The sequence below is a fragment of the Xiphophorus hellerii genome, chromosome 11, assembly GCF_003331165.1.
Source record: "Xiphophorus hellerii strain 12219 chromosome 11, Xiphophorus_hellerii-4.1, whole genome shotgun sequence".
NCBI classification, from domain to species: domain Eukaryota; kingdom Metazoa; phylum Chordata; class Actinopteri; order Cyprinodontiformes; family Poeciliidae; genus Xiphophorus; species Xiphophorus hellerii.
Genome location: NC_045682.1, coordinates 25,824,188 through 25,892,008, shown reverse-complemented (window position 1 = coordinate 25,892,008; position 67,821 = coordinate 25,824,188). Strand labels below are relative to the sequence as shown.

The window sequence follows — 67,821 nt, the reverse complement described above, 5'->3', positions numbered from 1 at the left end:
GTTGAGGGAGAAAACGTATAGAGATGGAAAAAAACTACTAATTCTAATGTTCACCTCTTTTTTTCTGATTGTAAAATCCAGGCCCATGTGAACACCCACAAGAAGGCATTACCTCTCAAAGGAATTTCACAAAGCAAATCTTTAAGCTGACACTCTACAGGTAAAAGACCAGAAACTTGCTACTCTGGGTGAAAAAATAGTGACTGTCATTCTTTGTTATAAAACTTAACAAACTAGAAGTCTAGAAAGTTTGAATATATTGATATTTACTATTGGGCTTGCAGGACTGAAATTCCCCCTTCAGAGAGGAACATTTTGGAAAGAAAGAATTTCAACAGATAAGTGCAATTTAATAAAATTTGTATGGAGCAATTTATAATAAGTGGGAGGTTTTTTTACCAAATAAAAAACTTATGAATTTTATCTCTGTTATTGCTGTGGCACTTTGGAAGAAAAGGGCTTGTGCATGCTCAGCAAGTAGAAAGATTCTTTCTTTTTGGAAAATTTACTTTCCAGGTGATCATATCTTTCTCTTGAATGTCATCCAAAATGTGGTCCTGAGACAAGCTATTAATGAGTGTTAAGGATGCAGTAAAGACCTGTTCTGTGTTGCTGGAAATTATATTTTGACTGACTTTTAAAAAGTTTCCAAATCCACGTATTGATGCATAAAGTTTACATAAACAATAACATATCAGTAGATATACATATAAAGAATTAGAAATCTTAACTGGCTGTTGGAGGACTTACACAAGGTAGGAATGTTTATAACATATAAAACACTACTTGATAATATAGTTAGCAATGTTAGGTGAGACAATTAAGCTGATAAAAGTTGTTAATGTGGAGAGTTGTGCTGGTTCTAGTCCATGTTGGAGGACTTAATACTAAGCTTCAATGAACCATTTATGGTTTCTGATCACACAATAATGTGTACTAATGATTAAGAATACCTACGGCTAGTCTGTTTCTGTTACCATTGTCCTGTAGGCTGAGATTTATGAGTCTTTATTCCTTTTGCTCTTCTTGACAAGGACATTGTACTTACCTATGCTTGGATGAATTTTCTACGACCCCTTGAAATTTTAGAAACACTAAACAATGCTCTGCAAGCTACTTATGAAGCATGTGCAACCCTCTTATTGGTGAAAATTAATTTCACATGAAAGTTCACTGTTATTTCAAAGGTTTCTGTCAATCATCACAAGTGATTTTTTTTTATAATAGTATCTAACTATCCTTACAAATGAGTTATAGAATTTAAAAGTGCTCCTCTGCAGTGCAGACACAGGAGTTTAAATTCATAGTCACAAATTTGACACTGGAAATACCTTGAACTGCAGCAGCACTCTTGATCCCTCTTATGAAACCACTTCAGCAACTTGAACTCGCACTCTGAACCATAATGATTAATATAATTACAGAAGCTGATCTGACCTGACGAAAACGGTGCGTCATCACTCTATTGGGGAATAAGCTCTGAATTAAATGCCAATAACAAGGATATGGCAAGGGGAATCATTGCAATTATATGAGCCTCTTGTAGCTAACTGGATAGAAATCACCCTCAAAGAACCATCTGTAGCGGTATAGGAGGCATAAATGACAGAAATACCATCTTATTGACTACTTACTATGACAAGCAGTGCTAGATGACTGGGAATCCCCAGGCCATTTGTGCCATATAAGCTCACTTTGTTCACCTTAAGTATTAAATTATCATGAAACTGTAAGAAACATCAGTGGCCAAGCCTGACTCAGAGACACTGAACGAAAAGACTGTCTACCACCACCCAGGTGTCAGTTTGGACTAAAGAGTTTAAAAATCAATCGGAATACGCTATTTCCTTTAAGTAGTAGCACTGATTCAAACTTTTATGATGGATATTTTATTAGACATATTTTTCTTTCTTTAGTATTTATCAATCAGGTTTTTCTCACTTCTGCATTCTGGCCTTCTAAAACTTCTCAAAACATGACATCAAGAACATGGTATACTATTCTTTGAACTGTGCTTTTTTCAGTGTCTACAAATAATCATTTGAATACACTTTTATTTACATAGCACTTTAATGCTTTCCATTAATTCATGGATATTGTCATGTTCTGTGTTTTCTGTGTGTTAATTTCGAGTTTTCGGTGTCTCTGTGTCTCGGTGTTGTCCTGTTCTCCCCTCGATTACTCCCAGGTGTTTCTCGTTCCCTAATTACCCCGTGTGTATTTAGTGTCACCTGTGTCTCTGCGTCTCTGTCGGGTCCTCGTCTCATTTGGTGTCGAATGTGTGTTTAGTCCTTCGTCTTGTCCATTCAATTTACCAGTTGCTGCCGGCGTTGAGCCCTGGCTTCTGCTCAGTCGTGCTGCCTGGTTGTGTGGACTTTGTTTGGGACATTCATTGTTAAAATCATTTATTCATCCTACCTGGGTCTGCTGCGTCTGCCTCACCACCACCTCAACACACCGTTCTTGACAGATATAAATGAAGAAACTAAAACAAAATGAAATAACAGTAGAAATATAAAACCGACAAAATACTACAATATACTAAATGCAATTCTAAATAAATGTGTCTTTAGCTCAGCTTTGAACAGAGATTGGTCATAGGGACTATTAAATAAAAATAACTATAAACCATAAAAAGCTTGAGTTAAGTTTATTCCACTAATTGTGGTGTGAATGATTACAAATAACATACTGGATTGCTTATCAGATTTTTTCCCCCACTGAATAAATGTACTGCAAATAAACCTGTGTTTTTTCTGAATTCTTTAGTGTAAAGTTATGTCACTGTAATGTTTTAAGGCTATTCAAATATCTAAATGTAGTTCAGATGAATGCAGAGGCCTTTTCTGATTATTGTCCAAACCTCTGACAGCTTAGGAAATGGTTAACACAGTCTTGTTGGTAGAAAACGCCTCAGTCTGGTTGAGGACAGGGCTGTGATCTTAGCCAACTATGCAGCTGGAGACATCAACAGGCCACACAGTCCTTTGCACTAAATTTTAAGAGTATAACTTCACACAACTGTCAGACTTCTGTTGATTTTGGTTGAATCTAGCTGCTATCCCAGTGATTAAGCAGGGCTGCTGGTAGCAATGACACTCAGTTCCTGAGGTTAAGGCTGCTAATGACTCTCGTTCAAAAGGAGCAACTCTTTCATGTCTCCTTTGATTAGTCAGGTTATCTGTGACTCAGAGTTAGAAAAAGATAGAGAGAAAGTATTGGTGCTGTGACCTGTGTTACAATATCCTCTGTTTTCAAACTAAACTGTCTGCAAAGAGCTTTAAAAGTCGCAGTGGATTGGGAGGAGGTTGTGTGTCAGAATGAATAGGAATTTCATCTTGTAGAAATATCATCTATGTCCTTCTTTGTACTTCCAGCCTTGTCATTTAAATATTTCCATCCTAAAGCTCACATTTTGATCAGTCTGAATATTCATTCATCCATATCCAACACAATGTTGATCATTTTATTATAAGCTTTAAAATGAACTAGAATTTATTTTCTAGCAAACATGATCTGCTGAGTTGACTGGAAGGACGTCCGGGGGAGGATCAGAGCAATCAATGTTTTCAGATTCGCGTTTCTTGGTATAGAACAATGTGTGCACTCACAGCAGGATCCCTCTGCTCAGCAGGTGTTGTTTGTGTGAATTTGCAGATTTTTCTAATAATTGGTATTAAATAAGGAAATAAATGGTAAAGTAGTTAAGGATGCAGATTTTGAGTCGGCGGGGTGTCTAAGGCCAAAAGAGAATTTGAGCAGTAGATAGGAGGTAGAACTTTTTCAAATTAAATTGAAAATTAGGTTGAACTTTTAATATTGTCATTTGTCCTCCTTTATGACAATACTGGGGGGAGACAAGTTTCATCTATTCTTCTCTTATGTCCAAATCTTTTTTCTTACTGGATTTATTTCCCTAACTCTGTTTGGGAGTGAAAATTTAATATCTTCAACTGAAAAAGACAAAAAAAAAAAAAAGATTTAGACAATTTTGGGAGTTTTAAGGTGATTGCTGAACTCTGTATTTTGCAATACTAACAGCAAAAGCATCAAGTTTGTCTGTCTGACTTCTTCTGGTGAAGTAAGTGTAAGTTAGTATTATTCCCCACATATTTCACTTTTTTAATTAATGTGGACTTAACATTTCTTCAAATTCTAAAATATGTAGATGGATCAAATCTAAGCTAGATCATTTTATATGAAGCAATTCATTATTTGTGGAACTTCAACACTGTTTGTGAAAACAGACAAAAAAGAAGATTCATAGTTTTGCCCAAAACATTACACTAAACCCTGATTTTGTCTTGTCAACCTACTATTGTGAATGATCTCTTCCTGTGAAATGAATGTGCCATTATAACATATTGAATTAGTGTTGAAAGTGTAGCTATAATAAGCAGAGATTTACAGTAAGCCATCAACCTTGAGGACAGTAAGTGTCTTCAAGGTTGATGGGTTGGAACAAGAAAATGGGATAAAAATAAGGATTTGAGCAAGGTTCCAGTCTACAGAATTTAGTTTGTATCACAAGTTTTCCAAGAGGGAAACAGCAGAGAACCACAAACAGGATTGTGGGTGGCCAAGACTAAATGATGCACATTGCTGGTTATGTGTGTATATGTTGCTGCATGGACCAGTCAGAGTGTCCATGCTGGTCAAAATGTTGTCTGATCAGTGTGATAAACTAACAGACGATACTGTGCTGTGTACTGTTAGAGGCAAAAAGGAAAACTGTGATTCTCTAATAAAAGCTGGAAGGACCCTATACCAAACAAAACTTGGTAGACTGAAAGAAATACATTCCAAATACTCTGTATCATTGGCTAGACTTAGCATTTTTTGTTTCAACTATGAAACAACAAGCTATTTCTTAGCATTTATCAGGAAAAAATGTAAAGTCAGTAACATTCATCATCTCAACATCTACGACGTTTCTGTACACTTCAGAAACGGAAATCCATCTGACAGCAAATGAAATATTTACGTTTCGATAAAAGGAGCACTTTGATCAATATATAGTGTGGAATGGCCATCAATAAATTGTTACTGAAATCAGAAAATGAAGCAATGTCGGAATCAATTGAGTGGTCCACTTTGTTCTGGTAATTTTTGTAGATTTTCTTGTTTGTGTTGTACTGTGGTTTATGTAACTGAAGGTCTAACTGGATTGATTTAGCACATGAAGTTAACTTTGAAAACATAAATAGTTTTTAAAGTTATAGTCAATCATCTTAGAATATGAAGTATCTTTTTTTCATACATACAGTAGGTCCTTCTTTTAGAAATGAGTGGTAATAGAAACTAACTTTACTGTGGTTCCCTTTAGCCAAAGAATGGGATTTCATGGGGAATAAATAAAGATCGAATTATTCCTTATTACATTATATGCTGAGATTACTTGAAGTAGCAGAACAAATACAATATTTAATAGTGTCCAATTCATTCTCCTCTGGGCAATGAGATTGCATTGATATTGAAGACTACATAATGTAATAGATTCGTACCACAGCACAATAATTGGTTCCTCTTGAAATGCTCTAGGGATAAAGATAATGTATAACAGAAACACAGACTGTGATTATTTTGTGTATTTGTTCTTGCAAATGTGTGTACAGCACAGGTCAGTATATGCATGCATTTGTTTTGTTTACCTCTTCAGGCTCTCGCAATTTCTGACCATCAGCAAAATCTCTTCAGTTCTAAATATGTGTCCTAATAAATGTTATAGACTAATTTTTAGAGTAAATAAAATCAATGTTACCATTCATGTATCTTATGCAGTATTGCTAAAGCATATGCATATTCAAGACAACAGACTGTTGAGAAAAGTCCATCCTACGAAATATCTAGTGCAACAACCAAATGTGACCCCTCCCAGACCTTTAAATTTCCATTCGGAGAGATTAAGGGAGCCAGAGTGCTGTTTACTTGAACTCTTACTGCTCTCATTAGTCGAATCACTGGAATGGTGTCTATGACCTTCTTATATTGTTTTACTTCTCCTCTGCTGATTTATTGTCCTTGCTCAGATGCCCCATTATTTATGCTCAAATATCACTCAAACATAACATTAAAATACTGTGTTTGCATAATATTTAATTTGAAGTTCACCTTAAAAACAATATCACAGATTGCACAACATTGTTAGGTACGAATTTACTCCCACTGCTTTGAATGCACTTTCACTTTTTAGCACAGTATTTGTTTTAATCCAGGTTTGGTTTCCCATGAGTTTATGTCACACTATAAAGTACATTACTTTCTATTGTTTTATTATTTTTTTATTATCTTGGCTGTGTTTAAATGCCACTGTAAAACACATTTCCCTTTAGGGATAATAAAAACTCTGAGTCTTTGAATCTGAATGCCGTACGGAACATTATTTTTGCTGTCACATTGCTGGATTTTCCTCACAGTGTGTTAGGGCTTAAAATGGGCTTGAAATGGAAAATAATATTTCAACTTTTGAAAAATATGTACATCTACATAATGCTCTTTTGTTCTGCAAAAAATTAACGGGCAATATGTATATTAAACTAAAATACAGTCTGCAGAGGCCTGTCATTGTATACTGCACTTCTTTTCAGGTCAACCCTACGCATTTTTTAATTGGATCTGGGTCTTGGTTCTGGGCCACTCTGGAATTTTAGTTCTCTTTTTATTGCAGAGTTAACAGTGGGCAGAGTTTTTCTTCTACTTATTTAGCTCTCCAACCAGTCAAAAAAGTCCTTTAAAGCAGTTAAAAAGTTGAAAAAAAAGCAATTCACAATTTCCTCTGTGTTTTAATTGAAATCTTTATCTTTAAAATGAATACTAAAACTCTGAGTATCTCCACACAACCCTTTGTGTTCTTTTTATTAATGCAAGAAAGGAGTAGCCCGTTTTTGTTTTATTGCTACATTTTGCTTCTTTTGTGACTGTAATAATGCCACCTCAAAGGAAATTGTTTTTGTGAAATTGAAGGCATATTTTAAACTCTTTTGGATTTGTGCTAGCTTGTTTCCATCAAAGTATAGTAAGTCCTGAAGAAAAAGATTATATGAGCTTTGACAAACCTGGTTATATCTTAACAGTGGTCATTTTTTGATCTCCTAAACTCAATGTTCCACAGCACAAAGTGTGATTAAGTAGTGATCATTATTCACAAACACAAACTCATTATGTGAATAGTTTCCTTTTCAGTTTAGTATTTGAATTTAATCCCATCACTCACACTCAATATGACCTGTCTCCTAAATATTTCTCAGACTTATTGACTTGATATTTACCTACAAAACCATTGAGCTCTAGGTAACATTGCCACGCTCTCCATTCTGCAGTCACATTTTGTGGCGGAAGGAGATTTGGTCTTTCCATTAGAGAACCCATTTTATGGGAAGGTCTGCTCACAGAGCTCAAGCATAATAAGAATAAAACTGTTTAAATTAATTCTAAAAGCTTTCTGCTTTGGAAAGTCTTTCAGTAGTATCTGATAGAATGGAATGGAAACCACAGCTGTCAGTAAGCCACACCCACACTTTATTAACCTCTGGTTTTACATGTGTGGTTTGATAAGCACTGCGGGATGAGCCTTTCTTGATCTTTGTGGGATGCATGTCAGCTCAGAAAGTCTGTCTCTGTGGACTAAAAACTAACTGAAGTGAAACAAACTACTGAATGCACTTGGTGTGCTTCTCAGAAGGAACTATTGATTTCTGATGACTGTTTTCCCTCAAGGAGAGTCACAAGTGTGGCTCCACCGCCTATATTGCATGCATGGCTTTTCTTACAGATAGATCCTTATGTTCATTGTTAGTGACCAAATGAAAATAAATATCCAAAGGCCTGTTGAGTTTAACTTTTTTTAAAAAAATCTCGATAGTTGATATGAATGTAAAGTATTCATATTCTTTGACATTTAAAGTTATTTTGTCATATTGCAAAAATTATTAAACATGGTGGTGGAAGGCTGATGGTTTGGGCCTATTTTGTAGGTACATAACCTAATCAGTGCATTCAACTTAAACTCAAAATGTTCCATAGTGGAATGTAAACGTCAGCATATTGGATTAATGAGTTGCAACATTTTATTTCTCTTTGGGATCAACAAATTATTTTTGAGTTAAACACATTCATCACTCCAGCAGCCTAACGAGAAATAAAACCAATATGCAGAAATGAGTATGAAGCTAGTCTTACAGAATGATGGATTTTGACATCTGCTTCTGTACACATAACTTCTTCATTTTAGAATAGTTTTTTTGATTGTATTCATATGGTTACAATATAGTGTCATACATTCTAAATCCAAGGTTTTATACATAATCATAAAATTTTGTCTATAAATATTCTAAAATGCAATCTCTTAGCAGTGAAAGAAAGAAGGAAAAAAATGAGTACCATTTATTCTATTGACAGTTTTTAAGAATTATTTTATAAGAGGTACTCAGACTTGCTATTTGCAGGGATGTTCAAATTCTTAGTAAAAGTGTTGGAGTGCTGTCCATTTCAAACCCAAGACGTTTTTCAAATTCACATCTCAGCAGATTTTTTTTCCCAAATAACCAACCTCAAATGATGGATGTTACACCTAATAGGTTGAAATGAACACTCAGCTGCAAAAAACCAAGTGCAAACCCTTCAAATTATTCTGAGAAAATGACAGAAAGCTTGCATACTGTGCCGTAAATTACCACAGAAATAACATGTGGAAGAGACACCTGTGTGGCTTAATTAATGGCATTATTTATGATCCTAAAATGGTAAATCTTCTTCACGCCTGTGCAGCATTTCCCCCACAGATGACAGAATAGCAGAGCTCTTTTTAGAAATGTGTTGACTTGGCATTTTGCATAATTATCCCAGGTTAAATTCCACCAAATGTTACACCAGCTGATTTCAGTAATTAGCTTTCTTTTGTAAATAGTTGATTTATTTCCTTGTTTTTGCTGCCGGCCTTTTGATTTATTAACAATACTGAGCGTATGTCAGAGCAGGATTAAGTTTTCATTTCATTTAATATAATTTAATGCATAAATACTACAGAAAATATATCCTGGATCTCAAAGATAGACAAAATTAGAAAGAGAAAATAGACCTACATTAGAATCTTATTTGCAGGAAAGACTGGTGTGAGTTTAGATGAAATGCATAATGAATGCAGTGTGGATACAAAAAGTCATCTTACAAAAAGTTATGTTAACATAACTTGCTTAAGATAAATCATTTCAGAATGTTTTTCATTTTAATGTGACATATATTCTATACTGTATTTTAAACAGAAAAACAAATCTGTAGTTTATAGTTATGCACATTTGTTTAAAAATTTGCATAACTATAAACTAATACTATTTTGAATTAACTTTTAATTAAAGTTCTATACTTAGTCTTCTGGGATGTACATCTGCTATCAATTAAAGAGAATCTGATTAACCATAATAAACGCTAGCTTTCTTAGCAGGTTATTCTGGAATTTGCTCATTTGCATCCTTTGTCATTCACCAGATGATAAAAGCAATCATAAAAAGAAAATAGACTGGAAAAAGCTTGCAAGAAATTCTGGAATGACAGTGGCATTACTAAAACTGAACACATTTCCAAAATTGATAAATGACAAGACAGAAACTGGCCAAAAAGCCTGCCAACGCTGTGGCAGTAACAATGAATGAGCCTCAGAAATTTCTACTTGGCACTAATGCTCTACATGGGAGAGCCTTCTCATTTGTTCTTCAATTGTGTGGATTAATTATTAGGGATGACGGGAAAAAGCCTTTTCTTCCAAGTAAAACATCAAGGTTTGACAAATGTCTCCCAAAATCTGCCCAGTGAATATAAGGCATGGTTATAATCACTTGCAAAAAAGAAAAGGTATTATTGTAAGGGTTTTGCTCTTAAACACACTTACTTTTTTAATCTTCCTTTGTCTTTTAGTGGAATTGTCTAGAATATGTGTACCAGGGTTCACATACCCAGGGTGTACCACATCAAAGGTGGAAAAGGTCTGGAAATTATTTATCATGGTCCCATGTTTTATAATCATAACAACATGGAAGTTTAAGCCAGAGATGCAACATTTTTATGTCCAGTTTACTTTTACTATAATATTTTACCTAAAGTTTGATCTCACTAAACAAGGTGATTGCAGCTCTGAGTATCCTTCAGAACCACACATCAAGTCAATGACAAACATTGAAAGGTAATTACATAAAGAAACTTTTAACGTTTGCTTTAAAAATCCTCTGTTTTAAGGGCCTAGGAAAATTTGTAGTCAAATTTATTTAATGGTTCAGTGATTTATTTTGGTTGATATTTGATTTCTTGTCAAAATTACTGCCTTCTTCTGCAAATAACAGCATCTGCTTTCATTCTGTTCAGAGAAATTTTGCATAAAAGTAGAGAACACTTTTAAACAAATATAAAGCAGTATAGTATGGATGATTACAATATATATAAATGGAAAACAAAATGAAGCCTTAATAATCTTATAAAGCTCTTGGAGGAGGTGTGACTGTTAAATGTGTTGATTTGCAATGCACCGCAGGTGTTAGCAGGGGAAGTCTTTCCACCATCTGTATGTGCAATTACGAATCATTGCTCATTGCATTAACCAGAACTCGGCACTAGCCTTAAATATGTTCTTTTTATTCATAATGATGTTTTACTTTAACATTAAAGTTCAAAAGGTTAAAGACAAAAAACTTATTTTTGAAGTTGTCACTAAGTGCTTTTTGTATTTTTATCACTAATAGGCACACTCCACAGCCAGACTAATGTGCATTTAGTTCACAAAGCTGTTGGTTAAGTTTACTAATTGAAGAAGAAACACTAGCAAGCCTCATTTCATTGCAACACTAGCCTTTATTATGCATCCATCATTCTGTGTACTTGTGTGATTCCAAACATAACAAGTACCAGTGAGAGTTTCAAAGGGTTTCTGTTAAAAGCAATTACAAATACTCCGTAACTTTCTCCTCATATGGATGATTCATGTAATAGAACATTTGAGAAAGACACGAGACAAGCCATGAATACTAAATTAGCAAGAGACAGCAGATTTTATTAAGTGGCTAAAGTGGGCTAGAATGATGCCAGATGTTGAGATATGAGTCTTGAGGGTCAGAAATAAGTTTTAGAAGACTTAAAATTACACATTTTCACTTCATATATACTAACATTTAACGCATACTCACTGACCACTTTATCAGGCACACGTTGTTAGCAATGGTTTGGCCACTTTTTATGGCATAGAACAAGAAATGTTTTAACCTGATCGGATTCCTGCTTTTATGTTTGTTTTTTTTTTGCCAATTTCTGACTCTCCTACCTGGATAACTCATTGGAAATCAAGATTTATTAAACCCAGCAAAGTTTTATCAATAGGTTGTTGTCTGATTTTGCTGACATTGCACAAATGATAGCTTTAGTTAGCTGATCTTGGCTAACAGGAGTGACACCGAAGAATTCAAGGGTTTTTTTAATTGTCATACCGACTCAAATTTATATAGTACAGCATTTGGAGTCAGGTCATAGTTCAAGAAGCCTATATATATATAATGAGAGTATATAAAAAACCTTAATATAAAGTGTACATTTATACATATTTATAAATAAAATAGTATATAAATAAATAAAGTTAAAAAGACAAAACCATAATAAGTGTGATTTTGGTGTAGTCGTCAATTGCTGTAACATATATTCTTAATTATTTGACATATTGCATTTTCTATACCTTAATTGTAACAGGAAATGTATTGAGCAACTGTTGCCTTTTGATCATCTCCAATCAATCTGCCCATTTTTTCAACCCTCTAGGAAAACATTTTGTCCACATACGTACAGCTCTCTGGATCTTTTGTGTTTTCAAACCAGTGAAACCACCTGCCTACAACAACAATGCAGTATTCAAAGACAGTGAAGTATGGTTATTTCTCAGACCTAACACCTTTTTTAAAATACAAGTAATCATCTTTACCATGGTGATTACTTGCATTGTACTAGATGTGTAGGTGCATTGAGTTGTTGCCATGTGACTGAATGATTCTATGTTAAAACGCAACTGACTATGTCTAAGTATTAGATAACTGTACATGCTGATGTGTTTTGTAAAAAATAAGGTAAAAGTGACCTTTATAAATTAAACCTAATTAGTCAGCTTATATTAATGTAATTTATGGAGGACAGATGATGATTGAGACATGCATATTCCCTTGATGCTTCAAATCAAGACACAAAGTTTTTTATTGTCATTTCATGCACAATCAAAAATAAACAATAAAACACCATTGCTGGCTTCTCAGGTCAGGAGCATATCTGTGAAGTAAGATGTTACTTTACTTGATGTGAGTCAAACCTGCACTTTGGAGGGAAGTAGCACCTGTCACAGGTCTTGATGCCTAAGTAATAGAAGGAGAAAACTGCAAAGAAGTCAGCCCAGGTGGTGTGGAGACGATAAAATACAATCCAGATAAATGTGTACAGGATCGTATTCCACTGGGGTGTCCAAAGCTGCGAGCAACGTACTAAAATCTAACTTGTTTTTTTATTTTTATATTTGACATTTCTAACTTGTTTCAGTGTGTCAAGATTGATATTAAAGCAAAACTCTAAAAATATAAAGCGGTATAGATAAATTGAATGAAATAAAATCTATTTTTATGAGTATTTTTAGACGTTTTTTCCTTTTGTTGGATTCAGGTTTTGTGCTATGAGGTTGGACTTGAGAGATGCTGCCACTACATGTAGAATTAGAAACTTTTCTTAAGGAAAGTAATGCAAATGATTAGAAAGGTATTCCTTTTTATGCTGCAAAAATTATAGATTTCTATATCTCTTGTTAGGTTGTTGGTATAGCCAAAGAATGACTAAAACAAAAGAAAACACAGATCTTTAGAATAACATTCCTCCACTAAATAAGGAAAGGAAGAACTGCAGCTAAAATAAATATTGCATCTTTTAGAGAGATAGGCTAACCTAAGGGAAGACAACCATCTCAACAGTAATAAAGCATTTATGCACAGTCAAATGCAAGCCATTTATGTTTAAAAAGGCTTGACAGCTGGAATTTGGAAAGTCAGAGCATAAATAAAAAATCTGATATCCCCATCTGAACAAAACAAAACTCATCGGAAAAAAAAAATCTAAACGTCATATGTGTTGAGGTATAGCGTGATTAAAAAGAAAATCAAAAAACATAAAGACATAACTGGGGAAAGTAAGAACACATGAATAAAATCTATTGGAGAAACTTTTATTTTACTTCAGTCTGCCAGCAAGGATATACAGGAAAGCATCATTTGAAACTGCAGATATTGTCAGTGTTTTGATGCAAAAAAGGTGGAAACGAGTTAACTTATTCAACTAGCCAAGGTAAAGCTGTTACTGTAGTTCGTGTCTTGTAAAAGTATTCACATCCCTTGAACACACAGCAATTGGGAAGCAGACAGGAAATGACAATAGCTATAAAATATGGATTTCTTTCCTTGAAGTTGTTTTGTTTTCTATGGAAAATATTCAGGCTTCAGTACAAATAATTATGCACATGTTATTGTACTCTAAATGATATGCATGCTGAAAATGGCTCACATTGGAACTTTTATTCAGGACAGGCAATGACAGCATCCAAAGACTCGCTCAATGTAAATGAGCATATAAAATATATTCATTCACTTGAAAAATGGAAATTAGGCCTTAATGGTTTTAAATCGATATGGTTCCCATTGCACGTTTGAATTAGGTTTGCTTTCCAGTGTATTAGGTAGGAGAAAGAAAACGTGCATTTTTTAAATTTCAAGCACAAAAAGGTTTTATTTATTTTTCGACATTTAAACGGCTTATTTCCCATCTTTTGTACTTGTATTAGCTTCACAGCGGTAGCCTAATTCATTGTTTTTATTTTTATATATTTTGTTTGTTTCCACCATGGAGCTTCGCTGTTTCAGATAAAGATTCCAGCTGGCATGGGTGTCATGAAGAAGAACTGGAACATTCAGTTTTTATGGCAAGCTGTCAGACACAAAGTTTTGGGTATAATTGAAAGTCCGTCACACACTGAGGCTGACAGATGTGGAGACCTAACCAAAGTATGATACCGACTGATTCTGTGCTCTGGCTGTCCTTTGCACAATGCATGTAAGTCAGCATGTTGATGGTTATGTCAATAGCAATTAACCAGTAAGAAAAGGCTTTCTGCACCATTACTGTTTACTGGTATATGACTACCAGTGAAATTTACTATATTTATTTTACATGCAGATAACAGGATGTTTCTTACTGCTATCGACCAAATGAAAGGAGTCATTATTCCATTCAACAGAAAGTGGGTACTCTGTGCTTTCAGCAGGCAGGTATGATTCAAACCTATCCAGCAGGAACCATACTTACTGGAATAATTTATTCTGAGAAAATGAGACTTCAGTTTTTAGCACAGTTTAAAGTCTATCTGGCTGATTAATTTGATTAAGCTTAAGGTCAGCATGTGCTTCAAAAATAGTTTTCTCCTTAGCCACCAGTGTAATTGTGGAAATTTAATGTCAGAACTAATGACATCAGCCTTAATGCTACACTCATGTCAATCTCAATTGAGAACATTACAATCAATCATTATATGTTATTACAGGGGCACAAAGCAGAAATTGCGTCTCCTGAGCACTTTGCTTGTCCTCTTCCTCCGCACACGTAGAAGTTTTTACATTCAGTCCGGAGGCTGATCAAAAGCCACAAATGTGATGGTTTAATGAGATCTTTCCGGCTCCAAATTACCCACAACGACCTAATTGCCTGTGAAACACCAGTTGCAAACAAAGACTCTCACACATAGACACACCTTCTTCTGTTTCTTCTCCCTTTTAGTCTGGGTTGCTTCCTTTTTTACTTGCCATTTAAGTTTCATCTGTTATCTCCTTAGATGATCCACCTCCATGAAACATGTTTTGTTAAAGTGTTGTGCAAAAGTAGTGAACATTTTCATATACAGTGATGTTACAAGAAAAGTTAAGTTCTTGGCCCACATACAAAAACTTCATGTGATGGAAAACTAATGCATCATCACATTTATTCCTATGGTGAAAGATGGTGGAAGCAGCATCATGCTGTGGGGATGCCTCTGTTAAACAGGGAGTGGGAAGAAAGTCAGAGTTAATAAAAAAACATCCTGGAAGTAAACCTGTTAGTGACATGCTGCAGAAGCATGAAAGTCAATGACCCTAAATATACAAAGTCAGAGATCAATGTAAGCATTAAAAATACACAAATGCATTCTAAACAATTACTTAATATATATATATATATATATATGAAATGAGTAAATCTGATAACATTTTTGTGCAAAAAGGTATTTCTTAAATTCACATATGTCCCCAGATTTTGATTGAAATGATTAACACACAATTTAAAAAAAATTCTACAAATAAAATATTACATTGTTAAGGTTTTTTGTAACCCTAACTTTTTTTTCATAAGTTTATAGATATATGACATATATAACATGACTCATGTAAATTTAAGCGACTGAAAACTGTTTAGCTCGAGGTGTTTTAGCTCTTGGGCTTCTACTGCAGAGTCACACATCATTGTCTCTTACCACAGATAATTACTCCCATTGCTGCCCTTTATTCCAGTCTCAGCTTGATGGATGCCTCTGTCCTCCAACAGACAACAGCATCGTTTCGTTTCCTGTTCTGCAGCATTGCTCTTAAATCTTTCCATAACTCTTAAATCTAGCGAATGCATACCTGAAAAAGAAAAGCTGTTTCTGGAAAAACACAATCTAGAGCTGAAGACAACACTGAATTCCTGATACATTTCTCAGTATTAAAAGACATTAGATATGTAAATGACTTACACATGCATGCATATTTTAGTCCCAACATTTGCTTAAAAGGCTTGTGTTCCCATCTTAGCAGTAAGAAGGCATGTAAGTCATATTCCTGTTACCATCTCCATCTGTGCTAGAAGAATCTGAAGTATCAGGTCTGTCTGGTGTGTACAAACATTTGCACTCACTATGTCAAAGGATGTTTGAGAAAGACAAAATATGCTTTGAATTCTAAAAACAAACTGTTTTTTGCACTCTTGTTTTGGCAGACCATTTCTCACTATCAGTCACTTAGACAAGATCAGAAAATTTTATTGATCCCAACTAGGAAAATCCTCTTCCCACAGCAAAAAATAATTAAACAAGGGAGCAAATAATGTAAGCAAAATGAGCATGGATGCAAAAACCTTTTGCTAGAGAAATATGTAAAACCATAAATTAAATAAACAATGTACAGTGTTGGAAACACTGAAAAGTAAAGTGCAACCTTAAGATATTTACCCTATAATTTATTTATTTGTTTATCTATTTATTGGGCTTTTTTGACACACTTAAATGTGTCAGGTCATCAAAAACAAACATTACCTGTGCAAATTAAAAATCAGTTTTCAAATTATGAGTTTTAGGAAAAGAGGGCTATGCAAATCCAATGGACACTATGTTAAAAAGTGATTGTCCTCTACATCACATAATTGGTTGGGTTACCATTTGAATCATGCAGGCTTTTTTTTTTTTGTTTGATTCTCTAGTTTCGGATATGAAGTCTAACCAAGACAACAGAACAATTCATTTGGTAAACAGTGTATTTTTTCATGGTCAGATAGTAAGAGATACATTTACAAGCTTTAGGCAAAACAAATCTAGCTGCCTGACTCAGCCAGCATGATGTCAGAAGGAATTTCACCGCTGTAAAAGATAGAGGCATTAAGACTCCTTCCATATCCAGGTCTGCAAATGGAGAAAATTTACATACAAGCTGTTCATCATAATAATAGGTTAGTATGAAAAATTACAAATTAAACAAGTTTTTCAAGTTGAAGATTATGCTGTAATGTAATTTATATCCATCTATTAAAAAATATAGGTCAGAATATTTTGTATTTCCTGATATGATTTCACAAAAATCACAAATAGATGGAAGAAGCTGAGTTTGTGTGAATAGAGAAAAAAAAAAACACCTGGCAGGTGTGTACGCAGTTTTAGGGTTTGCAAATAAATAATGTACATTGCTACTGCCCTCTCTGTACAAGTCGAGATTCACTTTTTAGATTTTTGACAAGTAACCTGCTGCATGTCCCAGAGCAACACCAACAATACCAAAAGGAGAACTCTCACTTCTTCTGCTGGGCAAATACTTGACAATTTTAATGTTTTTGCAAAATTTCAGAGGCAGATTGGTCAATACCATTTAACTGAGAATAACATGCCAGTGGCCCAATCCAGGTAAGGCATGAAATAATCTTTCAGGCTGCTGTTGCAATGACCTCTAGGACTTTGGTTTAGCTGCCACTTTTGTTTGGACTGTTTAGTTTAATTTCAATGCATTTTCACAATTTCTGACTTTTTAGTTCTCCATTTTGTCTTAGCTATTATTTCACTTCTTCCTGTGTCATTTTCTTCCTTTCATTATTGATTTATTTTTCCCTCAGTTGCCTTAAGCTCCTTGTTCCCCTCCCAGCTGTTTTCAATCAGTCCAATGACTCATCCATTTTCAGATCAGTAATCACTTTTCTCAGTATTTATGCTCATCAGCCAACCATGGTTGGATCCTCCTGTGGTCTACTTACCATTTTCCACGCAGTTATTTCTGCTCCTTATCAGTGGTTTATCCCTTTTTTCATGCTTTCTGTTTGCCTCTTTTGTTAGGATATTGGTTTTCTGCTCCAGTCTATGTTATTTTTTTTCTTCATTTTTCTTATTAGACATTTACTTTACTACAATCATGGGAGTGTCTTGTTTGCTTTGGGTCATCCTTCATAACCAAACATGATAATTAAACATCAATGTAATTCTCATAACCATCATCAGTTTGTGATAAATAAATTCTACTAAAATAGTATACAAAATATTTTGAAAGGTGATTTTTGAATTATGTTGCTGTATGTTTTAGTGTTGAGAATGTTTACTCAAGAAAATTTCAGTGGTAACATATAAAGACTGCTGTGAATCATGTTTAAGAAGTAATTTGCTCTACAAATTACTTCTTATACATAACAAACACTTCCCTGCAGTCTGACAAATCTTACTGAATGCTGCTAATGTCCCTCCCACTAAGACTGCAGGAGGGTTAAACAATCACGTCACTGATCACCATCAGTGCTGGGAAAAAGTTCCTCACAAATTTTGTCAGCCTTTACTGTATTGTCACAATTCAATGTTTCAAATTACCAAAGAAGCTTAAATTCTTGCTGATGATACAGATTATAAAATTCAATTAATAAGTAAGAGTCTACTACTCCTTATCAAGACTTTTTACAGTAATTTAACTCAGTTAATAAGCATATTTTTTGTCCTTAAAACTTACAAATATCCTGAATTTGAAAGTTATGTTAAAGATCTTGGTTTAATGCAACAAGTTTTAACTTTCTGTTCCTTATGCCACTCAGTGTAACTTTTTTCAAATGTCAAACTACCCTGGTTGTTGGTAAAAAAAAAAGAAATTAAACCTAGCACCCCTTATAACAGCAAAACTGAATTGTCATTCAAAGGCCAAATGAGGAGGTCAGACAGCAGCAACAACAAAAAATCTCTGGTTCTGTAATTTTACAGCTGTTACTTTTTAAAACACCACATTCTAAATGCCATAATTGATGTGGAACACATTCTGTTGTAGGATCGGGTTTAGAAGTTTGTTGTTTGTTCAACATGCTTTATTAAATGCCATAACTTTGATTTAAAATGTAATTTGTAGATGTTGCATGTCTGCACAATTTTTAACCATTTGGTAATTAATCTAGTGGATATAATTGAGCAATTAAACAATTCTCTGCATTTAGAACTACACTGCAATTGCTAAATGTGACTCAGCAGTTTTGATTAGCCATGCAGGCAGACTCTCAGCTGGAGGTCGGCATAGACAGAAAGATTCTGCTCCCTTCAAACAGCTACTTTTGTAATAATTAAGTAATGCCTCCATTAATTGTATACTAATTCTGTCTGCTCAGCCAAAAAACATATTGCTGAGTGTCAAAAACCTTTTTTTTCCGGTTTGCCCTTGGTAAAATTAACATATTAAAAGGAAATGCAGCATTAGGTTGTTCTCCATGTTCTGATAGCAGTGGCAACACCCTAGAGAATCATGTTCAAACCATACAAAGGCGTACAGAATCATTTTCAATCAAGACATGTGCCAATCCTATTCACAGGATTCATTCACAACTTTTCAATCATTTTAATCTCAGTCTTGTGTTGGTACATCTGGGGTAAACATTCAGAATGTATGTTCAGTCAGGTCTTAAACACAAAAACAACAAGCTGAAACATGGATGGGTGGATAGACAGGCAAAAAATATTTTTTCATACTTATTTTTTCCCCATAAATATCCACACATGGAAGACGCTTTATTTTCTAGACTCTATAAATCCTTATTTTCAGAGTTGAAAGTGAGAGTCATACCTAATGAGAACTTTTATTTTTGGGTAACTTTGCTTGCAGTTAATATCACACATCAAACTACACATTAAAACAGTGTTATGGCAAAATGTTCAAGGATTGAATAATTGGTCATTTAAATGGAATGAAAGGCATCTGAGCTACACAATAGCAAAGAAAAAGAGAAATATTTGGAAAATGGAAAATAAATCAAGTCAAAGACCAACATTTTTATAATAGTGGGACTGTATGCTGAGAGAAGGGTTGCTTTCTGAGACTAAACATGTTCTCTGACTCCACAGTCCTGCCTGCCCGCTGTGTCAGCCCACACAAAGAGTGTCTGCTCTTCCGTAGCATTCTTTGTCGGAGCACACAAACACACACCAAGTTCACATACTTGTACTGAAAGACTTGACTGGTCCTCTGACTTACAAGTTACCTCCAGCTTCCAGCATGATGAAAACAAGTGCAGGTTTTGTTCAGGGCCAGAAGAACTGCTGTTCTCCTGCACCTTCCTTCTCAGTATTTTTTGTGCTTAGATAAAATGCATAAAATTTCCTTCAATTCTTCTTGATTGATCACTTACTTAGTCTGGGTCTCTCTCAACATCTTATCCCATCGCATCATCAACCACTTATTCTTGATTGATCCTTGCACAATTGTCCTGCAAATCACAACGCAAAAAAGTAAATGTGGCAGTAAATTATTACACTAAGCTGTAATCAGAAGATTATGTCCCCAATTATTCCTGCTTAAAAACAGATGATGTATGAGTGTGGAAACCACCTGGACCACCTGTGATAGAAGAAAATAGTCATTACAATTGATTGATTGATTGATTGATTGATTAATTGGTAAACTTATTAAAACTGGCCTTTAAGTTAAGTGCTAAGTGAATCACTTTACATATTTTTGTTAGTGAGTCTTTCTGTTCTTGGAGAAAATTTCAGGTCAGACACATTTGCATTCATAGGCCACTATGCTAATCATGACCAGATTTTGACTTTAAATTCTACTTAATGTAGGATGTAAATATTTACCCATTATGTGTAGTTACATCATTTGGACCTATAATTCTAACAACTGTGTCTTATTTGATTCTGGGGAGAAATGATACAACATGTATCCTTACATGTTCAACATGTAAGGATGTTAGTAGTTTGGTAAACAACTTTCTAAGTAGATTTGACAATTACACCCATCTGCCTCAATCAGCAGAAATAATCATCACAACAGGATATCAATTTTCTGTCAGCCTGAAAGTTATTCTAACTATATATAAATAAATAAAAGCTTATTGATGATTTCATCAGAGATTTAAGCATTCATGCACCTAAAAAAGGATGTGGCTAAATCAGGACTTTGTAAAATGCATGCTTTAGTTCATGCCTTAGAATGTTAGTGAATGAATATTTTCTATGTAACATATTTAGATTGTTTGGTGAAAAACATTATGGCGGTAAACAGAGAAAATAAAGTCTGAACTTTTCTGAAAACACAGAGAGGTACTTTTGCAGAATTTTGCTGAAATGATTCATCATTCACTGGATACCGTGCTGAGCATATTTAACTCTTTGGAGCAATAGATCGAGGTTTAATTTTTTGGATCAAAATATATATTAAAGCTATTTTTCAAATCCTTGTTGTCAACTCTAAAGAGCACCAATGTTTCTGTTAACCTCCCCTAAAAATGATAAATGACACAATGATGTGTCGAGATTTGTAATTTATTGTTTTGTCTACATGTCATCATGTTTGATCTTAGGCTTGCTCAAGGACTTTTGTCCTTGGTACAGATCAGAATCATTAAAAATGGGTAACTCCCAAAACCAAGGCCTACTCCAATAATTAATAAAAATTAGTGCAGCAAAACAACACACATAGCCCCAACAAGTTAATATAGGTTTTGACCTGTGATATTAACTCATCACAAATATTTTTTTTTTATTCTACATCTGTATGTTTGTGTTCCAGAGTCTTTATAACTTTAAAATCTTTTTTCTGTTACTTATGTACTTCTGTCTTTCTTAGCTACTTGCTTTGTTTAGTTTGCAAAGCTCTGTTTTTCTCTGTTCAGATATGGGCAAATAGGTGTAAGGCCATTTTACCTTTTAGATTGGTTTTATTATTGTTGAAGTTGTTTTGTTGCCAGTAATTTCATCAAAGAAACAGCAAATCTCTCCTCAGTCCAGCTGTTTGTGGGAAAACAGTCCAACTCCCTGTAAAAGATAACAGGATTGTGAGATATAAATAATTTATCTTAATATTTGCCACCTGTCCAAACAGCAAGCAATCCCTCCTCAGTCTGAAGACATTAGCTTCTGTCTGATGCAACAGCTGCCTAATTAAGTCATAGAATAGGTTCCATTTGTTTAAGAGTGAGTCTACCAGTAGAGTTCAAAGTCCACATATGAAGTTATGATGCTGTAAAACCCAAAGAGCTTTTTGACCAGCGTCAGCTTCAAAGCAGAGGAAGAGTTGAATAAATGTTTGAATCAGAATTGCTGAGAGAAAGTGTATGCCAACTTGCAAAAGGCTTTCTTCTGCGAACCACCACTGCAGTTCTAGCACAAAAAATATTAAATAACGCCACCTTAAAGTGACAAAAGGAAAAAATAGATTAAGATGTGTTTGGATTTCCATAGATGCACTTTTTTTAAGCTGAAACCATAACTCTTTAAATGGGGACATGTATTATTGCCTAATAAAATATTGTTTTTCAAGCTTTTAACATAGCATTTGCCATTTTTAGGGCCAAATTTTATGTTATTTGTATTCTTATTGTTTTGAGTTGATTTATGGATGCTTTCCTGGTGAGATGTATTTTTCACAGACTAGTATATTAGTCTGTGAAAAATCACCTCTTGATCACCTTCCTACTGCTGGCAACCACAAGGCTCCATATCTCCATCATCCTCCATGTAACCTGACCGCCCTCCAACAATTCCACCTCTGCTCCAAGAGCACCATCACTCTCCACAACTACCACCTCCACAAGGACTTGTCATCCTGGTAACCATTCATTCTCCCTGGCGTCTTCCTTCTGCATCGACCAGTAAGTCTACCATTCAGAGTTCCTCTCCTCCTCAGTGACTGAACTGTCCCATGTCTGCAGAAAACTCCTCAGATCAAGAGCTTTATATTATTTAGCATTGTTTTCAATAAACCTTTTAGACTTCCTTCTGACCTCCTCTGAGTTCATGCATGTGGGCCAGTCATTTAAAAGAAATGAAATAGCCTACAACATTTAATTTTACTTTTTATTTATTTTGTTTCTGTCACTTAGTAATAGGACAATTGAGGATATTAGTAGAATAAAATGAGCATCCACTGTTTTCATGATTTTGTTACATCCCCATACAATTGCATTGGATTTTAATTTTATTGGTAGTGTTAAGTAGATGTTTGTCAGTTTCTCTTTCCCATCTTAGCATGCTGCATTTTTGGATTTCTGTTTCTCAGCATTCAGATTGATTGTCTGAATGGATGTCAAGCAACGCCCAATGGATGAAGCTATGGTATTTCAGAAGTTGTGGGATTTAAAAGCTAGAGGGAAATTACACGCGAGAGAAAAAAAAAACTATTATGTTCAACGTCACACTTTTTGGAAAATACATTGCTTTTGTCTCTCAGACCACTTTTATGTAGATCTATAATAACTGTGCTGTCTGCAGAAGATCAGTCGACAGGTGTGTACTCTAATTCTGGCCAGTTTCAGCAGCACATTGGGGTATAGTTCACTTGTAGTATAGGAAACAAACAAGTAATGCATAACTTGGTTCCAGTTGTTTCTGTAGTCAACCAACTGAAGTTCTTCCAAATAATAAAAACCACAAAAGGTAGAGCAAAAAATAAGTAAAAAAAATGATGGTCTATAATAAAAGAAAAATACTGGGCGGAAAACTAAGACTCAGGGACTGTACAGAGACTGCAAGAATCATGCAGAGGAGTAAAACCACATGAGGGTACGGGGAAGCAGATGGACTAACAAAGCACAGAAGGTGAGACAAGACTATACACACACTGAGAACAAATAGAAGAATGGATGAAACAAAGAGGGAGGGAAGGCAAGCAGAAAAGGGAAGCAAAAACCATCTCCAAAATAGGACAACATGTGATGATAAAGACAAGACAACAGAGGAGTTTGAACAGATGGTGAACAAGAAGATGGAAAAAGACAAAAAAAAGCTATTCTAAAATAAAAGGTTAAACCAATGGAGAACAGTTCAATACACAGAAAATTAACAAAATGCAAATATAGAAATGTTGGCTGTAAACCTGCTTAGTTATTTTTTTTATTTCTAAGCTGTTTCTAGCTCAGTAGTATAACAATCTTGTTTTTATCAAGATAAGTGAATAACTGATTTGTTTGTCTAAATAGCTTTGGCTGAATCCTATAACACAAAGTAGTAAGTACATCTTCAGATTAAGTTTACAATTTACCTAGTTCTGTCACCATGGGAACATATGCTGGAACTACAGATTCAAAAAAGAGATCAACACATGTAAAAGTCTCACTACACATGCAATTCATATCTTAAAACAGTGGCTGTAAAGCTCTATACAAAAAGAACCACCTTAGTCAAAGCTAAGATACTTCTAGGCATTTTCAACAATAATCTGCCATCGCTTTTGGCATTTAGAATCTTATCATCTGAGTTTAGGTGGAGGGCTGAGCATCTCTTTTTGCTCACCTGCTGTGCCCATCATGGTTGATCTGTTGCTCTTTCCTATTACACCATATAGCCTTTGTACTGCCCTTAAACTGTAGTCCATATTTATTCTTTTCACTTTCTTTTGCCATCATATCATATATATTTAATATATCAAGCTGCTTCAACCCTTCTATCCAGATTTGCCTCCTCTGCTGCCATGCTCTCCCTCTTTGTAATCTTATAATGAAAGCTAAATTAGCCATGGCACTTACCATCAGAGCGTGCAACAGTCATTGGTCTCGCCTCATGACGACTCGGTCATCTAGCTGAATATCAGGTCTACTGGGAAAGCCCTTCATAGCTGACAAACTCTCCATGGACATGACGGTGCACCCTGTTGAACTTATGCAAGAAATTGTATGCAGATGCAGTTTCATTACCTGTCCGGTCCTCTTTTCCATGGCAGATTAAAATAAAGAAAGTGGCTTTGAAAAAAAATATATGCAGACTTGTTCTACAAATTAGCATATTATTGAAAAGTCCATTTGTTTTAGAAAATGTACTACTAAGTGAAACACATTATACATTGTAGATTAATTACAGTGAAGCCATTTGAATCTGTTAATTGTGATATTTCCACTTACAGCTAATGAAAACATTACATTTAAAATTAGAACCAGAAATAAATGAATAAAAACTGGAATATGGGCTTGATGAAAAGTATTTTTAATACCTGCTCAAAGGTAGTTATTTTCAAAAGGTACTTTTAATCTGACAAACAATCCTCATTGGGACTTTTACTAATTTACTGAATATTACTGTATACACAAAGGCTTAAAAAGCATAAAGTTCAGGAACCACTCCACTTATACTTCCAATGAATCCAGTGATTATGAAAAGTAGAAGTCTTCATCTCTGTGTGTAAATCTGGCTGAGTCAATGACAATCTGCCAACAAACATCGCGGTTCTCTTTTTAGTGGCAAATCTTAAATGCAAAGCTGACAACCTAATCCTCTCAGGCATTATTTTCTTTCTGGCATGGCAGCACAATATTTGGAAATTTGAAAACACAATTTCTGGCTAAAAATAATGATTAAATATTAAACATCTTTATGCATGAGTGCATCTTTCGTAGGATGTTAAAGAAAACTACCTGTGTGGAGTTTTTCATTTAATCACTCCCTCAATGTTGTGATGTTATAGCATCACAAAATCCAATCTGTTTTCCAGTTTAAATAGAATTTACTTAATAAGACCACCGCATCTTCCCCAAACTCCTTGAAGTGTTAAAATGGCGCTGTGTGTTGCCCCCTATGTTTAGCTCCTTGCACTACAGTCTGCACAGTCAGCTGTGGTATAATTATTTTCTCATTAGTGCAGACAATAATGACAATTTTGTAATCTTGCTTGCCCTATCTCTTACTCCTGCTCTTGCTGCATATGTATTTCACTTTCCCTCTCTACCAGACCAACCAGTGCCCTGCTGGAGGGAAGAATTCACAGCCATTTAAAAAAAGAGAAAGCAAACAAACAACAATTAGTTTCCTGTTGACACAGAGAATTGTAGACTCATCTCCTGCAAATTACCCCTCACTGAGGCATGAGCAACAGAGGCTTTCATTTTAGGTGTTTTTAATGAACCATTTATGGCGAAGGTAATCAAGAAACCAGAAAGATAAACATGCATGAATAAGCAACATCAAGGAATTGGAGGTGTGTGTACTTGAACAAATATTCAGTGAAAGGAAAATCATTGTGACATAAGGCATATGGGGTGAAATTCATTCATGAAATTATTCATTTATTTTCTCATTCTTTTTCTTGCTGTTGAGAAACAAGCAAGTATTTATGTAACAAAAGGAGAGATTACTGGAGTGCTGTTGTTGCTGTATCTTCTTTTATTATCATATTTGAGCCACGCAAAGGAGTCTGACATAAAATGTACTTAAAGCCTTAGATTTGTTATCACATTTTTGAAATTACAGTTTTTCTTGACATAAATTGAAAAGAAAAATTATAGACGCTTATATTTATGCAAAATGTAAATATTTTTCTTGACAAAAATTATTTTCACATAGAGGTAAAATTGTAATTGTGATATTGCTGGGATTATCAAACAGCTCTGAACGTAATGGTAGAATCAGATGTGTGAAGCAGAATATGTCAAATGTTCCTACTGCTAACATTAATCACTGAATCAGGGCAGGAGAAACATGACAGAACCCAGATATTTATTTTTTGTTTGTTTTAATCAACAGTGTGTTATAGAAATTCTACGAACACATTACTCAGTTCTCCTTAAGCAAATTGTTTAAAGTTCAAATATTATGATTCTGAGCCACTATTTGGCATTTTAAGCAAAATACAACATCAGAGCTTCTAACAGAAAGAATTGGAGCACCAAGATATAAAATTCTGTTCTGTCTGTGTTCTATGAGTTAATGTGCAACTCATTCTCTGACTGCAGATCATCTATCTTCTGCATATTTAATCTTTTTTCCGCTTCACTCAATCTTCTTCAGGGCTTCTCCTCATCCTTACTGTTGTAAGCCATTCCGTCCCTTGCTCAAATTGCAGTAATGTGTCAGATAAAAGTTGCCCTTTGATCAGTCTTCGACTCGGAGCGCAGCTATACTCCTCACTTTTCATCTATTGGATTCACCATAGGCTCAGATACAGAGCAATTTTGAACCAGCACAGAGTTTCTCTTAAACTTTTTTCGTTATGAATCACTGAAAGTTAAAGACCTTTGGTCCTACTGTGGCTTACTGTGAATAATAATAAGGCAACTAATTGTATATAAGTTTCAAACATTTGTATGCATTCATGTGTTCTACCTATTATTCCAAATAACAAGTAGTTCTGCTAATTCTAGTTAAGCTCAACTAGGTTAAAATATTTTTTTAGGAGAAAAGTTCTCCACTTCAATATTCTGAGACAAAATCTCAGCTCTTATTTGAAATATTTCTCTACTCCATTACACTGTCTCAAATAAATTCTAAAAATATGTATGAATTACATCTTTGACCAATGTAGAAAAAAAAAACAGATTCAACACAAAACCTTGTCTACAAACGTCTACATGTCTATAAATGGTTCAAATCCATCATCACCCAATTTAGCCTGTTGCTCAGGCAACAAAAAATGTCTTTATATGTCTCAATAACCAATACATTGTATGATTTATTGGTGGTTTTATCAATAATTCTAGTGATGTTTAAATATTACAAGAAAGCTTTTCAAGAGCAGACTCTGATGTAATTGATAATGGCAACAGTTTTACAAACAGTTGAACTTAATTTATATCAGTCCAAATGTCGTTCTTAAGGCATAGTATGGTTAAAAAATACGAGCAAAATTTTTGAACTTTTTAATGAGCAGTTTTTTTTCTGATCTTCATAAAATAACATTTAGAGTTAAGTAGCTGGCTCTTATAATTTTACAATTTAGGTCTCCACTTATTAGGTTTACAGAATGTGTATGTTTGGCATTTGAAAATCATAGGCAATAAAAACCATAAAGGCTTCGGTATTATAAATGGACTGAACTTATATAGCACTTTTCCAGTCATTTTGACCACTCAAAGCGCTTTACACTAGAGTCACATTCACCCAGTCACATTCACAAACACATTTATCCACCGATAGGTAGGCAATTTGGGGTTAAGACCTACAACCTTCCGATCGCAAGACGACTACTCTACCAAAGAGCCACAGTCGCCCCATAGCAAGCGTTAGACTGCATGACGTAACTTTGCTACATATTTCCATATGTATTTTTTTCCTATGCACAGAAATTTGCAAGTAGGGATGAGGGTGCAGCTTGAAGCCTTCCAGCCCAGCCAAGTCTGAATGATGTATGATACAATTAAAAACAGGACCAGCATGCAACCATGCCTAACAGATTTACAATCTAAATAACAAAACACTTACTATTAATCGCTTATTGACTAAATGCAGAATCATCCCCTATTACATAATGGACCTTTGAGATTACAAAAAGAAAGTTTCTTTCACTGTGAGCTTTCTCTAGTTAGTTGCAGTGGTCCTTCTACAAGATCAAATTATTAGAAGGACAGTGATCTTTAGTCTAAACACAAATCAAAACCATAAAATCATTCATAAAATATGTGGATATATTATTGCTAAAACATGAGCATTTATGGAAGTCAAATGAAATAAGAAACAGTTAAGCAATGTTCAGAAAACAGGTGTTGGCCAAAGTGTTACAAATGAAAAAGATGAAGTTTATACAGTTAAACACTATACAATAAAAGCCAATAATAAAATCAAGCAAAAATTACATTAGATACATAAAATTAACAATCTACCAAAAAAATGCTAGTATGTTGACCGTAGGCAAAATTGGATAAATTGCTTGTTTTGATTAATATTCCATTATTCAAAGCTATAATAAAGAATAGAAGAATGTCCATGATGTGTGTCATATCAGCAATAAACTATGTTCACATTTGAAACAATGCAATTAAAATCATGTATTTCAGTCAAAAATAAAAAATTTTCAAAGCCTCTATCATAGGAGAAACCATCAACTCTGGTACCATAAATGTCTGATTTTTTTGATGTGCTGCTGCAGTCCTGGCAACGCTCCACCCCACGTGTGAAAATGAGAACACAGATCTACATCCGCCCACATGAGCAAAGAGACATTAAAACCTGCTCATGAATATGAATTCATTCATTTATGTACCAACACTTGTACAGTGTTCCAAGATAAATGGAGCTCTTAATGTACCAGTCAGTCTGAAATGGTGAGTGCTAGAAGCAATTGGTTATTACACATACTAAATAGTAACTACCGGTATTTTATCTCACATTGCTTGACATTTTATCCAAGGCTATGACACAATTAATGTAAGTAAACCAGTAAAATATTAGCAACTACAATCTAGAACCTAGATTGTCCCTGTCAAGGGGCAGATCTTACAGAAAAGTATGTTAAGTGCTCCTCCTAAGGTGAATTTGCTGATATCAGTGATTATACTGGACTCCTGTAAGATAACTGAGGTCTTCTCTTCCAATAACAGCCATTTCTCTGCAGTTCTGGGGTGAATAATGTCACAAATAAATTATGCATTCCAGAGCTTTTTGGGTAAAGTCATAGGGAGAGGACATACTGAGGAAATAAAAGAGAACAGAAAGACATCAAGTAAGTGTAGTCTCCAGCATATGTGATCAGCATGGGTCAAAAATCATGATACAGTGGGAGAAAATGGTACGAAGGATAACTGATCGATTGTAGATTCATCTCCAGAAACAAGAAAAAGTCTTAGAACACATTCTGCTGACAATTCACTGTGCAGAGTTCTTGTTCTCTCTTTCTAATACAAAAATAAAAAAAGCAAGATGTCCTGAAGTTTCTTTCCAAACTTCAAAGGACTCAAATGATCTATTATATGCAGTATACCATTTATACACTGCAGTAATGTTTTATTTTTGTTTGATATTTTCCTAATCCAACAGTTTTATCATGGTAGAAATGTCCTCAACAGTGCATACAGTAGGATCACTAAACTAAACAGGTTAATCTCAATCTCAACTAAAATGTATGCATTATAAAATTAATACAGATAAAGTGATATACCTCAGTCATTTATGTTGTTTCATTTTTATGCTCTGGTTCCCAGGAAATTTGAATATTACATAAGACTTTTGCTGTTGTCTTTTTGGCACATGCCTCCAAGGGGCTGCCACAGCACTATAGCATCCCCCTCTCCACAGCTGCATGCCGAACACAGACTAGGCAAACATTTTGTGCAGGATGCCTTTCCAGACACATTCAAACTGGGGCCCTCTAATTTTTATGCAGTTGTCAGTTGTTTATAATATCTATAGGTTGCTGTGGCAGCCATAGTACACTCAAATATACCCAAGTAATTAACTTGTTTATAATATTATTTGGTCATCAGTTACACCTTTCAAAATGTGTACACAGTAATTATTCTCCATGTTTAGACATTACTTTGGTTTAGCTTTATTGATACATATTCACAGCTTTTATTTTCACACATAAACACATCAGAGCTACCACAACCAACATGAACCCCATTGTGCTACTGGTCAAAGTGGTTCCTTGATCACCTGTGCTTTCATTTGCTTCAAGCAGAGGTTTGCATTAAAGAGAAGCGACAAGCAGGAAGGATCTGTTCTGCAAAGGTATTGGAAAATTACAGCCTGATGCACCCAGGCAGAGAGTGGATAATGTGCTCATTTCTCAGAATGAGATTCTAAATGAAACAGATAGGATAAAGAACACTAAAATAGGAATGCGATCAAAATCAGACAGACCATTCTATTTACTATGAATCAATTGAAATTTGATTTAGTACCTAAATAGAAAGCATTTGAGAACTTCTTGAATTACACAATCACTGGCAATGTGCTGTAGCTTTAAAAATACTCCTTATATGCTCCTTCCTTTTGTACAGTTTATATATAGGATATATAAACTAAGATCAATTCTTGGAGTCATGCGGAATATATATATATATATATATATATATATATATATATATATACAGTACAGACCAAAAGTTTGGACACACCTTTTAATTCAATGAGTTTCCTTTATTTTCATGACTATTGACATTGTAGAATCACACTGAAGGCATCAAAACTATGAATAACACATGTGGAAATATGCACTAAACAAAAAAGTGTAAAACAACTGAAAATACCCCTTATATTCTAGTTTCTTCAAAGTAGTAACCTTTTGCTGTGATTACTGCTTTGCACACACTCTGCATTTTCTTGATGAGCTTCAAGAGGTAGTCACCTGAAATGGTTTTCACTTCATAGGTGTGCCCTGTCAGGTTAATAAGTGGGATTTATTGCCTTATAAATAGTCATGAAAATAAAGAAACCCCATTTTAATTAGAAGGTGTGTCCAAACTTTTGGTCTGTACTGTATATATATATATATATATATATATATATATATATATATATATCTAGCTGCTTCCAATATTATGTTAAAGGTCATGAATCTAAAGATTATATCTGCAAGTATTGAATTTAATGTTTATTGCTTGTTTCATAATTAGTTTCTGGATTGTGTTTTATGGTCTAAAGCACTTTGAACTGTGTTATTGCTGAAATGTGCTGAACAAATAAAACTGACTTTACTGCATTAACTGAACTACACAATCTTCCTTTAACAAGATTTCATACTGGTTAATTTAACCTGTAATAGTAGCTGTTTATTTTTACTGTATGAATATATTTTAATATAAAAACCTTACAATTAGACAAATCTTACACACATTTTTGGCAAAGATATTCTCACATAAAAAATTGGCAATTCCCTTTGCTTAGCAGCAAATTGAAAATGCTCTGGAGCATTTATCTGATCATAAACCTAGAAATAAGAGAATCAGCAAAAGTATTTATTGCATATATTTAAGTTATTCAGGTAGGATAGGATATTTAGGTGTGATCTATTTAATTAATAGACTGATGTTCAGTCATAAAGCAAATTCACTTCTTAGAAACCACACAAATGGTATTATTTTTACTTTTAAAGATTTTAATTTTAATTTTATTGAAAAGTCTGAAAAGAGATTGATGGCATATTAGACAATGACGGTGGACAAAATGGACCGAATGGACAAATTTACAACTCAGGTCACAAAATGATATCTCATGAGAGGCTGATTTTTCTCTTTTTAAGATATAAAATTGACTCCAAGAAAAAAATGGGTCCTGTAATTTTCATTTAGGACAATGGTCCATTGGGCAATCTGGGAGTAATGATTGATAGAGAGACAGTTTCAGCAATAGGGTTAAACCTCAATACAAAGTCTGAAGTAAACATCAGTCTCAAGGGCAAAGAAAATCTAGGCTGTCTTACAAACTGATCCTGCACCGGAAATGGCCTGACTTTACTAACAAAACCCAAAACCGAAGAAATTAAAAGAACTGTCCCTTGCATCAAACGTCAACAGCATAGGCCCATGCTCAAAAACATATATTTGTAATTCCTTGTAGCTATAAATTACATTTTTTATGAAGGTTTTTAAGACATTGGTGTGTAAAAAAACATCCTAGTAAGTATAAAAATTATTTAAATTAAGCTGATTGAAAAGGCTCACAGTGTTGTTTCCACTGTAACCAATGATTTGTTAGAGCTGAGATAATGTTCTGTCATTTTCTTCCTTTTAATGATCAGGACTTGGAGCTCTAGCGTCAAACACTACTAGGTCTAATGGATGCACAATTCAAGTGTAATGCTACTATAGGAACTACTTAGACTAATTTATCTCAGAAGTGAACTCTGTGCTAAGTAACTATGTAAGGAAGTTTTACATTTTTGATTCTGTGCCAGCATTAGGATCTTATTACATACTAAAATAGTGACCTGCACTGAGTCACTGATACAGATTAAGGATTCCCTATGGATTCCATTTGGCTAACACTCGCTCATATTTCTCCATCTGATTCAGAAGCGTTTGAGTTGTTTTAGGCACACGATAGGCTTTACACTAACTCAGCTTGATGGCTCCACATCATTATCATTATGATCTGAGACTCTGCGCCATTTACTCTGCTTATTAAACAGTGGGTGTGTAAAATTCCCTGCTCAGTTTAGGCAGCAGAAGAAGTGTGTATCCGTTCCTCCACCAAATGGCTAATACTATCATTGAGTTGTCTTGATGACCAATTACTACTAGTTCTACGTCACAATTCTAAGCTCTAAGCCTTCAACCTAAATCAGCTAAAACAATCTTGAATAAATTGAAGTCTCAAGTTAAGCTCGGTCTTGAGCAGGAAAAGGGTAGAGTGCCTTCTCCGGGTCGGGGGGGATGAACCCGTTAGCAGTAGCATTAGAATTATAATTTCATGGAAGAGGGGGAGAGAAGATGTGAAGATACAGAAATATTTTATTTTCATTTTATTTGTAATTTTCTTTTAATAGCTGGAAAGGAGCATTTTAAACCTATTTAAGTAATTTGACAAAGTTTCCAAATAAAACCATCATGCTATTTAAAGATAGTCTAGTAAGAAACCTGAGGAAGGACTAAAGAATTACAGCTGTTTGCACATTTTAAACTATAGTACCAGCAGTTTCTTACTAGTTTAAGCTCAATTACACTAAACAAAGAATGCATCAAACTACAGCTAAACACAGACACTTGCATTCTCATTGAAACTGGGCTTGGCTATCTGTCAGTTGCCTTCCATGCAATTGTGTGTTCAGGCCACATACAAATTTTGAATTTCATGTTTGATACAAATGAAGTGTGCCTGGGATCAGTGGGATTGTTGAGGGGAAACCTCAAGGTGGAACAGGTGCAATCAGGTAAAAGCAGTTTGACACAGCATGTGACTCCAAAATGGGTTTCCAGTGTGTACTAAGAAAATAGTTTCTAACTATCCAAATGGTTCCCACAGTCCTCCTACATCTGTCCAGCATCCAACCTATATAAACTGGTTAAATGTTAGAAGATTAATTACGACACTCTAAACAACTGTCTCCATGAAATAGAAGCTTTCATTTTAGAAAGCTACAGATATTTGAACCTTTTGCTTATTTTGGCATTTCTAAAATATCCCCTATACCTAGTCATAAAAAATAAAAAAAGAGTGTAGTACTACATGCATATTGAGCTATTGGCAATTTGACTATAACCAGGAATAGATTAATAAAAAAAATAAGTAAGTAGTCATAACAATAATATAATAAGAAAATGAAAGCTAATTGAACCATTTTTAATGCTTTCCCTTTCTGTGTCTATGAAGGCAGCTTTGGTCTTCAAGAGTAGAGCAGACGTTTCTCTCACATATATCATGATTCACAACCCATTTCATTACCTTCCAAATGAGTTGCTCGATAATAAAGTCTGCAGTGTCAAGGATAACTAGTGATTCTTCTGTGTAAACAAGTCACTGTCACTTCTGCTTTAGAAAGCTCTTTGTTCGATTAAGGATGCCCACCAAAGAAGTCTCGAGGCTATAAAGTCAGAAAGCTGGAGCAGCTTGAAAATTCACTTCAGTTAAATTTAATTGACAGGAGAAACAAGGAAGCAAAGAAAGAATATCTACTTCAAAGAAACAAAGGCGGCACAGAGAACATCGTAGGAGTCTTTCTGTGTAGTTTTGCTGTATTTTAGGACATGAAAGGATAACATATGGTTCCTCCAACAATTATCTGGGAAAGCGACACGCCATATTGCCTTAAGCTGTATGGGAACTCCAAAGCTTTCCATATGTGATTTAAAACATTCCACTTTTTAATTTAGTTTAAATCGTACAAAGTGTCATCTTGTGCAGCAGAGGGCATTTTAAGAGCAATTTTGATTAGATCTCTGTATTATCTTTCAGAAATTTTGCCAGAGTACTTATGTTGAATCAGGGATGTTGAGGGGTTACTACAAAATTTAGACTAAGATTTGCAAAGTACAAAACGTTATAGTGGCTTGATATTCATGATGCGAACAGCTGTCTTGACTTCTCTCTTTTTAATTTAGTTGTATAATTCAGGATTCCCTGTTGAATCAGTCCTTGACTGGCAAGCTAAGTATTCCTAACCTTCAAAATGACAATGTCTTATAGATCAAAAAGAGTTTGTCATTGCAAAATATTATATTGGACAGGAGGCTTGACTGGTTTCAAGGTTTTAATGCCAATCATAGAACTTGGCCTAGATGGTAATTTTGCATAAAAGAATAGAATATCTAAGGGTTCAAAGTCCGAAAGGAAACACTTTTAAACAGTTATTCATTTAATTTTCTGTTGCTGAATGTTAGAAAGAGACAGAAAATGCCCCACCCTCATCTGCTTGAAATACATTAGCAAACTAGCTAAAAGGTGATGAAGATGTTGAAAAGATTAAATTTACAAAACCTAGAGGACTTGTTTTAATACGTTTAGTACACACATTTTTTTATGAAAATGAGCCTTTATTTGCCTAAACTAATAGTCTGTACTCTTTTCTAGACCAATTTTATGCAACCAGAAATTATAGCTTAGGATTGTACATCATACCAACACGAAGTTGATTGTTATAAAAAGCGGGGGCAAAATTCAAGCTGTTTCTGAGCTGTTTACCAGTAAGGCTGCAAACATTACACACATATTCAACTGACAGTCATATACAAACAAATCATAGCTATTTCACAAGCAGTTTTCGTGTTCTGAAGAAACGCTGCCCTGAAAGCGAAGTGATTTGTTGTAGCTGCTTGCACAGTCTTGCTTGGGTTGATGAATTTCTCCCTCCACTACTGCAACATCTCACGTTCCTATTACCGAACCACATTTTGTGATCATATCTCTCGCTGTATACACATTTGTATTCAGTATGACGGCGTTATGTGTGTTTTGAGGTATTTTCTATACAGAATAGTGCAAATTGCCACACTCCCAGCTGAATCATAAAATGGTAAACTTATATGCACAAGAGAGCAGCCGCAGAAGCTGGGTCTATTCTGCAAAATTACAATGTAACAATTTCAGTGGAATATCCCTCCTGCCTGTGATAAATCTCTGATAATACAAATATGCAAGGAAATGTCATATTTTCTCTCATTAAGCCAGAGATAGCATAGAGGACAACTCAATAGAATTCAATCTACAAGTCATTATCAGGCCCGGTGTCCAGAGAAATGTTCCTCTCTTGAGACGTCAGAGTTTAATTGGTGAATTTGAAACAGAGACAGAGAAAACAGAGCTCCATACAATTTATATTAAACATTGTTTACATGCAGAAAAATATGTTATCTACAGTTTCTTGTTGTTGTTACAATGATTGTAAGTCAAATATATGGCCAGATTTTCTTTGGCTGCGTGTTTTTTTTTTTTTTCATATTTTATGGATATTGTGACATATGGAGTAGAAAACAACTTTTTTTTAGAACTACAAGAAAAGTCATAAGACAGCAGCAACTTTGAAAAGACTTCACACTCAATATTCTGATCCACTTTCAATCAGAAGTAGCAAAAGAGGATAGAGGATACACATAACATTTGGACACATAAAACGAAATGTTCTTCAAATACTGAAATGGTCATCTTCTTAGAGAGAATACAAAATGTTAACTTGGTTTGCAATTACAGTGTAGGCTAAAAAATTTAAACTTTCAGTTCATGGTAACAGCAGGAACTCAAATGAAACAAGATACTCTACTTAGTATACTTTATTAAAAAAGAATAGTTTAATTACAAGAATACGGTCATTAACCAAACGTGACATTCAGTTAGTTTTATTTTAAACAAACTTAACATGTAATAAAAACAATACATGCACAGGCAACGTAATATTCAATATTCTGTTCTAGAGAAACGTCTATGACCATTCATTTGCTGTTTGCAGAAAATGGCAGAACACGGCTGGATGGCAAAGCAACCACATGCATCCAAATACAATATTTACAACTTCTTGGATGAGAGTCAGGAATTGTTCTTTTCTATTGTATGGGGTTGACAATTCAGCATGTAATGTCATGTTTGTAGAAGTGGAATACCAAGATATGTGTAAATAACATATTAATATTTACACTGCAGAAATTGGAATGTGTTGCTTGGGATCACATTACAGCCAGGCTCTAGGAGTCCTCGAAAACACTTTTTTTGTTTATGTGTTTTTGGGGTTTTGTTTAGGTGTGTGTGTGTCTGCCTGTCTATCTTCTGGTTGAGTCACAGAAGACACATATTGACCCTTGCAGTGTCCCAGCGTTGCTGGTGCATTAGCTCACTAGGCAAGAGATTATCAGGATCTCCTTTCGTACATCCACAGCAGCATTTAGGACAAAAGGACATGCACACACAACCATATCTAATCCAGTTAACCTGTGATAAATGTTTGTAGACTGTGTGAGGAACCCACAGTATCAGAACGGGATTCAAACCCAGGACCTTCTTTCAACCAAGCACTAGTGCCACCAAATACATCCTAGTGCAGCTCTGAGCATTTTGCACAAGAATCGCCACCATAAAGCTATATATTTTATAAATTACATAAACTCTCTTTCAATTCTTCACTGCTTATTAAAACATTGGCTGAACCTTTAATCCTTCATTTTATTTCCTCTGAAGTTTAGAAATCTATATTTATTGTGTGTGCACTGTGTGTGAGCGACTAAAACTATTGAACTTTTGAAATTAGACAAAATTGATTAGCTTTGAATGAGATCAGCGGAATAGAAAACAAAAATAGAACTGAGAAAAATATAAATAATCACATTTAGTTACGTGTGTATCTAAAATTTTAACTTATACTTTAAAATCTCACTGTAGCATTGTTTTGAACTAAGACCACAATATGTTATTAAAGAATAACATATTTTAACACTCTCTACTTGTATAGATCTACAAATATACAACACTATTATTTTATTTTGTCTAATTATGTCTATAAACAGCTATACACAGTTCTAAACATGCAATACATTAATCACATTCTGTAGCAGGAGCAAAGAGGGACAATTTCAGAAGCATCGGTTAATGTTAATCTCAAAATATTTTTTGTTATCAAAGCTTTTTTTCATGGTGCTAGTTCTGGTGCCTGACTGACTACTCTGAGCATTTGTGAAACTGCTCATCTCCGGGGATTTTGATGCACATCATTTCTTAGATTGTACTCAGAAAAGTGTGAAAAGCATTGAAGAAATTGTTCTATGGATTGAAACACCTTGTTGAGGTCATGGGAGGGTGGCCAGATAATTCAGCACCAGCAGAAAAAACTCTTACAACACAGAAAAGCTCTCAGAAAGTGGAAGGAAGCTGCTCTCTCTCAAAAGGACGAACATCTAAGGCTGGAACAAAAGCAGAATCAACTAAATATTATGAATAAAGAATACAAAACAGTCAATAATACAAATTAACAATATTACATTGATGATCCCATTTTACTTAGTTTAAGCTTGCCTACCCAGATAGCCTTTACCAGTAAGGTTCAGAATAAAAACGGTCTACTAAGTTACAGGCCATTTTAAATGAACACAGGAAAAATATTACATATAAAACTGAGCAAACATATTTTTTTATGAAAAATAATTTTGCTGTTGCTGGAGGTTGCAAGAAATGGTGGAGAATTGAGCCTTTGCTAAATGTTAATTTAACAGCATCAAATTAATTGAGGAGGTTTTAACAGACTCTACTACACACTCTAATTGCTAGAAAATTCTTACACTTCCTGCTATAAAGAGCAGAAAAAGGCAAAGTGTGACATTTTATAATATGCTCAAAAAACATTTGCTTAATGGTAAAATTTCACAACTCTTGTTTTACTCTAATTGAGTACGAGTGAGAAAATAAAGTGCTGAAATAAAGACACCAGGATCCTTTGTTAAATGCAGTCTCAGCTGAAAAACTGACTTCTGATTAAATGACATGGTGCAATGCTGGGCACCTGAAGAAAAGTTTATGGTTAATGTAAGTTCCCTGCTCCTACAAACAAGCATCATCACAGATTTATTTATATAGCATAAGAAACAATGATGCTGTAATTTGCAAGAATGTTTCCCTTATTAATTCACACCTTTTCTACCCAGTTTTCTGTATTTGCTACTAGTCCTATTGCACAGGATGGTATTTAAGACAAAGCTCAAAATAACTTGAAAAAGATATCATACAAACAGACAATGTATTTTCTATAAGATTGTGTTCATCCACCAATTAATTTATGAAGTTTGTAATAAGTTTTGTTAATTATTTTTGTAGAACAATAAGATGGATCTGTTAAGAGGTTTGTGCTTGGCAAATTGCTGTAACACACTTTAGGTTAACAGCATAATGCTTCCTCTTAATGTATTGTTTTTATTATGCATAAACAAAGTTGACTGATCTTATCTACTGTCAGAAGTACTTGTACAACTGACAGGTATGTGGTGCTACTCTCCATCACTTTTAGTCAACTACTCAGCTGTGTGACTTAATGTACCAATGCATAATTATAGAGCACAAATCCAGCCAGCGACACATCACAAGCAGCACTTTTCAGGGCAATTCTTTTCTGCTTTCATAAACAACCTGAACTTATTTCTCTTTCAATAAAATAATGCAACATTAAAGTTGCAGTCACACTATTATCTCGCCTCTTATGGAGAAGGAGTGCATAGTGATGGGTTTCAAATGTTAATAAATTAATGTTGACATAAAGTTTATATTCTGAATCATCATTCTGCCACTTATAAAAAGCCTGTGTGTTGATGCATCCCCATTTTGCCTAGTGCATTGGATGAAGGTGTGCTGACTGCTGAAATCAATTAGCTACTGTTACGCATCTGAGACATAGAGCAAGGTACAAACTGTCTCACAAACCAACTCAGGGGTGTTGTGTAGCAATTATAGACAGTTTGTACCAATAAGGTGGGCAGCAGAGTTAAAGCAAAAAACTGCTGGGACAGATCAAACTTGAAAATGTAGTTGCCCATCACATGTGTAGTGATCCACAGGTCCATTTAAAAATATTTGAATATCATGAAGTTCTACAGTAATTTGTCTCATTTCAGAAAATTAAATGATATATATAGATTAGCTTTATTTTTAGTAACTCCGATAATGGTTTACAGAGAATAAAAACCCAGAATTTACAATAATACATTTATGATTATACTTTAATAAAAACTCTTATTCTCTCTTAAACTCTTGTTCTCATATTGTCATGTGTTTGAACCTGCACTTAATGTGCTCTGTGGGTATTTAATGCATTTTCCTAGACTTGCTTTCTAAAGCATAATTCCATATATGTGAAAATTGCATAAATCTGGTCAGCAATACACAAATAAAAAGAACAAAAAATATTGAAATGAATGAATGCAGGTCTGCATTACTCTGTTCTAATTAAAGAAAAAATAAGGCATACGCAGATCTGTGTATACCTTATTCTTAGAGTGACAGAATTCAATAAACTTAAAAAATGTTGTGTAGTTTAGGTTCCAGTTTCTAAGTATAGCAAACGTAGTGTATTTGGTTTGACATTTGAGTGTCTTTTACCTTCCCCCCTTATCCCTTTGGGCCAACACAGGACGTGAGAGGCCAAGAACAGTTTTGTGACCCAATTCTCTGCCATCCTGGTTGCCCAGTGGAATAAAGAGTGAGAATGGTGGTTAAAAAGTTCAAAAGCACAGCCTTAATGTCCATACTGTTAGAAGACGTCTGAGCAGAGAGGTCAAAGGAAAAGAAAACAAAGGTCTTTGAATTAGCCTTCCTGTACCGCTGTAATTTGATTCTTGTTCAAGCTCTTGGCCAGATATGTCCTCGGCCATATTGCTAGCTCCATATCAGAATGCGGGTTTGGTGACACAATAAAAGTAAAAATGGAAATTACCTGTGCAAGGAAAGATCCACAAGTAATGTGAGGATAATGGGTTTAAAAACCATCCAGATGGTTGGTCAGCTCAGGGTTGTGACATGGAAGCCTTGAGGAGTTCATTGAATAATTATTTGGGCACCGTTTTTGATTGATTATCTTTTATCTTGATGCAGAAAAGAAAAAAAAATACTCATTTCAGCTCAGTGCAGTTTGTATGTTGTTTATATACTGAAAATGACAAATTTTAGCCTTGGCTTGTTTGTGTAACTTTTAAGAAAATAGCCTCTGGCTAAAAAAATAAGTCCTCTGTGACTAATAACATCAACTGATGTTTAAATCGTATTTTTTTCGGTTTATGATGGCTCCTGGCAACATAACATTCACCACAGAGAAAATACATAACTGCCTCAGAGATATTGAGGTATGAAAACATAGTAAGAACATAAAAAAATTTTCTCATAAGAATCCCAGAATACAATAGAAATATGATTGACTGCCTCTAATTTTAGCAGGAATGGGTAAGGTGTAATTAGATGTAATTATGCAGTGATGCATTTGTGGTTGTGTGCCATTTATAGTAAAAGCTATTAGCATATTCATACAATGTTTCATAAAAAAGAAACATTCCAGAATTACATATCGAGCATTATCATTAAACTTTCTTTGTTATCTTTATGATGCATCTCTCACTGCTGAATACAGATTACGGAAAGAAACTGACATTTCAGACTCAAAGGAGGCCTTGAGAAAGTCAAATGTATAAAGATCAACAATAAATCTAAGCCTATTGCTTATTGTTTATAATCCACTATGATACAAATTTGATCATGTTACTAGAGCATAACAGAGGTATCATGTACTGTATGTTAAAAAGAAATAGTAAAGATTTCAAAAGTTTTATATTAAGCTCTGAAACAAGTTGAAAAGCAGTAATCCATGAATTAACAGCATATAAATTGGAGGTCTGTAAAATGGTTGTAATTATTTTCCTGTAATCCCATTATTATCTTTAGACAATTTATAATTTAAGTGTGTAAGAAAACTAACTTTTAATTATATTTAAATGCTTCTGAAAATATTGCCAGTGATGGAAATTTGATGTTCTCTGTCCTAAATCACACAGTTTTAGGAATTTGGTTACCAAGGTGGCAAATCTTCTTCAAAGGCGGTATAATATCACATGGGAACTAAAAGACTGAACAGTCAGTCATTTGGAGGATATGGCTGAATATTTGCGAGCATTGAAGTTGTGTTGTAACAGTGTTAATTTTGATACAGATTAAATCCCTATCCGTGAACATCAAAAAGCTTCTTTGAATTTGTAAAACCTACTTTCAGTGTGAGAGCAAAAATTGAGAAAGGTTATCAGCATGTTCATCAGGATACTAACAGTGTGAGGGTTTCCTGTGCAGCTGAAGCTCACAGCAGACTTTGTTATTTTGCACAATTTGCATTAAGGACTACGTGTATCTTTCAGGAATTGTAGCCATTGGGAAGTTATGAACTCTATGAGCTGCTACTCATTCTTTTTCCTCCTCATTCTGCTTCTGTTCTTTATGACATTGCATTTGAATTGCAGCCTAAAAAACCTTGTTTTTGTTTGTCTATGTTCAATTTAGAGGTGTGCCTTTTTCTACCCAGCTGGGAGCTCTTTACTATGTGCAGTGCGGTGACCACCAATCTCCATATGCAAGGGACTTAAGCATAATCAAAGTTTTTCTGTTTGATTTCAGAATGTATACTGATAAAGCTGCTGGGCGAAGTCATTGTTGTTGCATCTAGATTGGGTTCTAGAGCCAAAATGCATTGTAATTATGGTGCATTTCAATAAATCGGCTTTGCTGTAAAACAGCAAGCTCTGTGTAGGTGTAATTAGGTTGTAGCCTTGGCTCATCTCTTTCCAAATTCTCTGATGTCAGAGTAACACAGGTGCATGCAAACCATACATTAATGATAAGCTTCTACTGCGTCCAGGTAGGCTCCTCCACGCAGCACTCGACCCACTTACTCTGTCACCAATGAGCCACAGTAATCCCACTACTAAAGTATTAGGTTGAAAACAGCTGCAAGACTCTCTGATTCAATCATTTCTAATGGATTGTGCAAAGCTTACTCTATGCATCCCAGAAGATCTCACCAACAGCAGAGAACATCCACATTATTTTCCATTTTTAGATTCCCAATAACATCTAAAGAGTTGAGCAAAATCGACTGACCAAGATTGATTTGTTTCTTTAAAATAAATTTTCTTTATCCTGCTGAAGTTTGATGAGTAAGAACTTATTACTGGACTTTGGACATGGGTGGAAAGCTTTATCATATGCATCAGCTCTTATGAGTAGAAAACATTTTAACTTTTTCACTGGACATTGTACCTCAGAGTATTATTTGCTAGCCAGGAGTCCTAAGAGTGGATTGCTTAATTTAAAATGGAATATATGTTTTGATGTACAGTACAGACCAAAAGTTTGGACACACCTTTCAATTCAATGAGTTTCCTTTATTTTCATGACTATTGACATTGTAGATTCACACTGAAGGCATCAAAACTATGAATAACACATGTGGAAATATGCACTAAACAAAAAAGTGTAAAACAGCTGAAAATACCCCTTATATTCTAGTTTCTTCAAAGTAACAACCTTTGCTGTGATTACTGCTTTGCACACACTCTGCATTTTCTTGATGAGCTTCAAGAGGTAGTCACCTGAAATGGTTTTCACTTCATAGGTGTGCCCTGTCAGGTTAATAAGTGGGATTTCTTGCCTTATAAATAGTCATGAAAATAAAGAAAACCCATTTTAATTAGAAGGTGTGTCCAAACTTTTGGTCTGTACTGTATGTGAAAATTTCTTACCAGTAAGTTTAGAGTGAAAGGGGACAAAATAAATTGCAACCATTAAATAAAAGTTACATATTGTTATAATGAAAAAATGTATCTGAATTTTAGTTCTTTATTAGTTACCTAGAATATAGGCAATTAATATAGAACACCACAAGAATCTGGTGGAGAGTCATTTAAAGCTGTGAAGATTTTTAAGTGAAAGGTGACCATACCAAGGAAAATCAAATGTCCTCTCTGATGCCAGAATTAGTTTGGTTAACCTGCTGGCTCTCTGTTATTAATGATTGTGTGGTATCTGCAATGTTTGGACTTTTTTGCTCCACCCGTGTGTTAAAGAATGTTTGCAAAATCAGTTCTGTTTGATCAGCTTGAATATTTTGTTCTTTACAAGACTCATTACTGGTACATAAATTACTCAGTCCAGAATTCATGTTACTGGTAATACTGTTAATAGATACCAGCAATAATTAGTCTTTATTGAATGTTGATAAGGATAGGCAGAGGTACAGGATGAATAAAAATCCTCAAAGTTTGGTAAAGGAGCAATACTTTATAAAATAATTCACTTATATGAAACTGTTTGTCTACAGGTTCAAATCCAAGACAGAATTGTTACAGCATAGAAGATATACAGTATGTTAACTTTTCCCCATTTTCTACCCACTCCATCTTCAACATGATAAAAAAACAACAATGCAGAATCCTCCTGAATTGGTTCATTGTATTTCTTGTTCAGAGCAGAACAAGAAATACAATGAACAGGCTCAAGTTGTTTTGAGGATTGAATGCAGCGTTAGATTTGGGGCCCATCAGTCACCAACCACTACATCAAACTACAACTTCTCCCTTTTATTGCCCTTTTAATTGTTTACATATTGTACATTGTGAAATCCCTAGTGATATTGTTTACTAATAGCCTAGTAAGCTAACTGCTATCTAGATTATATATCGGAAATTTTGCTTTGTTTGACATAATACGACATTCACTTCACATACTTTAATAAATAAATTAAATTTAAAAAAAATGTGCAGAAAATGTGATTTTTGTTTTAGGTTGTGATCAAGAAAGATTCCCAATAAGGAGTGCTAAATTGCATGAGCAAAAGAAAATTGTATGTGCAGTAAATGGGCATGTTGCACTTCATGTATGAAATAGTTCTATTGTAGTATAAAAACAGCATTTTGAACATAGAACATGAACCATGTGTACTGTTAACTTGATGAATTATAAAATTTTCTTTTTTAAAAGTAGTTGATCTACAATATCTTATTTAGAAAACATTTTTCTTTCACGCTATAACTTTTTCACACTACATCCTTATTTTCAGTGTTATGTGTTTTCTCCCGTTTAAAATAAATGAACAGTAATTAGCTTTGAAGAATACATCATTTTGACATGATAAAGGTTACATTCTCTCTGATTAATAAACTGGGAAAAAGAACATTTAACCTCCACATTTTTCATATTAATTAAAATTATAACAAGGTTGTTGAACCAGGTTTGACAGAGAATAGGCACACAGATGCAAAAAAGAGACAACAAAAAAGGGATTATGTTTTTGTGTTATCTCATGCAACATTCACTGCACACAGTAATTGTTATTTTATGATTTTTGTGTCTGCAGAACAGACATTATTCCCTTGTCTTCTCATGGCTTGTGGTTCCTTGTAGAGCTCTGAAACATCCCAATAACATTTTGGGATTAAAGCAGTGTTGCAGCAGAGGCAGTTCTGACAAGGCGATAGCGCATCGGTCACACACTCAGCGCTGCACTCTCATCGCCAGACATGGGTACTGGCCAAATGGTGCTATTTACTGGAGCAGGACTGGCACCTCTCCAGACCATCGGGGTAGCAGGCTTGGCAACGTAGATCACTGATGGACTCATTGAAGCGGTTCGCTAGCATGGACAGCTTGCTGCCATGACACAGGGAGCACGGAGCGCAGCCTGAACCACCACAATGCTGGCAGCTGTCGGTCTCCTGGAGACAGAGCAAACACATTAGGGGAGAAAATAGGAGGTGGGAGAGAGAAACTGTGGGGTAGGGCAAAGGGTGAATAAGGAGTAGAAGAGGCTGGATGGATGGGGGAATAAAATAAGAAGCAGGTAAACAATGCAGAAGCAAAAAATGGGAGATTGTTGAAAGATCAAGGATAGGGCAATGCCATATGATTTGTTTTTATTACAGAACTTGGTGTGGTGGTCCTGCTTTTTAATTATTAGAATTCAGTCTGTGGTTTAATGCTTTTCAATGATCTACAGTACAGACCAAAAGTTTGGACACACAGTTGTGTCCAAACTTTTGGTCTGTACTGTACATCTGTCCTCCATTCCATGAACTGACACAGTTATAGTTTTACATTGTACAGTTTGTTTTACAGCTGTTTCAAAATGGATTAATCCCAACCCCAAGTCACTTTATAATTAACAAATGTTAATACAACTGCCCAGTCTGAGTGGCCTGCCTTCAGGGAAACTCAAGGAAACTTAATGACTTAATGAGATTTTTTTTCCAACAACATTTTTAATCAGTGTCTGTCTTAAATAGGTACGAGTTAGGAAAATGCACAATTATATAGCAATTTTCTTACTTACAGCCACACTGTCAGCAAATATTGAACAAATGAAAAGTATCCATGTAGATTGACAAAAAGAACAAAAAGATTATAAAATACTCCCTGCTATTGTTATTCAGCACAATAAAGTCAATGAAAGGCCTTCAAAACTTGCTGGGATAAGTGGTATCATCTGTGAAAATTTATAATGCAAGTCATGCTCAAAGTCATGCTTTCAATCTCCATATTTAACCTGCATGTTACTCATAAATATTATGAACTCAAAGTCTGAGACAACAGCTCTCAACTGGGGAAAGAGTGGATGGCTACCTCAGAGAGTCGGGGATTAATATCTTCCTCAAGCGGAGAGGTTCAAGGATCTTGGTTTGTTGTTTACAAATGGGTCTAGAACCAAGTGGGAGATGGATGGATTATTGTGGCCTCATTTGCAGAAATGCTTCCTGTCTGAAAGACTTTTACAATTCTGAATTTGGGTTGTAAGTAACAGGCTTATAAGTTGTAGTCATAACAACCACATTAATACAATGATTGAAGTCATTTCAGGGGCCATTCAGGTCACTTGAGTCACAGGCGCTGCCCTCTAATTGGTTAATGTTTGCGTCATTATCACTTGACGATCCAAACATGTCACATAACATGTTAGACAACAATTATTCTAATTACGTGACATAACATTTCTCTTTATAAATTGTTAACTATTAACAGCTTTCAAACTTGGGCAAACATAAAAATGATAGAAGATTATCTTGGGTCTATGAAACAAATAAAGCACAACATGAACGTTCTTTCAGATGCAGCAAAAATGTGGCAATAACAAAAGCAATGAGCAAAAGATGGAGCAAGACGGTGGGGGAAAGAGCAGTAATCAGCCAAGAGAGGGAGGAAGTAATAGCAAGTTAGGTCTCCTTGCTGGCTTGTAAGTGGTAAGCAGATGCTGCAAGGGCAGAAGAAAACTGTGGACTCATCACTATGTGTTCACAGTAGACAGATAACAGCGGGACAATTGGTTAACAGTTATTGCAGCAGGAAGATCGGCATAAAAGAAGGGAAAATGCAATACTTCTAATATTCTTGTTATAAGGTAAGAATGTGATGTCGACAGATAAACTTGCTGACATTTTGTAGGTAAACATTTAAAGTAAGATTACTGAAAACCTAGAATAAAGTGAGAATTGATAAGAAGAGAGAGGACAAGTGAGACTGAAAACAAAATGACTCTTAAAAACCTAAGCACACTGTTGAGAATGACTTGGCCATGCATCATTACCTTGGTATCTTCATTTTCGATCCCATTCTCCTCTTTTTCCAGATCCTCCTGGGCCTTAAGAGCTTTAGCCCTCTTCCGACTTTCCCTATCCCTGGCCTTTGGACATCCCTCCAACTCCACTGGAGGGATGGAGTGCTGCCGCATCATTTCAGGCTTCTTTGGTGGTGCTCTTATTATGCGGAGATTGCTGGTGTAGATGATTATTTTGCCAAAGTCCAAAACTGAGGACTGAAGAAATGTCAACTTATTACTGGATAATTAAAAAAGTTGCATAAAAACACAAAAGTATTTTTTTCTAAAATTAAACCACATTCGTGCCTCTGAAAATTAAAACTTTTGTCCTGGAGTACTTTTACACACTGCAATTTGGCTATTTTATGGGACGTTCAGAATAGTGGCTTCTTCCTTGCTGAGCAGCTTTTCAGCCCATGTCAATACAGGACTCATTTTGGCTAGTTTGCTATGTATAGTTCATCACTAAGATTCAATACTGAGAAAAAAACCCCAAAAAAACAAAGTCCTTCTTGAACAATATGATGGCGAGACATTTCTAAGTTGATTATAAAATTGTTTGAACATGAGCAGTTCCGGCACCTGCATATTGTTCTACAATTTGCCTCATTAATTTGAATTTATCTTTAATATGACACATGAATGCTGTGTGTTGTTGCTTTAAAATATATCTACAGGTGGGCCTCAATTTAACTGACATATTTTAAATTAAGCTATCAGAAGCTTACAAAGTCACAACATCATCATCAGAGGTATTTTAAGATAATGTTTAATGTCTTCTGAATTATCATAATCTCTTTTAGAAAATATAAATAATTATAGTAATTATGAATGATTAAAAACAGGAAGTGTTTAGTTTGATTTACAAATGGTCGTCTGTCTTTTTATCAGCTGTGTGTTTATATGTGGTTTCAATTGTGTATGTCAGACAATACAATAAAAACACAATTTGCATTGGATTTTCAAAATAAAAGTTGCATTTAGCATCAATGATGTGAACCTTTTGTGTCAGAGGAGGATTAAAAGTTCTAAGAGGCAGAAGAGTCACACCCTTGTCAAAAACAAAACAAGCTTTGTTACTGCAGCTCTGCTAATGAGGCTTTTGGTAAATCGAAAAGCAAGTAATCCTCTATTAGAAAGCCTTACTGCAGTATAATTAGATTTTAGAGGAAACCTTTGATCCTTAATACTGACAACAATGCTGGATCCTTATATCTTTAAAATTGTTTATTTATTCTATATGCTACACACATATTATGTTGTCACGGGGAATAAACAATCAGAGATAAGAGGGAAACGTCTGTGTTGCGTGGAAGGTTTTATGCCTGCTTGTCAACAAAGGCTCAGTAATTACAAATCATTTAAAGTTCTTACATTATCTTCTCTAAATCTCATTATGAAACAACAACTAAAGCATTTAAAAAATATTGCCATACAGTCATTACATGCCAGCTCAGTAATGCTCTAAACTAATAACATAATGTAAGAGTTCTGCCTTCCAATTTTAGATCAGTTCCAATGTGGTCAGTTGGCCTCTGGGTGGATCTGTGTGTGTATGTGTTTGGAAGATGAAACAATGAAAGTGACATGAATCCAGCAGGCAATGCTCTGTAGCTGACCTCTGTTTCGGATTGATGCACTAATGAAGCTGCTTTCCTCAGCAGCTCAGCAAAACTGGTCCGATTGAAAAATAGAAATAAAAAGTGAACGAAAGAGAAAGAAAACCCTGTCCTTTGCTCAAAAACATTTCGTTTTAACAGTCCCTGAGTTACATTCTCTGTAAAATTGTGAAATTGATGACTATTGAAATTGTTTGGGCAAGTCTAGTCTTGTCTTTCTTTTGGGTAGCCTCTGTAATGACTTGCATGAAGTGAGTTTTCAGTCATCTGTAGAAAATTAGCTAAAAAAAAGTGTTTAATGTTGCTAAGAATAGTTTGAATGCAGATTTGTACACAGATAAAGATTGCAACTGATGTACTATTTGGATTGAGTAGAAATATAAATAGCCTTTACATTTTTGTACATTTTGTCACTTTACAACCATAAATCTCAATTTATTTTCAGTAGATTTCAGAACACAAACCAACTTATGTGAAATCTGAAATAAAAAGAAAATAGTAAATGGTCTCCAATTTGAAAAGTTAATAGCATCATGGCAACCAGGAATCAAGCGAACAGGTCATGGATAAAATCATAGAAAGTTTTAAAGCAGAATTAGGTTATAAAGCACTATCCCAAGCTTTGGACATATCACAGTCATCAAAACATTAATATTACTTACAGTTCAAAGAATCATGTTGTTGAAACTGGTACATCTGCCAAATAAATGAATAATTTTGACTGTATTCATGCATAACTGTACAAAGAAATAATTAAAAGGTTATTGATGTGTTAGAGTTTAGTGTAGATCAAAGTTCAAAGTTCAGTTCTAAATCTATTGAAGAACGTTTGGCAAGACACCAAAATTGATGGTCACAAATGCTCTCGCTCCTATTTTACAAAGAATACTGGGCAAAAGAGTGAGTCTCTATCTTTACAAAGCTGATGGAAGCAACACTTTATGTTTGTATATCACACAAAATCCCAGTAAAATGAGGTGTGTCATTGTAATATAGTAAAAGTGTAAAAGTTCAAGGTGTGTTAGAATTTTCTTACAGCACTGTACATGAGTCAAATTTTTAAAAATAATTTTTAAAAAATTATTCCTCCCTGCTCTTTGTCTTTCATCATCTTTATACATATTTTTTATCAATATAACACCTTCTAAAAAAGTTTCATGTGACAATACTTCTACTTTGTTGGTTTGTCTGTTGATTTTCTAGCGCAACTAAATCTGATTTCATTGGATGTTGATTAAAATGCCTAAAACCACTTAAGAAACTTTTGTAAGTTCCAACCAAAGGTAAATCTGCAGTGAAAAATTCCTGCAAGGAAAAATAAATCAAGAAAGTGCTTAAAACTTTAGACTTTCAGGCAAATAAGAAATGTATTTTCCATTTTCTCATCCCAAACAGCAAGCTTTATTACCTTGCTGTCACCCTCTGTATCCACAGTCTGGCCACCTGCAGGCTTGTAGTTTCTCAGCCCTCTGTATACATTTATTCTTTGGGCAATGAGTCCTGTTGTTGGATAGAAACCTGAGTGAAGCAAACAAAACAAAGGAAAATCTTAGCATAGCTTGACAACTTGCATCAGAAATTTCAGAGTTAAAAAATACAACTTCCCTCTCACAAATCCTAATTTTCCTCTTGCTATTTAGCCTTTAAAAATGTCTGATTTAATTTTGTACAGCCTTGACTCAACTAATGGGATATTTTACGGCCATATTAGTTCATTTAAGTAGACGAAGCTGTATAAACTGTGCCATAAACTGTGTGGCATTCTGGTTTGGAATAAAGTAATAGGGAATATGAAGATCAACAATTTCAAATATGAAAGTAATTATTCAATTCTCAGTTTGCTGCTCTGTTCTCATGATCACCTTTTGTGTGAGTTTTCTATTTAAATGTAAGGAGCCTATCTTGACTGTTAGTATAATTTACATGTTAAGCAAAAATAAACTGACAACTCAAATATAATTGAGATGTCATATTTCTCTTATTTTTAGATTTCCTTCATTGGCTCATTCAAATCAATTTGCAGAAGGTGTTTTACCTGTAACTATATCATGTTTTTCATACTTTGCAATATTTTACAAGCTCAGAGCTTATCTGATTAATTATCTGGAAGAGACACTATTGCTATAAATTTGGTTTATATTTTCTTGAACATAGAGAGTTTGAACCCCGAGTCAGTCACAGCAGATGGCTGTGACTTGTCCATCTCAGCTAAAGGCTGAAGGTCATCTTTCCTTTTGACTTTTGCCATATGCATTCCTGTGTATGAGGGAAGCCTGCAGATTTAATGACATGGTGCAATCAGCTCTCTCCATGTTTGTTCAAAGGAAATAACTCAATGCATTCAATTTTTCAGAAAAGTTTATTAATACAAGATCCAAAGTGTTCTTTTTATATAAAAGCACATTTGCCATTTCATTTGGAAATGAAAATCCCATATCATGAAAGAATTGAAGTTGCTGAGGTCGAGAGTAAAAGTTCAACCAACAGCCAGGATTCCACTGATCTGCTGCCTAACTTGAAATTGAAGGGTTCTTTATGCTTCCCTTTTCTGACTGATTTTCTTTTCCAGGCGGACTTGGCACCTTTCCAAACTGTAAAAAGTATCAATACTTGCACTGTGCTTGATTGGCTAGCAAACTCATCTGACCCAAAACCCACAGAAAATCTATTGGGTGTTCTCAAGAGAAAGATTAGAGACACCAGACCCAATAATGCAGACAAGTTGAAGGAGGCTATTAAAGCAACTCTCAAGTAAAGCTTCCTTAACACCTCTGCAGTACCACAGGATGATCACCTCAATGCCACTCTGCAATGATGCAGTAATTCATTCAAAAGTATTAAGTGTACAATACATGGAGATACTTTGAATTAGGTTGACATGTCCGTATTAAAGCACAAATATTTTCACTTTTCAAATTGAATCACTGAACAAAATTATTCTATCAAAATCTGATATATTAAAACACATCTGTGGGTGTGTGTGCGTGTGTGTGGATGTGTATGTTGATCACATAGTTTTAGTGTTAGAAACCTGAGACTAGGGGTAAAACAGACAAATTATATATTTTTTCATTCATTGATGAAATCCATCCTCCATGTATTGTCTATGCAGAGCTGCAAGGGAGCGAGTGTCTCTCTCTCTCTCGTGTTCCTTCAGTAAGAAATAATTCTCCTAAGTGATGACAGTTTGTTTAGCACATTCTCATTGACTGTCATGGTTTGCGATTCAGTGAATTTGATTAACTACTGCCATTGATTCATTTTAATTACTTACTTTTTTTCCAACTGAAATAAGAATTAATTTATTAGGTCTTAAGTTTTGCTGCACTTAATATGCAGATTAAGCAAAACATAGAAAGTGTAAAATGACTGCCAGAAGTCTTTTGACCAGAGAGCTAGGAGCATTTAGCTTCCCAAATGATTTATGGGATGCTTGCTCAGAATGTGAGATTGGTGCAATGTCAGCAATTTATGTTGGCACATATATATATATATATAATTTCAAAGTTTACATCTGAATAAGCTTACTCTCTTTCTCCACAGATAATTCCAAGTCTGGTCAAAGCAAAACTCTGTTCACACAAGTGGAATCGTGATTTAGATCCTTGTTTTGATTTGACCAAATGTAATTTGTCTTCCTTTCTCCTCACATCTTATTTCAATCATTTAAAAGTCCAAAAACTTTTTTAAAACTCCTTAATTGACATACCTATAAATATTGTAAATAAGTCAAACTTTTAATGCAGATGTTGTGTTTTTATCCTGATTTTATTTTCTTTAATTGATTTTTATTTATTTTATTGAGATTGCTCGATAAAAATATCAATCACTGATCCTTCTAATCATCATATATCAATTGATATATTATGAGTCCGACGGATCTTTGATAGATTGAGACTAATTGGTTTATTGGCCTGATTAAAAGTATTATTATGAGGCAATAATAATTAGTATTTTAAGATCAACTAAATCTGATTGTTGTTTTTTCACTAAAACTGGATTTAATTAGACCATGCAATTGGATTTAAATTGGTGTGAGTCTACACAATTTGATCACAGATACATGGAATTATTCTTGAACTGGCAAAGTGTAGATGAACAAAACTCAGCTGGCAAATTCTGGTGCAAACATAATGTTGCTCTAAAAGTGTATGTGTCAAACCCAAGCCTGCACGCCAAATGTGGCTTGCACAATAATATTCGGCCTGTGAGATACTTCCAAATGTCTGTATTGACACAATGTAGAATAGATACATGATGTAAGATTTTTCAATCTGTTTCCAATAAGCCTGTGTTGCTATGTAGCCTCAGTTTCCCTTTCTTCACTGAAAGGTTTTATCCCAGAAGTGGTTTTTCCTTCCCATGGTAGTTTTGACTACTTTTCCTTCAAATCATCTTGAACCAGCATGTCAAATATCCTCTGACATCTGACATGCATTTTATCTATTTTTTTTTTTTTTTTTGAGAATGTTGTTTGGCAGTAGTGGCCTTTATTCAACAGTAATCTGACAGGGAAGAGGCTGAGCTAAGGGAAGAAAGACATGTAGTAAAGGTACCAAGGACGGGACTCCCACTTGAGACGGCCGCATCGGTCTGCAGCCTCTGTAGACGGAGCGTCCACTCTAACCACTGCTCCATGCGACGTCCCCTGACATGCATTTTGATCTACACAACAGCTCACTGAATATTTTCTCTTTTTTAGAACAAGCTTTATAAATCCAACAGAGGGTTTTGTGTAAAAATCCCAGCAGATCAGAACAGTCAGTCAACAACAACTATGCTATGTTCAAAGTGACTTAAATCCCGTTTCTTTTCCATTCAGTTCAGTGTGAACTTTGGAAAATTGCCTTTGCCAAGTCTAGATGTCTAAATACATTGAAGAGCAGCCATTTAAGTTAATAAATCACTGCTTATGTTAACTTACATAAGCAGCTGAACAAGTGTGCCTACCTTAAGTGGGGAGTGAATATTTTGTTTATAGGTTAAATACAATGTGAATGTACATCATTCAAAAGGTCAATAAATGAAAATCAAACTGCAAGTACTGAATGTGCTCCCATATGGAAAACAGTTTTGACTAAACAGTATATCTGTGGTTTACAAGCAAACTAAAATAGAGTCATAAACATGTTGCACTAATAAAACCCACCTTGTTCGTCCCTATTAGTCTCCTCAAAGCTGCAAAACTGCTCCATCTCAAGGTGGCTGGGTGGAATTTTACGGTGGATAAAGCTGTGAGGGTATTTTTCCTCTGGACTTTCCAGCTCCTGACCGTCCTCATACACGTGTTTCAGCACCCGACCACTGTAGGAGGATGCTAGCTTGAATCTCACCTACAGTTTCAGGGAGTAAAAGGTATGATTATGCTCCTCTGCTCAGCAGCTTTTTGACATTAAAAAGATGCAGCATTAACAAGAGGCAGTCTTAAAATAGAAGAAGATATGCGAGTGAAAAAAAAAGCTGTTTGGTCTCTGAAGAAGGAGGGGGGTCTGGGCATTCACACAAGGCTGAGCTTCATTTCTCTGTTCCAATTAGCATTTTGTCAAAATCAGATACAAACTAAGAAATTCATTCTTAGTTATAATATAAAGTTTTTTTTCACTGATATTTTAGATCTGTTAAATTATTTTTCAGAAAAAATAACAATCAGTTCATCTTATTTTTTACTCTGACAGATTCAGCACTTCAAACCTATAAAGCTGGAAGAAAGTAGTTCCATAAATAACTTGCCTTTCTGGGCTTGGTGCCTTCATAGCGCTGGTTCAGCTTCCTTTGAAATTCCTCCATGGCAGATGACTGAGGGTGAGGTGAGGAGAAAGCGTCAGTCCATCTACAAAACCCTTCTTGAGTAGAATGGCACTAGTTTGACACGATGCTGCCTTGGGGTGAGGTGACTGTGTGGACTGATGGATTAAAATATTGGACTGATTTCCAGCTTGGTGGACGAGAGTCCGGATGAAAAGCCGTGTGTAAGGAGTGGGTGGATGTAAAGTTAGAATGAAAAAGCCTCTGTGTCCTGCCCCCAGAGTTTGAGTGTACCTGATGTTTTAAGGGACCCACCTTTTTAGCTCCTCATGCTAAATTATTCACAGCTAGATCGTGTGTACAAAGGGGTGGTTGAGAAACTAGAAGCTTCATCATCAAATAATTATGATCACTGAAATAGAAAGTATCTAGGACCTGTGTGCAGTTCTGTGGTCGAAATAGTGAGAAAGTCTGTGAATTTGTGCATGTGTGTGTGGGAGTAAAGTACTTGCAGCACTGTCACTGGATCAGAGCCAAGTGCATTAGTATTGAAAAATAAACATAACATTTGAAACTAGCTGCTGTTTTATATGAAACATTTGAATTAAGGAAAACATGTCTGTCTATCAAGACCCAGATGCCACTAAATTAAAATATCAGTCTAGTAAGATTTTTCTTGTTCAGGTTTTGCATGTACAAAAAATAAATACACACCATGTTAGAATGTGTATTTCTCATTTTAGTCCTAATCTGTAAAAAGGTTTTTCATTATTGAGGTATTGTGAGAAACAGATTGATTAAAAAAAGATGAATAAAGACAACGAGCTATGTCTAGACCTTTGACATAATGACAAAGGTCTAGACATACTTACAGTATTGGTTATAGATGTATTTTTAAACCTCTGTTACTCTCATTTGGTCCATAATTTGGAAATAGAAGCAACATAATTTCACCATGAACCAGCAAAGTATGATTTATTTCTGTGTAGTCAAGATTTTTTATGCTTTAATTTATGAACTCATTGTTTTTCCCCTGTATGTGTAGATTGCTTGGTTTGTGACATTTGCAGTAAATTTTATGTCACTAGATCCTTTATTCATTGTCAACCAATAAAAAGCATTATTTTTATTGGTGTGGTTTTTCCACTTGAAATATTTATTTACAAACACCCAAAAATTAAGTTGGTCATGTTTAAGATCAAGCCAATTTCCAGTATAAGGTCTATGAACATCATTCATGAGACTCTCTGACAAATGTTAAAACAACTGAAATCAAATTTAGAATAAGCAGTATTAAAATTTATGTTTAAACAATTTTCATCTTAGCTGCTTTGCAAGAATTTTGACTTTTATTGCCATAATTTATACCATACTAGAGCCCTTACAAGGTTTATGCCATTCCTTTTCCTTCAGCAAATGTGGGACACTTGAGAAAGATTCAGCAACGTAGAATATACCAAAAAAAAAAAAAAAATTGGAATACCAAAGCACATTTTTTAAAAATCAGGAATTGGCTGGAGTCAAAATATAAAACCAGAGTAAATGTCATTAAATCTGTTGGTTACTTTAAGGCTAAAATAATAAACCTGGAAACCAATAATTTTTCAAGTAGACTTACTTTTCCTTTCTGGAGATATGATGTCTCTTTTTCTAGTAAGACATTTTTACTTGTCTCTATAATAAAGACCCATGTGTTACCTACAATTAATGAGGCCTCAGTTCAATTCATGTGGCCTACTGATCCATGACAGTGTAACAAAGGGCACATTGTATGCAATGTAAAGCCTCAGAAATTGAAGAAGGTAAAATAGATGGAGTCATTACAATGTATCATTTGGTATGAGAGCATAAATAAGAGCCAAAAAACACTGACCTGTAATTCAACTACACACAAAAGTAATGTAAGCCATTTATAGTAAGACTGTTTTTATAACATCCTGTTGAATTCTTGTTTCAGTTCTGTTACACATGTTGCAATATGCAATTTCTTGGAAATACAGTCTCTCTCAAGGGTAAGTAATCACCTTTGAACACACCATCAGCTGAAGTAACATGTGAAGTCAAGTCTCTCACTGCATCATCTAGTCACCTGAAGACAGAAGAGCTCTACAGATCATCTATATAATCATGCTCTTGCACCGAGGCTGGCTTTACTTTAAAAGCACATTACATTCAACTGTTTTCCTGTGATGATACCATTTTTCTGCTTGTAAAGGCTGGCGGCAATGCTTCTCTTCAGGCCCAATTAGGAACATGGTTTGAGATACAATTTCTTGATGTAAATCCAAAGACCTGATCCCAGATGGTTATAAAAGTCTCATTTGCTCATTACACTGTAAAACTCTCCTATTTGTTTAAAAATCTTTGAGTCATTTTTGATCACCTCAGTCAGTTACTTAGGTATTCCCTCCTGAGTAAAATTTCTTCATGAAAAAATGTTAAAGTAGTAACAGATTTTTGATGGACTTTCAAAAAAAGCAATTACTATCTTTATCCTGCAGGTCATTCGAAAACAACAGTTCCCTTTTATTTAATTACATTCAACAGTCACATCTGTAACTTCAGATTGTCACTTCCATAATTGCCTCGAGGCCCAACAGGTTTGACTTTTGCTTTGAGTAGTGCTGCAAGTGTGGGTCAACTATTTAGACATTCATGTTAGGTTTTAGCCTACTTTTGAATTCCTAGTGGTGAAAGCTTTTAGAGTTAGATCAAATGAGGACTGTTTAGATTAGAGTCAATGCATTTATCTTCACTATATACTACAGTATGCTGTATGCACTCAAAGTCCCTTCATATATTCATGCATTATGGAAATATCCAATTAAAAATGGTTTACAAATATTTCTTGCCATTAATCTCAGTTTTTAAAAAAGCAGCTATGGTAGTAGTTTTCATGCATTTCTAATAACCATTTTTTCAGAAAAACACTACATGCATGGAGAGTTAAATTTCAGAGTTATTGTTTTAGATGACAGTTATTAAAATTAGTGGGAATATGAAGTTTGACAGAAAAAAGGGAAGGGAGAGGGGGTGTACTGAGAGCAGGCAGATACGATCTCCTGTCTCTTTCCTGACCGAGAGTCATCTTAATCAGATTGCCGAACAAGCATGTATGCCTACTCAGGCAAGAAATTGTTTTGGATGCATCACAGAGACGGAACTGTTTAATGTGCCGGATTCGTGCCGCTTTCGGTTTAATAATTGCCACTAAATCTGGCTCTCAGTGTCTCCACATTAGCAGTTCATGTATATTCTATTATCTCCATTATTCCCCCCCTCCCACCTCAGCAGAAATTGTAATATAATTTTCAGCACCCACTTACAGTACATTTTTCACACCAGTCATCCCATTTTTCTCTTCAGTGCTCAGATAGTGCAGATGGACATATTGTTTTCGGTTATTAAAGAATTTCAATAATGAGGAAAAAAGATATTTTATTATATTTAAAAAATTAACTCTAAAGAAATCTATTTTCCATTGTCAGATGTCATTTCTCTGTTCCCTGTTGTGGTCAGCGATCTATACTCTTTGATGTTTGTTCAGTTTTAAAGTAAAGTGGAAGAGCTTTTTATAAAAATCAGTTTGACTTTGCTTCTGCAGTTTAAACATAAGCTGGAAAATTTAATACCTTGGGATATTTTGTGGAATCGCATTGAGCATTGAGTCAGACCTGTTCAGCATTGATGCCAGACTCATGAAAGCCCCACCGTCTTTCTTGTCCTGGTTGTTGTTTTCATAAATGAGAATTCAATGCACAGCTCAGCGAGGGAGGCTTCCTCCATGGGGCTCTGCAGGTCACATCGGTTCAGGTGGCTTAGAAACCTGATAAGGATTCACTATGTTCTCTGTTCTTGAGACGTATTCAAGGCACAGCCAGCTGGGAAGAAGGCTTGGAGGACAACGTCAGAATCTCTGAAAGGATTGGATTTCCAATTATCTTTTTCACAGGAAGAACTGGAGGACGTTGCTCAAGATTCACAAACTTGGGTGACTCACCTCTGCTTCTGTTAACACATGTCTTCTTTCCAATTCCAAATGTCCACATTGTCAAAATTTCCTAAAACACTTTAATGATGACAAAACTGAAACCCTTAACATATAATTAAATTAGACTGCTGCCCCAAAACATTCTCAGTACCAGTGGTTTAAATAGAACTGCTAACACATTCAAATTTCATTATCTTAATTATGGTGTCTATCAAATGATGGATTCTGCAAGTCAGAGTCAAGTTAATATTTGATATTTCAATGGGACTGGTTTCCTATCTCATTTTAATTAGCTCTGTGCTAATGACAATGGGTGTACAGCTCCCATGAAAACTTAAACTGTATGCAGAACTAATGTCTGAAGTGTGACCGAAGCCTGCTCTTGTGACCACTTCAATCCCCTTTAATTTCACCTCTAAAAATAAATCCCTTCTCAGAAATGATGCTTAATTGTCTTGGCAAACCACTAAAATGAGGTTCAAGATACAAACACAGGCAGTTAGGCCATGATTTTCTTGACATGAACTGTAACTTCATGCAAAATCTGTTTTTAATACGGTTTCTAAAGTGACCACAGTTAAAAACAGCCCAGTTTGATTATTTTGCTTATATAATCCTGGACTGACCACACCCTGAGCAGATTAAAATATTTAAATCAAGTATTTTTACAACTTTTGTTATTGTGTTTGGCCTTGTACCTTACAGTCATTATATTAATTTCCATATCTAAAATCATGAAATATGTAAGAGAGAAACACTAGCAAGTATCATTCTACATGTTTTATTTAAGTCTGTTTGAAAATTAAATAACATAGAAGCAAGTTTACAAATATCTTTGTTACTGAAATAATTAAGATGTCATATTATTATGCATATTTTCTGTTTTAATAAAGCACTTAGATCATGTTTTACATTTTACTTTTGGTGGCTGAAGGTTTTTGTGAAATTCTTATAGCAGCCTAAGTCAAGCTAACAGCATACTCGAGCTGTTTTTCAATGGTGAGAGAAAATACTTAAATCATCAACAGTGAACATTTTCTGTTAGGACTGCGCATCACTTATTAATGCTGAATATGATATTGATGATATTGCTTATAATTACCCCCATTTCCCCAGTTTCATCTTCCTTTTTCATCATAGCAATGTCCCCAAGACTCTCCCTAAGCTTTCTGATCTTTTTGACAATTATATCTATACAGCAGTTGGTAAAAAGGACAGTAAAGGTCTATTTAAGTGGCAAAAAACAATGAGAGGAAACACCATTTTATTGCATGACAATATATTGCATCCAGACCTAGCAGTGTATGCTATTGCAAATACTGCAGACAATGTTAATGTGATGACAGCAGTGATTCATTTTATTGCACTGCTCTTCTTCTTGCACAATAACAAGGACTCTTGAGACTTAACAGACTGAAGTCACATGTCAAGAGTATTTTTCCAACATCTCCAGCTTTAAAATCTCAAAACAACTATAAATAAAACTCCACTGCTGCTACATTTGAGTTTTCAAGAGTGAAAGCAATTTTTATATATTTTATTCCCCATGCACTTGACGTAATGAATCAGGCAAAGAGGGAATATATAAATCTTTCCTGTTACCTTAATAAAGGATGGCACATACAAATGCACAACTCCGGGTAAATCTTGGAATTAAAATTGCTCAAGCTGGGAATGTCTTTGAATGTAATAGACTGGAAACCTGAGCAATGAAGTAGGCTGTGAGGTATGCCACAATGTACAAGACCTTCATAGAAAGAGAAAATTGGATCAGGCAGCAAATAGAAAAAGAAATCAAAACTTATTCAAATCATTTCTCAAGCAGCTGAGCTTGGAGAGGAATTTAACAGTTAGCACTTATTTAGCAGCAGATGCATGTGCAGGTGGGAAGGTGAACAGAAGTAAAATCCTAGAGGAATAGTGCTCTATTTATTATGTTTAAAAAATTGGTTGAATTGCCTTGGTTTATGTTACAGCCATTTGGCTGCCTCTGTTCCCATCTAATGGTTTTCTAAGCCTTCAAGGAGCATTTCATTTCAAGAGTGTCTGGCTGTATCGCAAAGAAAGGGTGGCAGATGTCACTCGAGTGGAGGGAGTTTATTCTGCTCCACATAGATGATCCTTTATCCAATACAAACACAGCAGTGGCACGAAACAAGCAGCAAACCAAAGGGAGTCAAGCAGTGTGAAATAAAGAAATTCTAAACACCAGAACCGGTAAGTCTGCATTTATGCATCTTATAAAATTATCAAAATCAATCTTACTGTTATATATACATTCAACAAAAGATTGTGATTCTAAAAAATCCACACAATCCTTATCCAGCTTTGTCATAAAATAAACTCTGAAAGCAACCAAAAACAAAACAGGTGTAAAGAAAAGATCAAAAACAATTAATCTCCTAACGAAAACGATCCCATTTTAGATTAACGCTTGTTATTGTCGGTGATGTTGGTGCTCTAAATATTACTTGTCCCTTGAAATCGAAATATCTTTCTGTGTATCTTTGTATTTAAAATTAGAAGTTGCACCCACACCCTCCACCTTCATTAGCACCCCCAATAAAATTATATAAAAAGCTTTCAAATGAAACCTTCCTTTACTGCAGTAGTATAATTACAACCTTTAATTTCAGTACATGCATTCAGTTGTTCTCACAAAACCATTATTGCCACACATATTGGCATCTCTTTCACTTTCCTTAAGAAAAATGTAATGAGAGCATTTTACCATTTCTACTTTGTACTCTATTTTTTTAATTTGAACAGAGCCGCTGGAAACTTTTTATTGGGGATCAGTGGCTTCTATATTGTTTATTTAAACTGACACTCAGTGGTAAAACATAGGTTTTACCACTGAGTGTCAGAGAGAAGAACAGGAACATAAACTTAATACACAAATAAGGTTAAAATCATACCTGATTTTTAATTTTAATATAAAAGAGAAATCCACCTAAAAATAACTGAATTGTTGGAAAGCATAGAATTCATGAAAAGCTAAATTAACACAACAAAATATTTCTATGAAGGTCAAAATTCAAAAATAAGCTACAATTTTGGGTATTTAGATACATTCCCCAAAGCACAGCAAGAAATCCCTGCAGACATAAAAGAGCCATCGTCTTTCACTTTAGTATAAAAGCTAAAATAAATTTTTTTAATGCAAATTGGTGTTATGTACAGGGTTTCATGTCAAAGAAACTCTTACCTGAACCAAATATTAAAAAAATAAGAATTATTTAACACAAATAAGGATTCCTTAACATCTTTCGCAGACTTCCCTCCCTACTGCCAACTATTTTCTTCCATATTAGGTGGAAGAAAAAATCTACTTCATGATTTTGGCAATATTTTTTTTGTAAATGAATTCCCTGAGGTGTCACTTTTGCTGTTCAGTCTTGCTGTCGTGCCGAGTCTGTTTGCCCTGTTCCCATCTAGCACAGTAATTGGCCTAATAATGGTGTTCAGTGCCTAGAGTCATTCACAGTGCTTCAGTCTGTCAAAAGTTTCAGATTCATATAAGGAGGACTTATTGTGTGCTCCACTCAAGGCCTACATATAGTATTATTTTATTTATTTGTCCTGCTTTATTTTTTCTTTGCGAAAACATCATCAATGAAAGTCATGCAATAACAAATTTCTACATTTACGACTGTCTGAGGGCAATTGAGAAGAAAATGCAATTTCAGCTATGTCACAGATCGCATGCCTTTGGCTGTAATGGGCCACAAATAAATCCACTGATGATGTTTAAAGGGACATCGTAGTACTTGTAAAGCACAAGCACATGATCAAGCACAGCCAGAATAAGTTAGAGGAAATAACCAGAAAAAGAGCAGCCTCAAATTTAGAGGCTGTTGAATCCTATAGCTCCATTTTTTGATTAGAAAAAAAAACTCTCAATACCTTCATCGTCTACAATACAGGCAATAGATTAGTTCAGAGGTATTTGTTTAAAGAGGTAGGAAGCAGAACCTTTGGATTTGCTGGATTTATCATCATACCAGTGCTGAAAAGAAAGAAAAAGTATTGCAGTACTAATTTGTCATAAAAAAGAAGCAGAAGCAGTAACTATGAGGCAAGAGCATGGAGATATGAGGCAAGCTCTATGCTTTTTGCAATTTTGCAACCCGCTAGTTCTTTTTCTTGTTGTTCCCTCAATTTTTCTTTTCTTTCCAGTAAAACAAAAAGCAGCTTACCATCTCTCAGCCTGTTGTCTGCCTGCACATTTTGCATCTTTAGCTTCTCCATCGCTTCCTGAATCCAGTGCGATAAGCTGAGAACAAGACGCCGAAGCCCCTTGCACACAAAAACAAAACATCAGGGGCAAAATGTGCTGTGGGAGTAACATGAGAATGAGGATTTAACAAGCTCAACAGTAGAAGGCTGAAATAAGACGAAGGACTCATGATTTTTTTTTTTTTTTTTTGGTAAACATGTAACGAAGGTCTAATGCAGAAAGTTAAGCCTGGTGTAAAATAAACACAGATAATTAAAAAATGTAGGACTTGCAAAATTGTGCAAAATCTGTGTAAAACAATAGAAAACTCCAGCATGTTGAAGGGGAAGGGTGTGACACAGCTGTGTTGCCATTTTTAACATCTGCTAAACCACATGCCTGCTTGAACATGTTTATTTTAATGTCTGTGCTGATGTTTGTGGGAATGTTTGTGCTTCAGGCAAATTTTAAACATGTTACACTTTAACTATCAGTATGGTTAGCACCTCGGGTTTGTTTGCCCACAAGATTTTCACACAAGAAAGCAGGAAAATGTGAAACTTAGTGAGTGAAATAATTTCAACAGCACAGGCAGAATTATTGGCACTGTATGCAAAGTGTAGTGATTGGTATTGTTAATCTTGTTGCACAAGATGGTCAAATCTTGGCAGCAAGATCAGCAAAGGCTGATTCAATAGATCTCATGAAACATATGCCTCTTAGGTAGCAGGAAGAAAAGGCCATATATGAACAAAAAAAATACTAATAAGTTCAATCTGCTGTTAAGCTAAATGATGGGTTAAGTGAGACTTGTATTATCTGACAATATCCTTAGCAGAAATTAACTTTAGCTTCAAGAAATATTTTTGGACAATAAACAGGGAAACTGAGTTCCAGGCTGATACTGACGTTTCATCTTAAATTAAATTATTTTTTTCATTTTCTCAGATTTTTTTTTCTCCAATTTTTCAAGCCCTTTCTAGAATCACTAAATCAAGTGATCTAGTTTGGCCAAGCGGAGGCCACCACAGCACATGTTAGTCAAAGTTTAGTCTGTTCCTCCTAGCTTAATGTAGGGGGACTCTGTGCTGCAGATGACCTCCACCATATCAGCTTCCTGAGAGATTGAACTCAGGATAAATGAAATTCAGCTCACATTCCCAAAAGGTGATGTGATTTAAAAAAAAAAAAAATTAGAGACTATATTTGTTTATTTTAAAAATGGACTAAATTACAGAAGTTTAAATTATGAGTGCTATAACATTACAATGTTATTTCCTTGAAGCTTTAGATTCTCACATGACATAGAAACATAACGGAGATTTGCAATATTGTGACAGAGTCCTGGCCTTGATTTCAGCTCAGATTAAAACCTGCTTCACTTTGTTTTGCTTGTTTCTTTAATAACTGTTGTGATTTAATACAACCAGTCCAAACCTGTACTGTCCCTTTGTAGTAGAGAATAATCAATAATCATTAATACTAAATGCTGTTGTTGTGACACAAAGAAGTACCTTAGACTAGCTCTTTGTGGCAATGTTGCATTAAGTCAAAGAAACTGTAAGCCCAGTTAATAAAAACCCCAAAACTGGATAAAGTGGGCAGTCTCCAGAACAATGTGTAATATTTTCTTGCTCTTGAGTCACTAATGATTAATATTTTTTCAACTTTTACAAAAATATGTTTTTTCCATATTTGTTAAAACTGTCACCACTGTTTATCTGCCATCGGTTACCCATGCTAACTAGCCTCAGCAATCGTTGCAGGCTATGTTATAGTGAACCAGCTGTAGTGTAGCAGAAAGCCATACAGGGGCTTTGACCAAACCTCGCTAAGACGCTCCTCCTTGCTCTGAATTGTTTATTTCAGAGGAGCTCAATTTTTTCACATTTCTTCTGTCTCATAATATAATATCACTACATAAGGATAAGTTTAACAAATATGTAAAAATCTTTTTTATTTATTTATTTATTTTTTTTCAGAAAAGTGACATACTGCAGCTATTAGGGACATCTATCTCAGCTGTGTTGGCACAGAAAACGCAGCTGAATTTCTTTTGGCCAGTTTGCCCAGAAGTTTGTGTTGTTGCAATGGTAATGCTCCTCCACAGAAAACTGTCAAAAAATTTGTCTGCTCCTGTCTGGAATGGAATCCACCAACTATCCGTCAGATATTACCCAGACTATAAGCATCAGCCATAATACTTACTGTATATATATTGCTGCTTCGTACGCCTACTTGTCAATTCTCTAAAAACACAATGAAAAAACCTGCTGTTTTCTTTGCTGTTGAATGATAAATCTTGACAGCACTGAGCTAAACAGACTCCTGTAACATCATGAAGGAAGATAATGGCTTCCAACTCCTTTGACACTCACCTTCTCACTCACCCTAACCTCAATTTTTTCCTTTCCTCCTATGTTCAGTCATTGATCCCGATATCCTCTCCTTCCCCTCTAAGCCTGATTTGCCCGACACACCTTTGCATCCCTCAGGTCTTGCTTTCTCCCTCCTTCTGTTTGCACTGTTCCATCTATTTAGCGACACACAACCACAGAGCTTTCCTTGAATGTATACTCCTTAGTCTCTTTTCTTTTTCACAGAGCAATCTCTTCCTGCCCAAACTGATTATTAAATCAACTGCTCTTCTTCAGAAGTGCCTTTGATTACACTTGATGGTCTGCATGATGACAGAGCCCAGATAAACTATGATACTATGCCAAAAGATTGTAGTGCTGTTGAAGATGCAGTTAAGAAAATACTAAGCAAGGGCTCTTTCAATAATAAAACAAAAATTAAGAAATAAAATATTGAAATATCACTATCCTTTTCTGACTTTAATAGATTAAAAGCAAAAATAATCTATGTTTTATCAGATACAATTACAGGTGTATTTCTAAAACTTTCCTGACAATTTGTTAAATGATGAGATTATTTTTCTGCTGTCATATCAATCTCACTGGAAATATACATTTTCAGAAACACAAATATCTAAAAGTTCTAAAAACACAGTCCTACAGTGGTTACTTCATTCACCACTGCACAAAACAAAGTGTATACTTGAGATGGGAACACAGCCATCAAAATAATCCTTAAATACTTTCACAACTGCAGAGGTGCTGTGTTTAGAGGCTGCTGAGATGAAGTGACACTGAGATGAAGTGATAACAAAATATTTTAAAGCTTAAAGTAGGTTTCTTTTCTGCTGTCTGCTCCGTTTTACTGGGGTGTAAAATGTTGCAAAGTGCCTCTATTGCCTGCCATTATATAACATTTTATCCCACTTTTTTTTCTTTTTTTTTTACATTTTATGTTTTATGTTACTTTCCATGTTCATTTTTGTAGATTAGAATTTTCATGTTACAAATTGTTCAATTTTCTGTTTTTTGTGTACTGTTGTCTCTGTTCAACATCCCCAATAAGTGTTTTATTTCAGAGAACACACCCTGGACCACACACTTCCAGCTGAACCTCAGCCCCGAGCTCTCAGGGGAAAAAGAGAGGAAGAGGAATCTGCTTTTACATAAACGAAGGTTGGTGCACTGATGTCGTCTAGAACACATACAGTCCTCACCTGGAGTACTTCAATAGACTGTAAACCTTTTTATTAACAGAGAGTTTTTCTTGTCTTTTTGTTTCATCTCACCACAAGCCTGAATATCAGGAACTGAACAACAACTTGCTGAGTCTATACCAGATATGAAGGGAAAACACTCAGATTCTCTCATTGTTGTTCACAAGAAATACAAACAGCACACCAGGGGCACTTTGGGACATTCTGATCTGTTCATTTAACTATGGACTCTTGTTTTGTTCAAATAGGTTTTTGTTCAAAATATCATTTTTGACTCAACAATTACCAATGTTCAGGCTGCAGGCAGTCGGAAACAGTTAAAACACAGTTACAAAGTTTGTTGCTGTAAATGCTGCTAATGCTAGTGCAAATGGTAGCTCCAGTTCATTGTGTGATTCCATTTAGACTAGCAAAGAGGAAGAGGAGCATAAACTTACAAAGAAAAACAAAGGATCTGGTCAGTGTGGGGAGCATCTGATATGAAATCAGGATTACAACTGATATGAGACTGTTGTGAACCTGCCCTACAGGGAAATATGCCTGGTGTCAAAGTGAAAACAATTATTGAAAAAGGGGCCTATCTAAAGGAGAGCACATGCCATGGGAGTAGTATATTCCTTATCAAATGGAAAAGTCTTCTGCTTGTCTTATAAATATCTTTGTGGAAAAACAGTGCTTGTGTGGATGACTTTTCTGAAGATAACAGGGGTACACACGCACTTAATGAGGTAGAGTAGGGTTCTTTAAGTAAGATAGCATCACTGCTGGTCTATTTAGTTACTTCTGGTAGGGTGTAGTGGGAGAACTGATGCACAATATGCATGTAAAAACTATGTTCTGCTCTAAATTCCATTGTTTCCTGCATTTATACTGCTGCTTCCATAGCTTAAATGTTCAGGTTGAGATCATCTCATTCCTCTTACGTCCACAAAATGTCTGTTGAATATTGCATTTACCCCAACCTGATTTCTTCACATTGAACAAAGATAATAAGCCTTTCAGAAACACCAGTATGTGTGGCAGTGTTGTTACAGCAACTTTACAAAAATTAGAAATGATCATTTGTTTTTGAATACGTTTTTCTGTAATTTTCTTCTATTGTTTAAGAAAAACACAGAATAATATTATTCAAAAGAAGTGCTTTTATTTCTCTGTTTCTCTGTTTCTTAGACCAGGTCTGCAGACGTTGAAGTAATGTAAAGTAAAATGTATGGCACTTCAGATGTAACCAAATCACCAAATTAATGATCCCTTTGATATGGCAGCCCAAGATATTTACCTTTTTAAATATGGTTAATTATTAATCATCTCTTCCTTCTATTGAAAAAATTGTTGACAATTTATTTTTACTTTAATCAAATGTGTGACACTGAATATCTGGGTGAAAGACCCAAATACATGTTTCAAAAACAGGAGGCAGGTGGATGAGATACTTTGGGCTTTTTTAAGAGGAAGAACAAAGATGCTGCTGTTGGAGAAAAAAATCAAAGAGAAAAAAAGTTGAAGGTACAAATAAATTTGACAGGATGACAGCCAGAAGAGGCACACCAATCTCACAGTGAACAAAGGCAGAACATGAAATATAACATACAGAGGAAGAATGACAGCTGACTAGTTGCAGGTGGTGTGAACCAAACCTGTAGCATGTGTGAGCAGAGAGAACA

General features: G+C 34.9%; 1 protein-coding gene across 8 annotated transcripts; it reads right to left on the bottom strand.

Annotated features, from left to right (window-relative positions):
• Positions 1 to 43,582: 43,582 nt before the first annotated feature.
• grxcr2 (glutaredoxin and cysteine rich domain containing 2) lies at positions 43,583 to 65,763 on the bottom strand. 8 transcript variants are annotated; one of them, XM_032577331.1, is made up of 10 exons: positions 65,644 to 65,763; positions 64,962 to 65,116; positions 64,792 to 64,832; positions 62,564 to 62,663; positions 56,398 to 56,462; positions 54,359 to 54,424; positions 53,778 to 53,961; positions 50,037 to 50,146; positions 46,998 to 47,225; positions 43,583 to 45,135 (listed from the first exon to the last, which is right to left on the bottom strand). In XM_032577331.1, exons 5-10 carry the CDS (start codon positions 56,425 to 56,427, stop codon positions 44,962 to 44,964), a joined length of 792 nt encoding a protein of 263 aa, XP_032433222.1. In that variant the 5' UTR covers positions 56,428 to 56,462; positions 62,564 to 62,663; positions 64,792 to 64,832; positions 64,962 to 65,116; positions 65,644 to 65,763; the 3' UTR covers positions 43,583 to 44,961. The 8 variants fall into 8 exon arrangements, with proteins under 8 accessions (XP_032433222.1, XP_032433224.1, XP_032433227.1 ...); XM_032577333.1 differs by having other exon boundaries at positions 62,564 to 62,640; XM_032577336.1 differs by lacking the exon at positions 56,398 to 56,462.
• Positions 65,764 to 67,821: the final 2,058 nt, after the last annotated feature.

Bases quoted from the DNA above. Each gene is read 5' to 3' on its own strand.
- grxcr2 (XM_032577331.1), bottom strand. From the start codon at position 56,427: ATGTTACTTCAGCTGATGGTGTGTTCAAAG. The intron at 53,962-54,358 runs GCAAGTTATTTA...CTGAAACTGTAG, and splicing joins AAGGCACCAAGCCCAGAAAG to GTGAGATTCAAGCTAGCATC. The intron at 45,136-46,997 runs GTAATGATGCAT...CTCTGTCTCCAG, and splicing joins TCGAAAATGAAGATACCAAG to GAGACCGACAGCTGCCAGCA.